This window comes from Enhydra lutris, unplaced genomic scaffold (genome assembly GCF_002288905.1).
Source record: "Enhydra lutris kenyoni isolate GAN:26980312 unplaced genomic scaffold, ASM228890v2 scaffoldscaffold13, whole genome shotgun sequence".
NCBI classification, from domain to species: Eukaryota; Metazoa; Chordata; class Mammalia; order Carnivora; family Mustelidae; genus Enhydra; species Enhydra lutris.
The window spans coordinates 56,677,654-56,749,742 of record NW_019154097.1 but is presented as its reverse complement, the minus strand read 5'-3'; the positions used below and the strand labels follow the sequence as shown (position 1 = coordinate 56,749,742).

Sequence of the window (72,089 nt, the reverse complement as noted above, 5' to 3'; positions counted from 1 at the left end):
AACAACCACCAATTCCCCAATTTAGCCACACCCCAAATGGGTGTTCTATAATTCAGTTCAGTTCTGACACTAAATTACCCAGAGTTAGCACAGAGCCACAGGTTAAGGGCCCAGTCTGACAAGATTGGCTGCCTGTACTTTTAGACACTAGACTCAAACAGGGTCCTCATATAGGCTAACTACAAACACAGGGTTTTCCACAATCTTCTTCAAGCTCAGTAATTTACTAGAATGACTCACAGAATGCAGGAATATGCTATACTTAAAATTATAGTTCACTGAGGGGGAGATAGTCCAAGACGGCAGAGGAGTACCAGACCTCAGTTTTGTTTAGTCCCAGGAATTCAGCTACATAGCTATTAAATCATTGTGAACATCTGTGAACTCAATCACAGATCATCAATCAGAGATTGATGAAAATAGCTACAACTCTACAAATAGAAAAGTGACTACTTTCTGCAACATAGGAGGTGCAGAGATGGGAACCTGAGGTGAAAATCGGAAGATAAACCACAGGGGGAGGGAGCCTCTATAAGCTAGCACCAGCACCAGAAAGTGATAAATCAGTGGATCACAAAATCAGAACTTTTAGTTAAAAGTCTGCTCTGGTTACAGACATCCCTACCTGAAAGTTGCTCAGGTGGTAAAGTGGGGCAGAAGCATAGGTGGGACAGTGTGGTGTCAGGACCCTCAGGGTCACAGAAAGACCAGGGGTTCCTGAGTGTGGCAGAGCTCCTAGGCATCAGATGGGGGGAGCTGGTTACAATCAGAAAGCCCAGGAGTAGGATCTCAGCTCAAGGTTGCCATATACCATGAACCAAAGCACAGTCAGGTGACTTCTCTCAGAGCTGGGGCCCAGTAAGAGGCAGAACCCCCGTGAGAACCCCATTCCTTCCCTGGGAGGAGCCAAGTGAGGGCACAGTGGAGGAGTCTGTGGGGTTTGGAGACTTGAAACGGGGTCATGTGCCTGAGACAGAAATGCTCAGTGACAGTCTGGGTGAGCATGGAGTACAGCCAGAGACCAGGAGACAGGAGTGATTGAATGCTTTCCCCTGAGGGAGCACTGAGAAGGGCCCCAAACTCTCGGATCGGGGGCTCAAGATTGGTAGGTCACCATTTTCATTCTTCTCTAGAATGGCGCAGAAAGCCTTCACGGAAAAAAAGCCACATAGAACAATCCAGAGCCACTTACTTAGCCTGGCCCCCTGGCAAGGGCAGTGCAATACCAATCCAGGCAAAGACACCTGAGATTCAGTGCCATAGGTCCTGCCCTCCAAACATCAGCAAGAACATTCAGCTAAGACAAGGTTTACCCATCAGAGACTCCAGCTAACCTCCAGTGCTCTGGGAAAATAGTATATAGAATTCATGTTTTTTCCCCCATGATTCTTTAGTCTATTTACATTTTTTTTCTTTTCTTTTTCAACCAATTTCTTATTTTATCAACTCTAAATTTTTAAATTTTCATTTTTATACTTGCAATTCTATCCTTTCATTGAATTTAATTTCATTTTTGTATGCATGTGAGCTTTTCTTTCCTTACAATTTTGAGATGCAGTTTCTTCTAACAGACCAAAATATACCCAGAATCTAGTATATGGCTTTCTTCTCTTCACCTATCTGATCATTTTCTTTTTCCTTCTTCACCTTCTTTTTTTGTTGTTATTTTTTAGTTTTTATCTTTAAAGTTACATTCTATCTTTTCTATGTATTTTATTTTATTTTTGTATAGATATGTTCTTTTTTTACAACTTTGAGATGTAGTTTCTTCTAACAAACCAACCAAAATACACTCAGGATATAATGTATTTCCCTGTTCTGTATACCTGTCTGTTCTATCCCTTCCTTTTTTTCTTTATTGTCTTTTAAATTTCTTGTTTTTTAAGATTTTATGTATTTGTCAGAGAGAAAGAGCACAAGCAGGAAGACCAGCAGGCAGAGGGAGAAGCAGGCTCCCCACTCAGCAAGGGGCCTGATGTAGGACTGGATCCCAGAACCCTGGGATTATGACCTGAGCTGAAGGCAGATGCCTAACTGACTGAGCTACCCAGGCATCTCTTCTAATTTTCATTTTTATGGTTACATTCTATCCTTTCATTATATATAATTCTATTTTTGTACATATCTAAGCTTTTCTTTCTTTATAATTTTGGGATCTAGTTTTCTAACACACCAAAATACAAACAGGATCCAGTTTATTGCTCTGTTCTGTTCACCCATATGATGATATTCTCCCTCTCTCTCTTATTTATTTATTTATTTATTTCCATTTCAGGTCTCTTCTGATTTGTTTAGTTTCTATTTCTCTGGGTATTTGTTGCCATTTTAGTATTTTGTTCTCTCATTCATCTATTCTTCTCTGTTCAGAATAACAAGACAGAAAAGCTCACCTCAAAAAAGAGAACAAGAGCCAGGGACCCAATAAGTAGGGAGATAAGTAAGATGTCAGAATTAGATGTCAGAATAATGATTATGAAGATACAATCTGGGCTTAAAAAAAGCAGAGAAGGAGCTATTTAAATGTGGTTTTGACTTGAATCTCCCTGATGGCTAATGATGATGAACATTTTTTCATGTGTCTGATAGCCATTTGTATGTCTTCATTGGATAAGTGTCTGTTCATGTCTTCTGCCCATTTTTTAAATTTATTTTCAGTGTAACGGTATTCATTGTTTTTGCACCACACCCAGTGTTCCATGCAATCCGTGCCCTTTCCAATACCCACCACCTGGTTCCCTCAACCTCCCACCCCCCGCCCCTTCAAAACCCTCAGATTGTTTTTCAGAGTCCATAGTCTCTCATGGTTCACCTCCCCTTCCAATTTCCCTCAACTCCCTTCTCCTCTTCATCTCCCCTTGTCCTCCATGCTATTTGTTATGCTCCACAAATAAGGGAAACCATATGATAATTGACTCTCTCTGCTTGACTTATTGCACTCAGTATAATCTCTTCCAGTCCCGCCCATGTTGCTACAAAAGTTGGGCATTCATCCTTTCTGATGGAGGCATAATACTCCATAGTGTATATGGACCACATCTTCCTTATCCGTTCGTCCGTTGAAGGGCATCTTGGTTCTTTCCACAGTTTGGCGACTGTGGCCATTGCTGCTATAAACATTGGGGTACAGATGGCCCTTCTTTTCACTACATCTGTATCTTTGGGGTAAATACCCAGGAGTGCAATTGCAGGGTCATAGGGAAGCTCTATTTTTAATTTCTTGAGGAATCTCCACACTGTTCTCCAAAGTGGCTGCACCAACTTGCATTCCCACCAACAGTGTAAGAGGGTTCCCCTTTCTCCACATCCCCTCCAACACATGTTGTTTCCTGTCTTGCTAATTTGGGCCATTCTAAGTGGTATAAGGTGGTATCTCAATGTGGTTTTAATTTGAATCTCCCTGATGGCTAGTGATGATGAACATTTTTTCATGTGTCTGATAGCCACTTGTATGTCTTTATTGGAGAAGTGTCTGTTCATATCTTCTGCCCATTTTTTGACATGATTATCTGTTTTGTGTGTGTTGAGTTTTTCTTTACAGATCTTGGATATCAGCCCTTTGTCTGCAGTGTCATTGGCGAGTATCTTCTCCTGTTCTGTGGGTTGCCTCTTTGTTCTGTTGACTGTTTCCTTTGCTGTGCAGAAGCTTCTGATCTTGAAGAAGTCCCAAAAGTTCATTCTGCTTTTGTTTCCTTTGCCTTTGGAGATATGTCTTGAAAGAAGTTGCTGTGGCCGTATTGCATGGAGCACTGGCTATGGTGCATAAACAATGAATTTTGGAACACTGAAAAAAAATTTTTTTTAATAAAAAAAAGCAGAGAAGACACTAGAGAATCCCTTTCTGAAGAAATAAAATAATTAAAATGTAATCAGGTCAAAATCAAAATGGCTATTAATGAGATGTAATAAAAAAGTGGAGGCTCTAACTATTAGGATAAATGAGGCAGAAGAGAGAATTAGTGCTACAGAAGACAAAATGATGAAGAATAAAGGAGCTGAAAAAAAAAAAGATAAACAACTACTGGAACACAAGGGGAGAATATGAGAGATAAGTTATACCATAAAGCAAAACCATATTAGAATAATCGGGATCCCAGAAGAAGAGGAAAGAAAAAGAGAGAGAGAGAGAGGGAGAAGGTACATTGGAGCAAATTATACCAGAGAGCTTTCCTAATCTGGGGAAGGAAAGGGGCATTCAAGTCCAGGAGTCACAGAGAATCCCCCTCAAAATCAATAAAAATAGGTCAACATCCTGACATATAATAGTGAGAGTTGCAAATCTCAGAGACAAAGAGAAAATCCTGAAAGCAGCTTGGGACAAGAGATCCATAACCTGCAAGGGTAGAAACATTAGACTGGCAGCAGATCTATCCACAGAGACCTGGTAGGCCAGAAAGCATTAGCATGATATAGTCAGGGTGCTATATGAGAAAATTATGCAGGCAGGAATACTTTATCCAGCTAGGATGTCATTCAAAATAGAAAGAGAGATTAAAAGACTCCAGGACAAACAGAAAATAAAATTTGTGATCATTAAACCAGCCCTGCAAGAAATATTAAAAAGGATCCTTTAAGCAAAGAGAGAGCCCAAAAGTAACATAGGCCAAAAAGGATCAGGGACAATATAAAGAGGGTCTTTACAGGCAATAAAATGGCACTAAATTCACATCTTTCATAGTTACTTGAATGTAAATGGACAAAATGCCTCAATCAAAAGACAAAGGGTATCCAATTGGATAAAAAAGCAAGAATCATCAATATGCTGTCTGCAGGAGACTCATTTTATTTTATTTTTTTTAAAGACTTTATTTATTTGACAGAGAGAGAGAGATCATAAGCAGGTAGAGAAGCAGGCAGAGAGAGATGGGAAATAGGCTCCCTGCTGAGCAGAGAGCCCTATGCGGGGCTCGATCCCAGGACCCCGAGATCATGACCTGAGCCGAAGGCAGAGGCTTAACCCACTGAGCCACCCAGGTGCTCCAGGAGACTCATTTTAGATGCAAAGACACCTCTAGATTTAAAGTGAGGGGGGTAGAAAATGATTTATCATGCTAATGGACATCAAAAGAAAGCTGGGGTGGCAATCCCTATATCAGACAAATTAGATTTTAAACCAAAGGCTGTAATAAGAGATGAGGAAGGATACTGTATCATAATCAAAGGGTCTGTCCAACAAGAAGATCTAACAATTGTAAATATTTATGCCCCTAAAATGGGAGCAGCCAAATATATAAAACAAATAATAACAAAATTAAAGAAACACATTGATAATAATACAATAATAGTAGGAGACTTTATCACCCCACCCACAGCACTGGACAGATCATCTAAGTAGAAGGTCAACAAGAAACAAGGGCTTTGAGTGACACACTGGACCAGATGGACTTCACAGATATATTCAGAGCATTCCATCCTAAAGCAATAGAATACACATTCATCTCTAGTGCACATGGAACATTCTTCAGAATAGATCATGTACTGGGTCACAAATCCATTCTCAACCGGTACCAAAAGACTGGGATCATTCCCTGCATATTTTTGGACAACAATGCTATGAAACTGGAACTCAATCACCAGAAGAAATTTAGAAAGAAGTCAAACACATGGAGGCTAAGGAGCATCCAACTAAAGAATGAATGCCTCAACAAGGAAATTAGAGAAGAATTTTTAAAAATCATGAAAACAAATGAAAATGGAAACAGGGCAGTTCAGAACATTTGTGATGCAGCAAAGCAGGTATTAGGAGGGAAGTATAAAGCAATACAGGCCTCTCTCAAGCAATAAGAAAGGTCTCAAATACACAACCTAACCTTACACCTAATGGAGCTGGAGAAAATACAGCAAACAAAGCCTAAACCCAGCAGGAGAAAAGACTCAATAAAGATTAGAGAAAATAATCAATGAAACATATACCAGAAGAACAGTAGAGCAAATTAAAAAAACAAAAAAAACAGGACCCAGTTCTTTGAAAGAATTAGTAAGATTGATAAACCCCTGGCCAAATAAATAAAATAATGAATGAAAGAGGAGAGATCACAACCAACACAGACGAAATGTAATTTTAGGAACATATTATGAGCAACTATATGCCAACAAATTGGGCAATTTAAGAAGAAATTGATGCAATCCTAGAGAACTATAAACTACCAAAACTGAAACAGGAAGAAACAGAAAAACTGAACAGACCCATAACCAGCAAGGAAATTGAAGCACTAATTAAAAATCTCCCAACAAGGGCACGTGGATGGCTTAGTCAGTTAAGCATCTGCCTTTGGCTCAGGTCATGTTCCCAGGGTCCTGGGATCAAGCCCTGCTTCTCCTTCTCCCACTTTCCCCACTTGTGCTCACTTTCTCTCTCTGATAAATAAATAATATCTTTTTTAAAAATCTCCCAATAAGCAAGAGTCCAGGGCAAGATGGCTTCCCAGTAGAATTCTAAAAAACACTTTAAGAATCAATACCAACTCTTCTGAAGCTGTTTCCAAAAAAAAATAAAAATGGAAGGAAAACTTCCAAACTCTTTCTATGAGACCAGCATTACCTTGATTCCAAAACCAAAGACCGCACCAAAAAGGAGAATTACAAACCAATATCCATGATGAACATGGATCCAAAATCCTCAACAAGATATTAGCTAATAGGATCCAACAGTACATTAAAATGATTATTCAGCACAACCAACTGGGATTTATTCCTGGGCTGCCAGGGTGGTTCAACATCTTCAAATGTGATACACTACAATGTGATACACTGCACTGATAAAAGAAAGGAAAACAACCATATGATCCTCTGAATAGATGCCGAAAAAACATTTAAAAAGTACAACACCCCTTCTTGATTAAAACTCTCTGCAGTGTAGGGAGAGAAGGAACATACCTCAATATCATAAAAGCCATATATAAAAAACCCAGAGCGAATATCATTGTCAAAGGAGAAAAACTGAGAGCTTTTTCCCCTAAGGTCAGGAACATAGCAGGGATGTCTAGTATCACCACTGTTGTTCAGAATACTACTAAAAGCCCTAGCCTTAGCACTCAGGCAAGAAAAAGAAATAAAAGGCATCCAAATCATCAAAGAAGAAGTCAAACTTGCATTCTTCATAGATGACATGATACTCTATGTGGAAAACCCAAAGACTCCACCCCAAAATTACTAGAACTCATACAGAAATCCATCAAAGTGGTGGGATATAAATTAATGCACAGAAATCAGTTGCATTTCTATACAGTAACAATGAGACAGAAAAAAAGAAAAATTAAGGACTCCATCCCATTTACAATTGCATCCAAAACCATAAAATATCTAGGAATAAACCTAACCAAAGAGGCAAAGAATCTGTACTCAGAAAACTAAATAACAATCATGAAAGAAATTGAGGAAGCAGTAATTAAAAATCAGAAATCAGGGGGCGCCTGGGCGGCTCAGTGGGTTAAAGCCTCTGCTTTTGGCTCAGGTCATGATCCCGGGTTACTGGGATCGAGCCCCACATCAGGTTCTCTGCTCAGCAGGGAGCCTGCTTCCCCCTCTCTTTCTCTGCCTGCCTCTCTGCCTACTTGTGATCTCACTCTCTGTGTCAAATAAATAAATAAAATCTTTTTAAAAAATCAGAAATCAGTTGCATTTCTCTATAGTAACAATGAGACAGAAAATGGAAAAATGTTCCATGCTCACAGATTGGAAGGATAAATATTGTTAAAATGTCTATGCCACCTAGAGGAATCTACACATTCAATGCAATCCCTACCAAAATACTATCAACTTTTTTTCACAAAGCTGGAACATTTGTTGATTATCCTAAAATTTTAATCCTAGAATTTGTACCAAACCAGAAAAGTCCCTGAATAGCCAAAGGAATATTGAAAAAGAAAACCAAAGCTAGTGACATCACAATTCCAGACTTCAAGCTCTGTTACAAAGCTATAATCATCAAGACAATATGGTACTGACACAAAAACAGACACATAGATCAATGGAACAGAATAGAGAGCCCAGAAGTAGACCCTCAGCTCTATAGTCAATCTTTGACAAAGCAGGAAAGAATATCCAGTGGAGGCGCCTGGGTGGCTCAGTTGGTTAAGCAACTGCTTTCAGCTCAGGTCATGATCCTGGAGTCCTGGGATTGAGTGCCGCATCCGGCTCCCTGTTCAGTGGGGAGTCTGCTTCTCCCTCTGACCCTCCTCCTTCTCACACTTTCTCTCTCTCTCAAGTAAATAAATAAAATCTTAAATAAAAAAAAAGAATATCCAGTGGGAAAATGACAGTCTCTTCAATAAATGGTGCTGAGAAAATTGGACAGCCACATGCACAAGAATGAAACTGGACCATTCCCTTTCACCATAACAAAAATAGATTCAAAATGGATAAAAGACTTTAATGTGAGAGAGGAATCCATCAGAATTCTAGAGGAGAACACAGGCAGCAATCTCTGACCTCAGCCACAGCAAATTCTTCCTACACACATCTCCAAAGGCAAGTGAAACAAAGGAAAAATGACCTACTCGGATTTTATCAAGTTAAAAAACTTTTGCACAGCAAAGGAAACAACAAAACCAAAAGACAATGGACAGAATGGGAGAAGATATTTGCAAATGTATCAGATAAAGGGTTAGTATCCAAAATCTATAAAGAACTTATCAAACTCAACACCCAAAGAAATAATCCTATCAAGAAATGGGTAGAAGACATGAACAGACATTTCTCCAAAGACACACAAACAGCAAACAGACACATGAAAAAGTGCTCAACATCACTCGGCATCAGGGAAATACAAATCAAAACCACAATGAGATACCACCTCATACCAATCAGAATGGCTAAAATTAACAAGTCAGGAAATGACAGATGTTGACAAGGATACAGAGAAAGGGGAACCCCCTTACATTGTTGGTGGGAATGAAAACTGGTCAGTATGGAGGTTCCTCAAAAAGTTGAAAATAGAGCTACCCTATGACCCCAGCAATTGCACTACTGGGCATTTACCCCAAAGATACAAGTGCAGTGATCCAAAGGGGCACCTTCACCCCAGTATTCAAGCATCAACATCCACAACAACCAAACTATGCAAAAAGCCCAGATGTCTATCAGCAGATGAATGGATAAAGAAGATGTAGTATGGATGTGTACACATACACACGCACACACACACACACACACACACACACACACAATGTGGAATATTACTCAGCCATCAAAAAAATCTTGCCACTTGCAAGGAGATGGATAAAACTAGGGGTATTATGCTAAACAAAGTAAGTCAATCAGAAAAAGATAATTATCATATGATCTCACTTATATGTGGAATTAAAGAAACAAAACAAAGGAGCACAGGGGAAGAGAGGAAAAAATAAAATCAGATGAAATCAGAGAGGGAGACAAACCATGAGACTTTCAACATAAAAAACAAACTGAGGGTTGCTGGAGAGGAAGAGGTAGAGGGATGGGTTAACTGGGTGAAGGACGTTAAGGAGGGCAAGTGATACAATGAGCACTGGGTATTATATGACTGATGAATCAATGACCTCTACCTCTGAAACTAATAATACTTTATATGTTAACTGAATTTAACTAAAAATTTTAAAAATAGGGGGACAGGTGGAGAAGGGTCCAGGAAATGTGGTTTATTTATAGATATATGTTTTTTTTTCTCTTGTCATCTACTTTTATCGGTCTTTTTGTTTGTTTTTGTTTGTATACTTCATAAATCTTACCCTGGGGCTCATTTGGGCTGGGCCTTCTCTTTTATCTTACTTTTTTTTTCCTGTCTCTCTCTCTCTTTTTTTTCCTTTCTTTTTTCTTTCTTTTGGGTGGGGACTCTTGATTGCTCAGAGGCATTCCAGGGTGCACCTTGCCTGCACCACAGTTGATACATTCAGCTACATCCATTCAGCCATCTCTCACCAAAATAACTAGGAGGAGGAATGCCCAACAGAAGAAAATTCAGAGGCTGGGCCTTCTGCAACAGAGCTAATGGCTATGGACATAGACAATATGTCGGAAAGGGAATTCAGGCTAACAATTAACCAGGCAATAGCTAGGTTGGAGAAAGCAAATGGAATTGATTAGGGCAAAAGTGAAAGCCACCAGAGATGATGTTCACAATGTTCTGAATAAGTTCCAATCTAATCTAAATTCTCTAAAAGCTAGGGTAACCGAGAAAGAAGACAGAATTAGTGATCTGGAGGACAAATAGAGAGAAAGGATCAGGAGGAAGCCTGGAACAAACAGCTTAGAAGCCACGAAAACAGAATTAGGGAAATAAATGATGCCATGAAATGTTCCAACGTCAGAATTATTGGAATCCCTGAGCGGGAGGAGAAAGAAAGAAGACTAGAGGGTATAGTTGAACAAATTCTCCATGAAAATTTTCCCAATCTCGTGAATGGAACCAGCGTTCATGTACTAGAGGCAGAATGGTCTCCCCCCAAGATTATAGAATCTAGACAGACCTCAATACTCCTGATAGTGAGAATGATGAATCATAATTGTAGACAGGACCTCTTGAAAGCAGCTAGGACAAAGAAGTTCCTTACATACAGAGGAAAGCCCATCAGAATAACACCAGACCTGTCCACAGAAACCTGGCAAGCCAGGAAGGGCTGGCAAGATGTATTCAGGGAACTAAATGAGAAGAACATGCAGCCAAGAATACTTTATCCAGCAAGACTGACATTCAAAATGGATGGAGAGATAGAGTTTCCAAGACCGGCAAGGTTTAAAAGAGTATGCGACCACCAAGCCGACACTGCAGGAAATGTTAAGGGGGGGGGGTCTATAAAAGAGGAAAAATCCTAAGAATATCATTGAACAGAAATATATGGGGACAATCTACAGAAAGAAAGACTTCAAAGGTGACACGATGTCAATAAAAATATATCTCTCAATAATCAATCTCAATGTGAATGGCCTAAATGCACCCATAAAACAACACAGGGTTGCAGACTAGATAAAATGACAGGACCCGTCCATATGTTGTCTACAAGAGACCCATTTCGAACCTAAGGATATACCCAGACTGAAAGTGAAGGGATGGAGAAGCATCTTTCATGCCAATGGGCCTCAAAAGAAGGCCATGGTAGCGATTCTCATATCAGATAAATTAGATTTTAAGCTAAACACTGTAGTCAGAGATACAAAAGGACTACATAATTCTTAAAGGGACTATCCACCAAGATCTAACAATTGTAAATATTTATGCCCCCAATATGGGAGCAGCCAATTACATAAGAAAACTGTTAATCAGGATAAAGAGTCATATTGATATGAATACATTAATAGTAGGATATCTTAACATGCCACTCTCAGTAATAGACAGATCATCCAAGCAGAAAATCAATAAAGAAACAAGAGCATTGAATAACACATTGGACCAGATGGACCTCATAGATATATACAGAACATTCCACCCTAAAACAAGAGAATACTCATTCTTCTCAAGTGCACATGGAACCTTCTCCAGAATAGACCACATACTGGGCCACAAATCAGGGCTCAACCAATACCAAAAGACTGAGATTATTTCCTGCATATTCTCAGATCACAATGCTTTGAAACTGGAGCTCAATCACAAGGAAAAGTTTGGAAGGAACTCAAACACCTGGAAGCTAAAGACCACCTTGCTTAAGAATGCTTGGATCAGGGCGCCTGGGTGGCTCAGTGGGTTAAGCCGCTGCCTTCGGCTCAGGTCATGATCTCAGGGTCCTGGGATCGAGTCCCGCATCGGGCTCTCTGCTCAGCAGGGAGCCTGCTTCCCTCTCTCTCTCTCTCTCTGCCTGCCTCTCTGTCTACTTGTGATCTCTCTCTGTCAAATAAATAAATAAAATCTTTAAAAAAAAAAAAAAAAGAATGCTTGGATCAACCAGATCAAAGAAGAACTTAAACAATTCATGGAAACCATTGAGAATGAAGACACTTCGGCCCAAAACCTATGGGATACAGCAAAGGCGGTCCTAAGGGGGAAATACATAGCCATCCAAGCCTCCCTCAAAAAAAAACTGAAAAATCCAGAATATACCAGCTGTCTCTATACCTTAAAGAACTGGAGAATCAACAACAAATTAAGCCAACTCCACACACAAGAAGGGAAATAATGAAGATTAGAGCAGAGACCAATGAGATAGAAACTAGAGATACAGCAGAATGCATCAATGAAACTAGAAGCTGGTTTTTTGAAAGAATCATAAGATCAATAAACCACTGGCCACACTAATCCAAAAGAAAAGAGAGAAGGCCCAAATTAATAAAATTATGAATGAAAAGGGAGAGATCACAACTAACGCCAAGGAAATAGAAACAATCATCAGAAGTTATTATCAACAGTTGTATGCCAATAAGTTAAGCAACCTAGATGAAATGGATGGATTCCTGGAAAACTATAAACTTCCAAAATTGAACCAGGAAGAAATTGACAACCTGAATAGACCAATATCTAGTAATGAGACTGAAGCAGTGATCAAAAACCTCCCAAAAAACAAGAGCCCAGGACCTGATGGATTCCCTGGGGAATTCTACCAAACTTTCAAAGAAGAAATAACACTTATTCTCCTGAAGCTATTTCAAAAAATTGAAGCAGAAGGAAAACTTCCAGACTCTTTTTATGAAGCCAGCATTACCCTGATCCCAAACCAGGCAAAGACCCCACCAAAAAGAAGAATTTCAGACCAATATCACTGATAAATATGGATGCTAAGATTCTCAACAAGATCCTAGCAAATAGGATCCAACATCACATTAAAAAGATTATCCATCATGACCAGGTGGGATTCATCCCCAGGTTGCAAGGATGGTTCAACATTCGCAAAACAATCAATGTGATAAGACATATCAATAAGAGAAGAGAGAAGAACCACATGGTCCTCTCAATTGATGCAGAAAAAGCATTTGACAAAATCCAGCATCCGTTCCTGATTAAAACGCTTCAAAGTATAGGGATAGAGGAAACATTCCTGAACTTCATAAAATCTATCTATGAAAGACCCACAGCAAATATCATCCTCAATGGGAAAAAGCTCACAGCCTTCCCGTTGAGATCAGGAACACAACAAGGATGCCCACTCTCACCACTCTTGTTCAACATAGTATTAGAAGTCCTAGCAACAGCAATCAGACAACAAAGAGAAATAAAAGGTATCCAAATTGGCAATGAAGAAGTCAAACTCTCTCTCTTCGCAGACGACATGATTCTTTATATGGAAAACCCAAAAGACTCCACCCCCAAACTACTCAAACTCATACAGCAATTCAGGAATGTGGCAGGATACAATGTCAATGTACAGAAATCAGTGGCTTTCTTATACACTAACAATGAAAATACAGAAAGGGAAATTAGAGAATCAATTCCATTTACTATAGCACCAAGAACCATAAGATACCTGGGACTAAACCTAAACAAAGAGGTAAAGGATCTGTACTCGAGGAACTACAGAACACTCACGAAAGAAATCGAAGAAGACACAAAAAGATGGAAGACCATTCCATGCTTTTGGATCAGAAGAATAAACATTGTTAAAATGTCTGTACTGCCTAGAGCAATCTATACTTTTAATGCCATTCCAATCAAAATTCCATTTTTCAAAGAGCTGGAGCAAATAATCCTAAAATTTGTATGGAATCAGAAGAGACCCCGAATTGCTAAGGAAATGTTGAAATACAAAAATAAAACAGACAGCATTACGTTACCTGATTTCAAGCTTTACTACAAAGCTGTGATCACCAAGACAGCATGGTACTGGCATACAAACAGACATATAGACCAGTGGAACAGAGTAGAGAGCCCAGATATGGACTCTCAACTCTATGGTCAAGTAATCTTCGACAAAGCAGGAAAAAATACACAGTGGAAAAAAGACAGTCTCTTCAATAAATGGTGCTGAGAAAATTGGACAGCTATATGTAGAAGAATGAAACTCGACCATTCTCTTACACCATACACAAAGATAAACTCAAAATGGATAAAAGACCTCAACGTGAGACAGGAATCCATCAGAATCCTAGAGGAGAACATAGGCAGTAACCTCTTCGATATCAGCCACAGCAACTTCTTTCAAGATATGTCTCCAAAGGCAAAGGAAACAAAAGTGAAAATGAACTTTTGGGACTTCATCAAGATCAAAAGCTTCTGCACAGCAAAGGAAACAGTTAACAAAACAAAGAGGCAACCCATGGAATGGGAGAAGATATTTGCAAATGACAGTTCAGACAAAAGGTTGATATCGAGGATCTAAAAAGAACTCCTCAAACTCAACACACACAAAACAGACAATCATAAAAAAATGGGCAAAAGATATGAACAGACACTTCTCCAATGAAGACATACAAATGGCTATCAGACACATGAAAAAATGTTCATCATCACTAGCCATCAGGGAGATTCAAATTAAAACCACATTGAGATACCACCTTACACCAGTTAGAATGGCCAAAATTAGCAAGACAGGAAACAACGTGTGTTGGAGAGGATGTGGAGAAAGGGGAACCCTCTTACACTGTTGGTCTGTTGGTGGGAATGCAAGTTGGTGCAGCCACTTTGGAGAACAGTGTGGAGATTCCTCAAGAAATTAAAAATAGAGCTTCCCTATGACCCTACACTTGCACTACTGGGTATTTTCCCCAAAAATACAGATTTGGTGAAAAGAAGGGCCACCTGTACCCCAATGTTCATAGCAGCAATGGCCACGGTCACCAAACTGTGGAAAAAACCAAGATGCCCTTCAACAGACGAATGGATAAGGAAGATATGGTCCATATACACTATGGAGTATTATGCCTCCATCAGAAAGGATGAATACCCAACTTTTGTAGCAACATGGACGGGACTGGAAGAGATTATGCTGAGTGCAATAAGTCAAGCAGAGAGAGTCAAACCATATGGTTTCACTTATTTGTGGAACATAACAACACGGAGAACATGGGGAGATGGAGAGGAGAAAGGAGTTGAGGGAAATTGAAGGGGGAGATCAACCATGAGAGACTATGGACTCTGAAAAACAATCTGAGGGTTTTGAAAGGGCGGGGGGTGGGAGGTTGGGGGAGCCTGGTGGTGGGAATTACGGAGGGCACATATTGCATGGAGCACTGGGTTGGTGCATAAACAATGAATTCTGTTACACTGAAAAGAAATTAAATTTTTAAAAAGACAATTAAAAAATTTGTTTAAATAAAAATAAATGAAAAAAAAAGTAGAGTTCACTGCAAATGAATAGCCAGATAAAGAAGTACATAGGGCAAGAGGTTGGAAATACAGTACTTCTATGCCTTCCCCAGCATGCCACACAACACCACACTGATGTCTTCATCAACTCAATTCCCCAAATCTCATTGTTCAAGAGTTTTATTGACACTTCAATAAGTAATAATTGACTGGAGCAATGCTCATTGATGAACTTACTCTCCATGCCCCCGACCTTCCTGGGGGTTTCTGACCCTTTAATCACATAGTTGATTCCTCTGTGACCAGCCCCCATCTCAAAGTTGGCAAGGGGCCTGCAAAGAGTCACCTCATTAGCATAAACTCAGGTATGGTCAAAAGGGGATAGTTTTGAAGAACAAAAGATACTCCTAATGCCCAAGAAATTCTGAGGGTTTGGCTACCTCTATGCTAGGAACTAGGGATAAAGATCAATATACATTTTTTATTTTACCCACCTTCTCAAATTCTACCAAAACACAAGGAAAACTCTTCCTAACTCATTCTATGAGGCCAACATTACACAATGTCAGCAAAAGACATCACAAAAAAGGAAAACTATAGACCAATATTCCTTACAGATAAAATCAAAACCTCACCAAAACACTAGCTAACTGAATCTAATAGAATTTCAAAGGATCATATCAAGTGGGATACAAGAATACAAGGCTGATTTTCATGCAAAAATCTATGTAATGCAACATATTAATAGGATGAAGGAAAAACCACACAGGATCTCAAATGATACAGAAAAAGCATATGACAAAACCCAACATCCTTTCATGACAAAAATGAACTAGGAAGGGTCGCCTGGGTGGCTCAGTGGGTTAAAGCCTCTGCCTTCGGCTCAGGTCATGATCTCAGGGTACTGGGATTGAGCCCCGCATCGGGCTCTCAGCTCAGCGGGGAGCCTGCTTCCCCCTCTCTGTCTGCTGGCCTCTCTGCCTACTTGTGATCTCTATCTCTGTCAAATAAATAAATAAAATCTTTTTTTAAAAAATGAACTAGGAATAGAAAGGAACTTCCTGAACATGATAAAGAGCATATACTGAATTGTTAATATTGTAATGGTCATGTCTAAATCATTTATAACTTAAGGATAATGGTTAAAACACAAAAGTATTAAAAATTAACTACAGTCACAATAATTTTGTTAATGGATACGCAATATAAGAAAATGTAAACTGTGATACCAATACACATCAAAATTACAAAATGTGAAAGGTATAGCACAAAAATAGAGCTTTTGTGTGCATTCAAAACTCAGTTGTCACCAGCTTAGACTGTTATAAGATGTTTTATGTAAGATTCATGTTAATGAGAAAACAAATAACTAGAGTAAATACAAAAAAGGTAAAAAGAAAGGAATCAGGGGTGCCTGGGTGGCTCAGCCAGTTAAAACCTCTGTCTTCAGCTCAGGTCATGATCCCAGGGTACTGGGATCGAGCCCCGCATCAGGCTCTCTGCTTAGTGTGGAGCCTGCTTCCTCCTCTCTCTCTGCCTATCTCTCTGCCTACTGATAATCTCTGTCTGTCAAAGAAATAAAGAAAATCTTTACCAAAAAAAAAAAAAGGAATCAAAGCACACCACTACAGAAAATAATTAAATCATAAAGGAAGAGAGCAAGAGAGGGAGAAAGGAGCAAAGGAACTATAAAAGAGAAAAAAAACTAATAAGATGACAAGAGTAAATCCAAACTTATCAATAATTATTTTAAATGTAAATGTACTAAATTCTCTAATCAAAAGACACAGAGTAGCTGAATGGATAAAAAGACTCACTTCAGCTTTAAGGAGACACATAGGCTCAAACTAAAGTGATAGAAAAAACACATTCCATGGGGGTACCTGGGTGGCTCAGTGGGTTAAAGCCTCTGCCTTTGGCTCAGGTCATGATCCCAGGGTCCTGGGATTGAGCCCCGCATCGGGCTCTCTGCTCAGCAGAGAGCCTGCTTCTCTTCCTCTCTGTCTGCCTCTCTGTCTACTTGTGGTCTCTGTCTATCACATAAATAAATTAAATTAAATTAATTAAAAAAAGAAAAAACACATTCCATGCAAATGGAGACCACAAGAAGGCAGGGGTAGCTATAGTTATAGCAAACAAAGTAGACTTTAAGCCCTAGGATTATAACAAGAGACAAATAAGGTCATTGCATAATAATAAAGGGGTCAACTAAGAGGATATAACAATTGTAAATATTTATGCACCAAACATCAGAGCACCTAAATGTATAAAGCAAATATTAGAAGAAGTGAAGGGAGAAATAGTCAGCAATACAATAATAATAGAAGGGATTTCAGTACCCTGTTTCCATCAAGGGATTTATCATCCAGACAGAAAATCCAAGAAACATGGGACTTAAACTATACACTAGACCAGACGGACCTAATGGGCATATGTAGAATATTACACCAAACAGCAGCAAAATATACATTCTTCTCAGGGGTGCCTGAGTAGCTCTGTCAGTTAAGCATCCAATTCTTGATCTCAGCTCAGGTCTTGATCTCAGGGTTTTGAGTTCCAGCCCCATGCTTGGCTTCATTCTGGGTGTGGAGCCTACTTAAAAAAATAAAATAAAAAGAATGTACATTCTTCTCAAGCACACACAGAGCATTTTCAGGAAGAGATAATATGTTACACCACAAAAGAAATCTTAAAAAGTGTAAAAACACTGAAATCACATCAAGCATCATTTCCAACAATAAATGGTATGAAACTAGAAACCCATAACAAGAGGAAAACTGGGAAATTCAGTGGAAATTTTAAAATATGTGGAAATTAAACAACATGCTCCTGAAATATCAATGAGTCAAAGAAGAAATCAAAAGGGAAATAAAAAATAATTTTGAGGGACACCTAGGCAGCTCAGTCAGTTAAGCATCTGACTCTTGATTTCAGCTCAGGTATTGATCTCAGGGTCATGAGTCCAAGCCCCTCTTTGGGCTCCACAACCAGGTATGGAGCCTACATTTAAAAAAAAAAAAAAATCTTGGAACAAATTAAAATGGAAACACAACACACCAAAACTTATAGGATGCTAACAAAAGCAGTTCTAAGAAGTAAGTTGATAGTAATGAATGCCTACATTTAGAAAAAAAGGAAAAAAAGGGAATGACAACACCAAGATGGCAAAGTAGGAAACCCCAGCCTCTCCATTCCTTCACAAATATCAACAATTAGACAGCTCTCCATGAACAAAAATAGCTCTGGGATTGCCCCTAAGTCCATTTAAGAAACTTCAAGAACACAATGGAACAAAAAACTGGGGAATAATCACAGAAAAAGAGTAGACAGAACAGATTCATTTGGTCTGCATCATCCTGGTCCCCCAGGGTGGCTCTTCTCAGTACCAAGAGGAAGTACCCCACCTAGAAAGAGTTCCCATCTACGGAAAGGGAGATCAAGTTGAGCAACAGGCTTTCGCAGTCTTAGTGCACCACACAAAGTACCTCAATATGTTTCACCCCACCCAGAGACCAGCAAAGCTGATATATATAGAAATGGCTAGTTACAAGGAAGAAAGGCAGGGGTTACCAGTACCAGCCAAGTAGTAGGAGTGACCCTGGTTCTCAGTGACCTGTTCTGCAAAGGAATTTTCACCACTGAAGAAAACATTGGGCAGCACAACCAACTGCAGATAGCCTCCAGATTTCACTAGTTTTCATCCCACATGCATTTGGACTTGTAAACACCAGATACTTGCATCCCTCCCGGGCTCCCTATCCCCACCAAATCCCAGGATCCACACTGGCAGCCAGCCCCAGGCTTCTGTAGCTGCACAAGTACAAAATGCCAATCTGGCACTCTGTGACTGACCTCCACCCCCATACACAGCCCCTCCAGCTGTGCACCTGCCTGCTACCAGCCTGATTTCCCATCACCAGACTCTACTGAAGTGTGCCTACCTGTGGCCCATAGTCTACAGCCACAAAATGCACACAACAGCCAAAGCCCCTAAGGCTGCTTGTGGGCCCAGATTTGGCCCTATCTCTAGGCGCTGGCCAGCACTACTGGGTTGATCTGCAGCTAGCCCCTCCAGCTATGCACCTGCAAATCCCTAGCCTGACTCTTAACACTGGCCTCCAATGCTGTGGAGACTGCAGCCATAATAGTGCACACTGACAGCCAGGGCATCCAGAGCTTCTTGTGGGCCCAGGTCCAGCTTTGTCTCCTGTCAATGGCCTGCACCACTGGGCTTACCTGAAGCTAGCCCCACTAGCTGTACATCTGCACCCAGATAGCCAGACTTATGTCCCCAGCCTCTACTGTAGTAAGTACTTGACATGAGATCCTAGCCACAGAGGGCATGCCAACACTCAGGGCACCCAGAGCTGTCAGTGTATCCTTAGTTGGCTCTGGTTCCCACCACTGTGTGTCTGTCTGCAACCATCCCCTGCCACTACATGGGTACCAGCAGCTGTCTACCAGAGCTAAGAATGTATACACTATGTGCTCCAGACACCACTGCTGCCTGTCCTGGACCATAGCCTCAGATCTGGGAGTGTCTCTGAGGACCCCAGCAGTCTTTGCAGTAAAAGTGAACCCCCCTTGGTGCTCACCAAAGGCTACACTGTTGTCAATGTTGTGGACTCCAGCAGTGTTGACCCCCAATGCTGTGGATCCCCAAAAAGACATCCTGTTCCCCTAGACCCAGAGCATCCATATGCACCTGGAATCCTGTATCACTAGACCAGGTGTCACAACACACTTCAGCATATTCCCACCAACAAGTGAAGGTTTTTCACTACCAAAGTTGACCCATAAGGTCTGGAAAAGGTGACTGCCTCTTCCAATATGCAGACTCAAATGCAAGTCTACTAGAATCACAAAGAATAGGAGAAACATGACACCACCATAGGAAAAAAGTAAACTTTCAGTAACTGACCCCAAGCAGAGATAATTCAATTGCCCAAGAAAGAATTCAAAATAAATGTTCCAAAGATGCTCAAAGATTTCCAGAGAAAACAGATAAACAATATAATGAATTAGAAAAACAATATAAGAACAAAATTTTTTAAAAATAACAAAATGATGGGGTGCCTGGATGGCTCAGTGGGTTAAAGCCTCTGCCTTCGTCTCAGGTCATGGTCCCAGGATCCTGGGATCAAGCCCCACATCGGGCTCTCTGCTCAGCAGGAAGCCTGCTTCCCCCACCCCCCCACTGCCTGCCTCTCTGCCTATTTGTGATCTCTATCTGTTAAATAAATAAAATCTTTAAAAAAAAAATGAGAAGTTCAACAAAGAGAGAGAAAACCACCCTAGTCACAATAGCATCAAAAATAATAAAATACTTGGAAATAAATTTAAAATAAGGAAATGAAAGATACACTCACTGAAAACTATAAGACACTTATGAAAGAAATTGAATATACAAATGAACAGAAAAGTTATCCTGAGTTCCTTACTGTTAAAATGTCCATATTGCCTCAAGTCATCTATAGATTCTATGTAATCTCCAGGCTGCCAAGGGCTGAGAAGTGGAGGGAAGTAGGGAGAGACTGGTAAAAGGGTACAAACTTTCAGTTATAAGATGAATAAATTCTGAGGATCTAATGTATAATATGACTATATTTGATAATACTGTATTGTGCAACTGAAGTTTGCTATAACAGTAGATCTTAAGTGTTCTCTCTCACACACACAAAGGGAAAACTATGTGAGGTGACAGATGTGTTAATCAACTTGAATGAGGGAATTCTTTTTTTTTTTTTAAAGATTTTATTTATTCATTTGACAGAGATCACAAGTAGGCAGAGAAGCAGGCAGAGAGAGAGGAGGAAGCAGGCTCCCCGCTGAGCAGAGAGCCCGACGTGGGGCTCGATCCCAGGACCCCGGGATCACGACCTGAGCCAAAGGCCTTAACCCACTGAGCCACCCAGGTGCCCCTGAATGAGGGAATTCTTTCACAATGTATATGTACACCAAATCATCATGTTGTACACTTTAAATACACTACAATTTCATTTATCAATTATACCTCACTAAAACTGGAAAAAATAAGAAATTAAAGAACATCTAAATAAATGAAAAGACATCCCATGTTCATGGACTAAAGATTTAATATTTTGAGATGGCAGCACTCCTCAAATTGATCTTTAGAACCAATCAATCCCCAGCTGCCCTTTTTCAGACATGAACACATTGATTCAAAACTCATATGGAATGTCAAGGAACCCTGGATAGCCAAAAGAATCCTGAAGAACAAAGTTTGAGGTCTCACACTTACTGATTTCAATAGTTCCTACAAAGGGACAATAATCAAAACAGTATGGTACTGACATAAGCACACAGATACATAAATCAAGGGAATAGAATTAGGAGTCTATAAATAAACCCAGTCATCTATGGTCAACTGATTTTCAGTAAGGGGGCCAAGTTCACTCAATATGGAAATAACAGTCTTTAAAACAAATAGTGCTTAAGCAACTTGCAAAAGGATAAAATTGAACTCTTGCCTGTACCACATACAAACATGAATTCAAAATGGATCAAACAGCCAAATGTAAGAGCTAAAACAATAAACTCTTAGAAGAAAATACTGGAGTATATCTTCATAACCTCAATGTAGCAATGCATTCTTAGGACACCAAATAAAAATGTAGGTAAGTTTGGCTTCATCAAAATCAAAACCTTTTCAGTATTTAAGGACACAAAAAAAAACAACTCATTAATGGAATAAAATATTTTCAAATTATATATCTGTTAAGGGTTTCATATACTGAATATATATAAACCACCATTCTTACAACTCAGTAACAAAATGACAAACCAATTCATTAATGAGCACAAGATCTAAAAAGACATTTCTCCAAAGAAATTACACAAATGGCCAAGAAGGACATAAAAAGATGCTCAACATCACTAGTCATTAGGGAAATAACAAATCGAAACTATAGTGAGATATCACTTATGCACTAGAATGGCAAAACAATAACTTTTTTAATGGAAAAAAAAACTGTTGGCAAGAACTTGGAAAACTGGAACCCTAAAACACTGCTGGTAGGAATGTAAAATGGTATAGCTGCTGTAAAAAAAAGTCTGGCAGTTCCTGCAATTCCACTCCTAGGTATATACCCAACGGAACAGAAAACATGTCCACACAAAAACATTTATACTAAAGTTCATAGCAGCATTACTGGTGATAGTCAAAAAGTAGAAACCCAAAAGTTAATTACTGATGAAAGGATAAACAAATGTGGTATGTCCAAAAGAAGAATGAAGTATGTAACAACATTCAAGAACCCTGAAACTATTATGCTAAGTAAAAGAAGCCAAACACAAAAGGCAACATATTTTTTTATTCTATTTATGTGAAATACCCAGAATTTGCAAATCCATAGAGATAGATCAGTGGTAGCCAGGGACTGGAGATAAGAGGCAATAATAGCAAGTGACTGTTCAGTGAGTACAGGATTTATTTTAAGGATGATAAAAAATGCTCTAAATAAAACAAAACCAAACAAAAATGTTCTGGAATTAGATACTGGTAATGGTGGCACAACCCTGTGAATGTAACAAAACCACAGAGTTCTAATACTTTAAATGGTAGAGATGAAAAATAAATAAAAAGTAAAATAAAATAAAATGGTAGAAATCATTTTTTCCTCAATGTAAAAAAAGAAAAACCCTATGAGATGGGTAAGAGGATATTCCTACATGATAGCTGAGATTTGCAAAGATCAACTCACTTCCCTAAATTCAAATTAAAACCAAAGCTGGGGCACCTCCTAAAACCTTATGTTATTTTTTTTTTTTTTACAGATTTATGTATTTATGGGACCCTCGGGTGGCACAATCCGCTAAACTTTGGACTTTTGGCTTCCCCTCAGATGATAATCTCAGGATCCTGAATTGGATGGAGGCCCCCTCTTGAGCTGGCACTCAACAGGGAATCTTCTTGAGTTTCTCTCACCCTCTCTGCACCTCCTCCACCGTGCTCTCTCTCTCTCGCTCTCTCTCTCTCAAATAAATAAATCTTTTAAGAAAAGATTGATTTCTTTTAGAGATAGAGAATGCGCCTGCACACACAGCGGGAGGAGGGCCAAGGGGGAGAGAGAGAGAATCCCAAGCTGACTCCTCACTGAGGTTGGAGCCCCGGGGGGGGGGTCAATCTCACAACCCCCAGACCACAACCAGGAGGAAACCAAGACTAGGCAGCTCAACTGACTGAGCCACCTGTTGTTCGCCAAAACCTTCTAACCACTAAGCTACAATCAACATAAAATTTAAAACCGTTAAAGTTCAACCTTAAGTCTCCAGTGGGTTTTGGTGTTTGTATTTGTTTGGGGGGAATGTGGAGGTACAGATTTGGAGACGTGATACGGACAGCGGGGTGGGCCTATGGGGAAGTTCTGCCTCAGCCTGGGCACTTGGGGAGGACAAGCCAGGGCTGGGAGGACACCAGGGTGGAGAGATTCCAATACTCACCACACAAGCCTCGAAACAGCACCCCCTGCGCCTCCCGGTGCACCTCTGCTGCTCAAGTGTGAGCGCTTGGTCCTCAGACACCACCCCCCAACGCTCCCCGCAACCGCTCCACAGCCGGTTATCGCCTCCGTGTCTTGCGACCTCTCAAAGGTGCGCTAGCTCACGCGCCGGCGGAAGCACACAGACCGCGTGGTCTGCGCCTGCGCCCACGTGCCCAAGAGCCCGAGTCCTAGGCCTGTCCCTTCTCACTGCTCATCCAACCCGCAGAAGGCCAACCCGCTTCCGGATTTCGCAACACTCTTTCACTGCTTCCTCCTTCCCGCCCGCCCCACAGTTCGGCAACTCTCTACAGAGATTAGGAGGGGCATAAGATACTCGCCTTGGCTGCGGCACAGAAGGGGATGCCAACTCAGTATTGGAGATAAATTTTTTAATTAATTTTTAATTTCTTAATAAAAATTTTAAATATAAAAGTGCCATGAAAGGGGCGCCTGCGTAGCTCAGTGGGTTAAGCTGCTGCCTTCAGCTCAGGTCATGATCTCAGGGTCCTGGGATCTAGCCCCACATGGGCCCTCTGCTCCTCGGAGAGCCTGCTTCCCCCTCTCTCTGCCTGCTTCTCTGCCTACTTGTGATCTCTGTCAAATAAATAAATAAAATTTTTTAAAAATATATATTTAAAAAGTGCCATTAAGTGAATACTATGCAGCCATCAAAAGAAATGAAATCTTGCCATTTGCGATGACGTGGATGGAACTAGAGGGTATCATGCTTAGTGAAATAAGTCAATCGGAGAAAGACAACTATCATATGATCTCCCTGATATGAGGAAGTGGAGATACAACATGGGGGGTTAGGTGGTAGGAGAAGAATAAATGAAACAAGATGGGATGGGGAGGGAGACAAACCATAAGTGACTCTTAATCTCACACACACACACACAAAAAACTGAGGGTTGCTGGGGGGAGGGGGGCCGGGAGAGGGGGGTGAGGTTATGGACATTGGGGAGGGTATGTGCTATGGTGAGTGCTATGAAGTGTGTAAACCTGGCAATTCACAGACCTGTACCCCTGGGGATAAAAATACATTATATGTTTATAAAAAAAATTAAAAATAAATTAAAAAAATTTTTAAAAAGTGCCATGAAGTGCTACACGGGAGGCTAAAGCAAAAGGGAAAAATCAGGAATCCTGACCCTGTTTTTATTTAAAATTTTAATATTGTCTTCATCATGCATTTTTTGGTGTTTTAATTTTTTTCAACATTGCATCATTTAGAAGGATTTTTTTTTTATTTTAATTATTTATTTGCCAGAGAGAGAGTGTGTGCCCAAGAGAGAGCGTGTACAAGCAGGGAAGAAGCAGGCAGAGGGAGAAGCAGACTCCCAGCCCAACAAGGCGCCCACTGCAGGACTGGATACCTAGACCTCAGGATCATGACCCCAGCAGAAGGCAGACACTTAACCAGCTGAGCCTCCCAGGCGTCCCTTAAAACAGTTTTTTAAAAATCTTCAGTACTGTGTATTTTGAGTTCTCAATATGTCCCTTTAATTTGGCGCAGAAAGTGATTACCTTAGCAACTGTGTTCTCCTCATCCTAGTGACAGCTCTGCCCTGCTGTCACCTTCAGTATCGTAGTGGCAGAAAATCTAAAGTGCAAGGGCCAGGGTTGGGGGGGGACAGGCAGTCAAAGGGGATAGCAGGGAACTTCCGGAATTCCAGAGGCAGGTTTGCCCTGTCCCAGGACAAAGCCTCAGGGGAGGATAGGGAAGGGAGAGTTACACCTGTGACCTATTTACCGGCCCCTACATTACTAATAAGTTTATTAATATTCTTTCTAATAAGTCATTATTACTAAGAATAATCATTTTAGTAATAATAAAGTAAAAAATCAATAACAGCAAATAATACTAATATAATACTTGTTAATAAGACACCAACCTGCTAAACACAACAAAATTATTTCATTTATACCTCATGACAATTCTTGGTTCTAGTAATATTATCTGATTTTACAGTTAAAGAAACAGGGTCAAGGTGGTGAAGTCTCTTGTACCTGCAGAATGCACAAGTGGTAGAAGCAGGATCCAAATCCACACTAGCTAACCTCAAGCCCTTTCTTGGGAATCACTAATCAAGAAGCTCCTAACCCTCTACCTGCAAGTGATTTGGTGGAGATTTCATTAGAAAAAGGCATTAAAATGCCAATGAAAACTTTAGAAACAAATTGGGATGTGAGGACATCTATTACAATGCATCACATCAATGAGTTAAACTAGGAAAACATTATGTAGTTGGTGCTTAAGCAATACACGTTTCAAGTACACAGGTCCACTTCAGATTTTTTTAATAAATACAGTGCAGTATTGTAAGTGTATTTTCTCTTCCTTATGATTTTCTTACTAACATTTTCTTTTCTCTAGCTGAAGAATACAGTATACAATACAAAACACAAACTATATGTTCATGGGTATGTTATGTTATCGATAAGTCTTCTGGTCAACAGTAGTTATGCTTTTGGGAGTCAAAAGATATGTGCAGATTTTTGAGGGGGTATATTGGTACTCCTAACTGCCATGTTGTTCAAGGGTTGATAGTAACCACTTTCATAAATCCCAAAATGTATATAAAACTTGTAACAACCATTTCAGATGAAAGCTCTTTCTAAAGTAGGCATAAAAGTGTGTTTATTTCTATGTCACCCAAAAGCATGCTGTATCCCCCACAGCCTCAGCCAAGTGACAGGACACCAGTACTTCAGTGACCCCTCTCTCTCTCAAGGGGGTGTTTGTTGTACAATTGGATGGTCTACTTTCAGTCCATACCTGCAAAACCAGTTTCTAATGCAGATTCTGGATCATGCTCTATAACTGGACATCAAACTTGTGCTGGGCACCTAGAATTCAGAGCCAATAAGCCTCCCTAAAACCACTGCTGCTACCAGCAGTCTGCGTAGGAGGAAGAAGGCTGCCCTACATTTTTATGAGGACTTCTTCCAAAGGTGGTCAAACCAGACCTTCATGTCTGACAACTAAAATTTTACTAAGGACCTGGGTGACCTTACCCAAAGGCACATAAAGATGATTTTAGATAATTCCCAGACCCTGTCTTTTAAATAGTTATGCATTTATTTTGATGCAAATTAAAAATAATTAAAACAGCACATTAAATCATGTGCTAATTTTGCTCTTACTAAAGCTAAAGAGGGTATTTTCATTTTTAACAAAATATATTAAGTGAATGATAAAAGAGACATCATGAGGTGTTAGAGCCTCCACAGAACTTGGCAGTTGGACTTCTGGTATATGTGGTCACCTAAAAATTCCCTTCTACCTGCCAGGTGGTACAACTCCTGATCCCAGCCAGAGATATTGCATAACTTTCATTTTGAAAAGGTTCTGGAGGGGTGCCTGGGTGGCTCAGTCATTTAAGTGTCTGCCTTCGGCTCAGGAAATATTTTCTAACAGTTCTTCCAGCTCCAAACTTTCAAGGGTTACAAATAGTCGAGTATTACTTAATTCGTGAAACAAGGGATACAAATAGTTATTTAAAGTACTTTACTAAAACACACAACCTAGTAGAATTTAAACACCAGAGGAATATAGCTCCAATAGGACATGAGTGAAATTATTTTATACCTATATATTTCATAGGAAGTTGGAGCACTTGGGTGTCTCAGTTGGTTAAGCATCTACATTTGGCTCAGGTCATGATCCCAGGGTCCTGGGATGGAGCCCCACACTGGCTCCTTGCTCAATGGGAGCTCAGCTTCTGCTTGTGTGCTCTCTTTCTCTCTTGCACTCTCTCAAATAAATAAATAAATAAAATATTTGTAAAAAAAAAAAAAGAAAAGTTTCTGGAGCATTGGGACTAGTAACTACTCTGTGTCACTGGCCACAACAGAATTAATTCAATCATGACCAATTTTCTCAGCACTACTTTACTGAGGACCTGGGTGATGATACCCAAAGCTTTGTAAGGAAAATCATTTGAGTTAGTGAGTATTTGGTTTTGCTTCTTTTCCCCTCAAGAATAAGAAGCCGAACTCTTTATTTTCTTTATACCTCTATACATTTTTTTAAAATTTAATTTATGTATTTGAGAGAGTATGAGAGAGCACAAGCAGGGGGAGCAGCATGCAGAGGGAGAGGCAGAAGCAGGCTTCCCGCTCAGCAGAGAGCCCAATGTGGGGCTCCATCCTAGGGCCCCGGGATCATGACAGGAGCTGAAGGCAGATGCTTAACAGACTGAGCCACCCAAGCACCCCTATGCTTCTATATTTTTTAAACCCAACGAATATGACATAATAACAACAACACAAGTAATGGCCCATAAACATTTCTGTAATTCCAAGACCTGTGCTAAGTATATGATATACAATTTATTTCTTTGATAAATATTTTGACACTTCCTCCATACACTGTCTTTTATTGCAATGTGACCATTTCCTGAAAAATGTCTTATACAGCTCCCAACCCAAATATTAGAGGAGTGACAACACAAGCACTCCAACCTCCTGATCTGTCTCCCAGAATACACTTTTAGTCCTCTGTTTCATCCCATACATTGGTGCAAGAATCATCTTTTTAAACTGTCAGCTTTTTGGAGTGTGTTATTTCTTTTCAAAGAATCACACTTCTTAGCCTTCTAGGAAAGCTTCAAGAAGCTTTCCTAGTTTTATCTTCTGGTGCTCCCCAGACATCAGCTCCCACCCCAATACACACACCCTGTTCCAACCCAGTTCTGTCCGGCAAGACACTGTTTCCAAAGACTAGACAATAATTCCTTCCACCCATAGGTTTCACCTAGCCTGAAGTGCCCCCTGTCTCTCTTTCTGCCAGTGTAGCTTAACCATTAGGAGTAGAGTTCTAGAGACTGACAGATCCCAACTGATCTAATCCCTCCTGATATGTTGGGTGACCTTGGGCGAAACCCTTCACCTCTCAGAGCCTCAAATACACAGCACAGCTAAAAACACCTACCTACCTATCACAGAGGTTGTTGGATAATTCAATGAGATGATGCCCATAAAATGCAGGGTACAGTACTTGGTACATAATAAAGATTAGTAACCTGTCCCTGTTATCATTTGTTGCTGCTGTTACCATTAATTTTATTTGATTTGTTCCCCATCCTTCATAAAACCTTTAAGCAATCAACGTCAAAATTATCACTTTTCTTTGAATTATCAAACATTTATTTTTCCTATCACTGATTTGACAGCTAGTATTTAGTGCCCCATATTGGTGGTTTCCTTCCTGTGCACCCACTGTCTTATTTCCTCCTCTTTAGAACAAGCTCCTTGAAGAAAATACCTAAGTCGTCGTAAGCATTCTTAGGCATTTTGGCTCTTTGTGTGACTGAGGCCGTTATATCTTGTCCTGGAAACTTTCCCCTTTTAAAAACGTGAAGGTTAGTTGAGTTAGCCTAAAAGAAAATTGTGCACTTAAAGCAATCAATGGTGTGGGATCTGGAGGTGGGAGTGGGAGTAGGAGGGAGGTTAAGATAAGGGACTCCAGGTAGGGGCAGAACTGAAAAGAAATGAATTTTTTTTTTTAATAACCATCTCCTTTGATCTAAGATCTCCTAGCAGCAGATAATAATTTAAGAAAAAGGGAGCCTCACCACCATTTGCCCTCCATCTCCCCTGCCTCCTCTTTCCCGGAGGTGACTACTGGTGGGGGTCGGAGGCGGAGGGATGGGGGGTGCTTAAGCCCTTTGCAAGTAAGGTGACTACAGCTAACCACAGGAATTGTGAAAGCGGACCGAAGAATACTAACTACCAACCCACCGCCTGAACTGCGATCCTGGGGAATCCGTAGCAGGAGGGGACCCAGCTCAACCAACCGAGGCCGGTGCGGGTTGGGGGCGGGAGGGGAGGGGGCGTGGGCGTAGACCAGCATTGCTCCGCCCCTGAAGCTGGGTGGTGACCAGTAGGCGGCACCGCGGCGCTGTTCGCTTATATATGGCGCAGCCCCAGGAAACACCGAGCGCTTCACCCTAGCTGAAGTTAAGAGGTCGGTGGCAAGATGAGCCGGGCGCCAGCGTTCTTGAGCGCAGCCGAGGTGCAAAAGCACCTCCGCAGCTCCAGCCTCCTCATCCCGCCGCTGGAGGCGGCTCTGGCCAACTTCTCCAGCGGCCCCGACGGAGGAGTTATGCAGCCGGTGCGCACCGTGGTGCCGGTGGCCAAGCACAGGGGGTGAGTGAGGAAGGCCGGGGTTAAGGGCTGGAGAAACTGGAAAGGTGGAACGGGAGGCGAGCGAAGGGAGCAGCGGGAGAAAGGAAGAGAGGCCTTGCCTAATCATTGCTGGTAACAGCTGCCACATAATATTGGCGCTAGCCACCGGTCAAGGGGACGCTTTACAGGGATTTATCTTGTTAAATTCAACACATTATCCATATAGGTAGGTATTGATAATATTTTACTGATGGGGACAATTGAGACTCAGAGAAGTGAAGTGACTTACCCAAGGTAGCATAGGTAGTTAGTGGCAGAACTGGAATGGTTTTTCTCATCCAGATGGCTCTGTACTGTTGAATGTACTCTATGTACTGCCTAAAGGCAGGACAGAGGAATGGGGGCAACGGAGGACAGTAGGGCAGTGACTGAGGAAAGAGAAAGGAAGGTATATGGGGACTTGATAGGACACCCCCAGTCTTGGTAAGAAGGGATTGAAGCTACTCACTCCCTCTCTCTTTGTAGTTTCCTGGGGGTCATGCCCGCCTACAGTGCTGCAGAGGATGCCCTGACCACCAAGCTGGTCACCTTCTACGAGGGCCACAGCACCGCCTCCACGGTCCCCTCCCACCAGGCCACTGTGCTGCTCTTTGAGCCCAGCAATGGCTCCCTTCTGGCGGTGAGCAAACTCCCTGCCCTGGGGTAAGGTGGGGCCCCTGGGCCCAGTGCTAGCCTCCGAAATTAGTTCTCTGAGTGGGCTGCGGGGAGTTTTGATTGTGACCACACGTGCCCCTGTCTGAACGATGATGATGTCTCTGGATAATAGCCATGGTGAAGATTACCTGTGACCGTGTGTCTGTTTCTAGGCCTGCCTGAAGATGCATGTAGCCCAGCACCAGAGCCCACTGTTGCTTCAAGTGTGTGACAGACAGTGTGGAAGTAACAATCTCCTCATTCCTGTAGAAGCTCTTGTCCTATACAAGTTATTCCAATATACAGTTTAATCAAACTCAGTAGCCAAGGAAACATTTATTTAGTGAACCTCTGTAATGTGGAAGAAAACGAGTGTCCTGTAATCCTGGGGAGTCTTTTCTGAGAGATACACAGTAACCTGTTTTAACGTTTCATGATAGCATCAAAATAGAGCAGTAGTCCTTTTACTGAGCACTTTGTATTGGCTAGGCATGGTTCTGAACGCTTTACCTGTATTAACTCCCTCAATACTTAGAACCACTCTGTGAGGTAAGTAGTAGTATTTGCCCCCATTTTACAGATGAGGAAACTGAGTCATAGAGCAACGATGTCCATCTTACCCAGATTTACATAACTATACTTCAGACCTGTTCAGTGTAAGTCCATGGTCCATATCCTCTGGAGACTGTGTCTCCTGCCTTTCTAACTGCCATTTACTGAGAGCTTACCATGTGCTAAGGAAGAGAAATTGATCTCAGTTATGACAATATTCCTCAATGGGAGGGGTTTTTTTAAGACTTTATTTATTTATTTGACAGAGAGAGAGATCACGAGTAGGCAGAGAGGCAGGCAGAGAGAGAGGGGGAAGCAGGCTCCCTGCTGAGCAGAGAGCCCGATGCGGGGTTCGATCCCAGGACCCTGAGATCATGACCTGAGCCGAAGGCAGACGCTTAGCCGTCTGAGCCACCCAGGAGGCCCGGGAGTTTTTAATTCACATCCCCTCCTCCCAATTTCTGTTGGAGTCCCTGAGGCTCAAAGTAGTTGAGCCACTTTGCTTGAGGTCACACAGCTGTTTTGTGAAAGGCCCAGGGAGTCGTTGCTAGACTTGTATGATCATGGGACTTGTACTCTATACCCATGTGCTCTGTGCCCTCTCCCCTGCAAGCTAGCTCTGAGACCAGGCAGTTGAGTTGTTACCAGGGACAGTCTCCTTTATTCCACCCAAACCTCCTCTGGATCTTAAATCCTCCTCCCCTGAATTTTAGGCTCCCTGAGTACAGGAACCTGGGGGTACATTACTCCTCTGGAAAGACTAGCTCTTCCCAACCTACACTCATTCAAAGGAGATGACATTCATACTACCTGCCCGTGGTGGTTCCCTAGCAAAGTGGGACCACCTCGGGCTTTTAACAAAATGACAAGACCTTAGATCCTTCCTGAATCTGTTCAGTAGTAAGTGATTCACTTCCTTTTCTGTAAATATGAGAACACTGGTGCTACCTGGTAAATTTCAACCAAGATGGCTAACTAAAAACAGGAGGATAGTGCAAAGGATGGTGATTATTTTTAGCAAGATGTAATTCAGAATCACCTGGGGAGCTTTTGAAAACAAGGATGTCTGTGTCCCTCCCTTAGAGATACAGAGTAGTTAAAGTGTCTGGGCCTCTGTAACTTCACAAAGCTCCCCACATGTGTGGCAGGAGTGGAGAGCCACTGAGATGGAATTTCATGGCCCTTAAACAGATGTCAGATGACTTACTCTAATTCCTCAGATTCCTCCTTCACTTGATGCTTTGAGAAACCCAGGGCAAGAAAAGAAAATGGGCAATTCTTGAGGGCTCATTGTGTATGAGATGTTCACATTTCTGTGACTGCTTTTAAGCTTCATAAAGATCCTCTGAACGGTTGGCATTATTTCTTTGTTTTTACAGGTGAGAAAAATGGTCCTTAGAGATAGATATTTCTTCAAAGTTGCGTTTCTCATTAAGTGGAAGAATTTGATCCAAATCTGATAGCAAGCCTGTGCTCTCTGTAGGATAGTATGATGCTTCCTAGGGCTGCTCATTTTGAGCTGCTTCTCTCTGCTTAAGTTCTGGTGAGGAGTGCCCCTTGCTTACTGTCTCTCCTTTCCTCCAAGGTCATGGATGGAAACATCATAACTGCAAAGAGAACAGCTGCAGTTTCTGCCATTGCCACCAAGGTAAGACTAGTGCCAGGCTGTACTGTTAAGGTTTGCTGGAGAGTCAGGTTGGGTGTCTCCAGCTTGAAAGCCTAAGGGAAATGTGAGGAACTTATTTTGGTATTCCTTTGGACACAGCTGGAACTCCAAATGCCAAGTATGGGACATCAGGTGAACACAGAGATTCACAAAATTATTAGCTACCATTTAATGAGCACTACTGGATTCTAGGTACTCTACATACATTATTCCCAATCTTCACATCAACCTTGCAAAGTAGATATGATTATCTTCTTTTGCCAGATTTAGTGAACGTGTTTCAGAGAAGTTAGGTGAGTTGCCTAAGATTGCACAGCTACTAAGTGGCAGAGCAAGAATTTAATATTTGACTTTTATGACTCCAGGACTGCTTTGTGGCCCCCATCCCACACTGCTCCTGGTAAATCAGTGTGGTTGCCCCACAGGTCAAAGCCAAGAAGCCGAGGGGGAGCTGAAGAGATCTGAGCCGACTCATGTATTCATTTAGCTAGTACTGTCTGAGATCCTACCATGTATCGGGCACTGTTCTAAATATGGCAATGTGCAAAACAGGCACGGTTGGTTAGACAATAAACAAGGTGAAAAGTTTGATTTGCCAAGGAAATAATTAACCAACAACAAATCCCTTTTGAGTTTAATAATATACTATACTATATTTTATACTATACTATATTATATATATACTATAATATACTAGGATTTACTTTAAAAAAAAACAAAACAAAACAAAACCTACTTCCAGCAGAAAACAGTGTGCTGGACAAAATAAAGCAGAATTGAGAATATTCTCAATTGGGAGTGGTGACTTCCTAAATTATCCAGGGAGGACCTCACCCCTCCCAGAAGGTGACATTTGAGTAGAGACTAAAGGAAGCAAGTGAGTGAAGAGGGGAGGGGGACACTCTCCAGGCAGAAGGGAAAGCAATGATGTTTCCAAGCAGTGTCAGGTCATCCTACAAGAAAAACAGTATTTTTAGAGGTTAGGTTAGGGTTAAGAAGAGGAGCCTTGGAAAAATCGGGTGTCTTCACATGAAATGGAGAAGTACAAGGTCTGCTGACGCTAGTTTATGACGCCTGAGCATAAAGGAAGTGTGGGATGTGGGGAGCAGCAGACACCAGGTGTTCAGATCGTGAGATGGTTAAGATTTTTTAAACACAGGATGGGGGGGAAGAATGTGAGGATTAATCTGGTAATCATGTAGGAAGGGGGCAGACTACAGAACACAGCTGGACGAACTGGTTTTTTGAATTATCTCCAGACCTAACTCAGACTGAAATGATCAAGGGACTCCTTGAGGAACACATGTATGTTCACTGGTACAATACTGCCTTACATTTGTGTGTGAAGGTCTTGTCAAAATAATTTCCAACCCACTGTCTTGACGTATCTTTGGGTTTCTGTGAGGAAAGCAAAGAAGATATTATTGGCTTATTTGATGTGGGAGGAGATGGAGGCTAGGGCTTCCTGATGCCGCGTAGCTGCGGGGTCTTCCGAGGCCACCTTGTCTTCTTGGCCCAGGTCTGCAGTTTTCATCCCAAACTATGCAGCAGCATCACCTGGGGAATATTTTTAAAAATTCAGATCCCCGGGAGCCTGGGTGGCTTAGTGGGTTAAGCCTCTGCCTTCAGCTCAGGTCATGATCTCAGGGTCCTGGGATCTAGGTCCACATCATGCTCTCTGCTCAGCGGGGAGACTGCTCCCCCCCACCCCCCATCCCCGCCTGCCTCTCTGCCTACTTGTAATCTCTCTCTGTCAAATAAATAAAATCTTTAAAAAAAAAAAATTCAGATTCCCCAAACCACAGATCTGAAATCACTAAGAGCAGGGCCCAAGAAAATGGTTATTTTTTTCAATAGTCTCAGATTAATTCTGATGATCAACCAGCTTTGGAAACCAGACTCTTTTTTTGTTGTTGTTGTAAGATTTTTTTATATAATGGAGAGAGAGAGCATGAACAAGGTAAGGAGCAATAGGGGAAGCAGGCTCCCTACTGAACAGGGAGCCCAGCATGGGTCTCAGTCCCAGGACTCCAGGATCATAACCTGAACTGGAGGCAGATGCTTAACCAACTGAGCCACCCAGGCACCCTGTGGAAACCAAACTCTTGCAGCATCCAGTTATACTGTGCTTTTTTGCATTGATAAAAATCTGCACTCCCACAAGAGTTGAGAATCATTGAGTTGATGCTCAGAACTTAGGCTGAGGGCACCTGGGTGGCTCAGTGGGTTAAGCTGCTGCCTTCAGCTCAGGTCATGGTCTCAGGGTCCTGGGATCAAGTCCCGCATTGGGCTCTCTGCTCGGCAGGGAGCCTGCTTCCCTCTCTCTCTCTCTCTCTGCCTGCCTCTCCATCTACTTATGATCTCTCTCTGTCAAATAAATAAATAAAATCTTAAAAAAAAAAAAAAGAACTTAGGCTGAAATGTCACAGCTTTATGCCCAGGGATACAGATGGGTTATTTCAATAAAGAACAAAGGGTCTATTATACTTTTTGCCTTGGAACAGAGAATGTTTTCTTTTCTGCTTCTCTTTCATTTAGGGCTTTAGGGAGGATGAGATGTATGGGAAGTTTTCGGGCCTAACAGTCACTGTAACTTCTTTGCATATGGTTTGCACGTAACCTGAGTTGAGTACTCTGACATGCTTTCTCAAGATGACAGTATATATCAGGGTTTATCCCTGGCATGCATCTATTCAACAAATATTTGAGTGCCCACCAGGGTCCAGGCCCAGTGCTCAGCATAGAGCATAAAATGGTGAGCTAAACAGTACCTGCCATCATGGAACACATAGTCCATTTGGGGAAACAGATATTAACCCAAAGATCATATCAATAAATGTAAAATCACAACCCTGACAAATACATTGAATGCAAGAGAAGAAATGCTGTGAGAGAGTACAACGGAGGGTCTGTCGAATTTGGGAAGGCTTTTCCTGTATAAAGGATATCTGAGCAGAAATTTGAAGTTTAGTAGGAATTACTCGTAAGGGACAGAAAGGAAATTATTCCATGAAGAGGAAAATCTGTGCAAAGATCCTGTTGTTGATGGAAGCACATGTTCTTGGGAGTCTGCAAAGACGCTGGTGTGGCTGAAGGACAGGAAGTGCAGGGGAGCATGTCTTAAGTGGGGGCTGGAGAGATGGCAAGGCTAGACAGACATAGTGCTATTCATTAGCAGATGCCAATGAAACACACACTTTCAAACTCTACCATAAGAAACCTACCAGATTCATATACATGTTTTTTTATTATCTGCATGCTATGGTAAAAGATTGAAATACCACTAATCCTCTTCTTTTTTTTAAAATAAGTCTTACGAAAGTTATACTGTTTAGGGAAAGGGATGTCAATTGTAACATTATTACCAAGGCAACAAATTATCAAGACAACAATCAGAATTAAAGTTTAGTTTCAGAAGTTGAAGGTTACTTTTATAGGACACTACAACAATTTCTGAAACCCATGCATACTTCTTGGAATAGATTCATATTAACTGAGAACAGAAAAAACGATTGATTTAGTTAAGGAAAAATCAGCTAATTCTCCTCGTTGCGTAAGAGCATAAGATTGAGGGGTTCTGTGAATATTGTAATTCTGAAAACGTTTCAAATCAGATACTTTGAATGCTATTTTATGGCACAAAATGGTATCTCCCCTTCTGCAGCTATAGGAGAGATGAACATCTGCTCGTATTTCTGAGACTCCGTTTTGCTAGTAATTAATAATTCAAGAGACTTTCACTTTTAAGATTACATTCCAGAAATGCTATAATTAACATTGTAAGAAAGAGCAGGCCCAAGGAATTTTACTAAATTTTACTAAAATTTTACTCATGAGATAGAGAAACGGCAAAAGAGGGTCTTGCTTAATACGGATGGTTTGAGGAGCAAGTGATATCCTCTATGCCAGTAGTTCTCAACACAGAATGATTTTTCTCCGGCCCCAAGGACATTGAGGAGTAGGAGACATTTTTGGTTGTCACAACTAGGGGAGGTAGGGGATACTGCATCTAATTCATAGTCAGGGAAGCTGCTGAACAACCTGTAAAGCATGGGACAACCCAGCCCCCCACCCCAGCCAACGGGGAATTATCCAGCCTAAATGTCAGTAGTGCTGAGGTTTAACAACCTCACTTGATTTCTTATGCATAGTTGTAGGTATGTGCTAAATCTGTGCACGTAAGATCATCTCTGTCCTCATGGGCTCACAGACCAGGACAAGAAAATGACTCTATAAACAAATAAGCATTGTGAAGTGGTAACTTCTCCCAGGGAGGTCAGAATGACTTCACTGGAGAGGTGACACTTGATGGGAGGTGATCATAAATCCCACTCCCAAACATGGACACACATACATCAGAGCATGTGCCACAGAGACTGGCTCTACATGGAGGCTGAGTCATGGATTCTAGGTAGCTCTTCGAAGTAACTCGGGGCTCTGAAAAGTAGGTGTGGCTTCTCATTTCCCCAAGACAGGGCAGCCCAGGAGAAAAAATGTGGGTTTTGGAGAATCAAAGATGTGGTTTTGGAGCCTCAGGGTGCCATTTCATAGTTGTAGGACTCTGAGCAAGTTCCTTAACCTCTCCAGACCCCGATTTCTTTATCTAGAAGAGGAAGATAAAAGTAGGAGTGCCTAGTTCATGGGGTCCTTGGCTGGACTAAATGAGATCGGGAGGATAAAGCATTGGTATATACACTGGGTGCTCAGTGAAGGCTCCTTCCTCCTTTCTACACTCCACAGAGGAGAAACTGAAACACAAAATGCCATCTCCTTCAGTGCCCAAGAGATAGTGAGGGAGATGAAGATAGGGCAGAAGGCACCTGATGTTCAAACTGTATCTGTTCTTCATCTGGCCGCTATTTCTTCCTTGACCTTCACATCGTTTCTCTCCCATAGTTTTTGAAACCACCCAGCAGTAAAGTGTTGTGCATCCTTGGGGCTGGAGTCCAGGCCTACAGCCACTATGAGGTCTTCACAGAGCAGTTCTCCTTTAAAGAGGTAAGTCCAGGAAGCTTGAGGGAGAAGAGGGGAGGGAGCAGTTGGGGCCTTTATCTCTACTCCTTCACTGCTACGTGGGCTATTCTGAAATAGGTCAAGTCTGATCTCTTTTAATGACTCGCCCAGAAGTCCCATTGGAGGCAAAGAGACCTGAATCACCTGTCTCGTTTCCCATTCCTAGGGTATGCCAGAGGACGCAGCAAGCCCACTTGGTTAAAAGATTGTGTTATATCCATTGTATACATTCAGTTTTCCTTTCTGTCCCTCTCTGTACTTCTCTAAGGAGACTCTGGGATTTTTTAGGCATTCATGGCTATGGACACACAAACTGGGAACGAGGCCTAGAGGGCAAGAGACCACAGCACCCTGCCTCCACAGCCCCAGTGCTGGTCCACCTTTGCCCCAGTCATGCCTCCCACTTCTTACGGGAACATTTTATACTTTTATTTTTTGCACATGTGTGAGAGGGGTAGGGCAGATTTAAAATATGGCATTTAAAAAATTTTTTTTATTTCTTAAGATTTTATTTATTTGAGAAAGCGAGCAAGCACAGGTAGGAGGAGGGGCAGATGAAGAGGGAGAAGCAGACTCCCCACTGAGCAAGGACTCCCTAAGCAGGGCTCCATCCGAGAATCCTGGGATCAGGACCTGAGCCAAAGGCAGATGCTTAACAGATTGAGCCACCCAGGTGCCCCAATATGACATTAAAAAAAAAATGACTTATTCACTCATTTGAGAGAGAGAGAGAGAAAAAACATGGGCGAGGGAGGGGCAAAGGGAGAGAGAGAATCAAGCAAGCAGACTCCCCACTGAGCAAGGATTCCCTAGGCAGGGCTTGATCCCACAACCCTGAGATCATGACCTGAGCTGAAATCAAGAGTCGGCCCTCAGTGGATTGAGCCACCCAGGCATTCCTTAAAATACGACTTTTTAATGATAAAAATAATACCCCTGCTTTGGCAAATATCGACTGTAAGGAAGAACAAAGAAAAATGCCTTTTACCTGTTTTCAAAGATAAGCAGTTACCACTTTCCAATCCTCTCTTTAGTTTTTCATAAAGTAGTGTCCATCATGTTAGATATACCCAATTGTATATCCTATCTTTTCATGAAATGTGCTAACATCATCACTTTGCTGGTTACCCATTTTTTATATCCAGTTGCATCATTTTTTATCAAGAAGGGTGCTGTGGGTAACCATTCTCCTTTGATAGGGTATACTGTATTCTTTTTTACCTTGGTTGATGAACTTAGGCATAATATTTACTTCTGTATTTCTTACCTTTCCTTATGGGGGATTCTTTAGGCCTTATTTTCTGTTGAGGGTCAACAACTCCCACTCCTCCCTTGGAAGTCCGCTAAGCAAGCCAGCAAGTCCCCACCACCTGGTGAGGTGAATGACCCAGCTCCTGCCAGCATCTGCCAGGACTCTAACTAGCCACTACTCCTGACATTTTCATCCCCTGCACTCCTCACTGCTCAAACCCTTCTTGTTTTCAATCCCCTACCTCCCCTTCAGAGATCAAGTTATTCCACACACGGTGCTGTCTTTGAAGCCTGCATCTGCTCTGACTCCTTTACAGTCGCAAACACAAGGTGGGAATTGGATGCTGACCGTGCCCAGTTATGTGCGTTTCGTAGACCTGAAAACTTGGGCTGCATGAGGTTGAGTCATTTCAGGAGTGAGCAGTATGGGACAGAGTGAGGATTGATTCCAAGCCTTCCTAGCTCCAGAATTTGCTCCGCTAATTATTAGGTTATATAGCTATTAAGCTACAGAGGCTGGGTATCCCTGGCTAGAACTGAAAGACTGTCCCTGCTTCTTACAAGGAGAAAGGAGTAGAGAAAGGTCATTTTCAAATATTTGGTCAGGTGCCTGCCACAATCAATGCTGTGCCTTTGGTCAAATGTTCTTTCTCCGTAGGAGATGATTTAAATAACCAAAGCCCTTACCCTAGAGAGGCTCATCTTTCCCCTGGTACTCCTGGGCTGGATGAAACTTAAACAGCCAAACAATCATGACACCGGTGTCGCTCTTGTTACCCCCCAATGAAGGTGAGGATATGGAACCGCACCAAAGAAAATGCAGAGAAGTTTGCGGACACGGTTCAAGGAGAGGTAGAGGTCTGTTCATCGGTGCAGGAAGCTGTGACAGGAGCAGATGTGATCATCACAGTCACCATGGCAACAGAGCCCATTTTGTTTGGTGAATGGGTGAAGCCCGGGGCTCACATCAATGGTAAGTAGATTGGCTCCGTGAGCGTGGGTAGGTGGTTACCAGAGTTGTCCCTTAGGCTGGACTGAGCGGCTGCATCTGCAGAGCTCTTTTACTCATGCAGAATGACCAAGCCTTTTAAGGTCTTCAGAAACATGGGAGCCCCGAAAAACAATATTCGCTCAAAAATATGAAACAAAAGTCACAAGCCTGAAACTTATAACAAATTTAATTAAAGTTCTATAAAAGGTAACATTATGGCAGGTGGTCAGACACAGCTAAGTTCATAAATGTAATGAAATTTAAATCACAAAAGCCACATGAGTCATTCTTTCTTAACAATACTTAGAATTATCCCCCGGCTCCCCCCACAAAAAAAGTTTTTTTTACTACAGCACAAAAGACATTCCTTGTGACTTATGGGTGCTCATTAGCATGTGTGCTGGAATGGGTGGGACTCCAAACATAAGAGTTCCTGGGGCTTCTAAAGTTTCTCAAATGGCCCTGGAGGTCCTAGCAAGAACTAGTCTCATTGAACACTTATTATTGTAGGTGCTTTTCTAAATTCCTTATTTGTATTCTATCATTCAGTCCTTACAACAATCCTCTGAAGTAGGAGCTGTTATTATCATGACCCTCACTTTATAGGTGGGTAACCCAAGGCATGGAGAGATTAAATAACTTGCCCCAAGTCGTCAGAGGTTCTTAGTTGTAGAGCTGGGATTTGAACTGGGGCGATCTACCCTCAGAGCCTAAGCTCTTAAATTACGTTCTATATTATCTTCCACTAAGAAGACTGAGTCTGTGCATAGGGAGGCAAATACTAGGGATTTAAACATGTCATTGGCTTTCTGTTTTAGTGACAAGCACATGGTGTGAACTCAGAAGCTGAGATTTCTGTACGCACTGGCAGACGAGCAGGCAGGAGCCAAGATTACGCATTCTATCCCTAATGTGTATTGAGTGCCTACAGTGTGCCAGGCACTGTTCTAGATGCCGGGCAGGCCAGAATAAGCCACACTCAAGGTCACTCCCTTCCTGGCGCTTGCATTCTAGGGAGGGGGAATAGATAACAAACAGATAAACAAACAGATGAAACAAATAGATGGTTCCAGCTAAAGATTAATTTCTTTGGAGAAGACAAAAGTGTGGTACATCTGAGGAATGGGCCAAAGTGAAGTGAAGGTCTCAGGCCATGTGGGACTGGTGTTAGGACATGGCTTCAGGGAATAAGTAGACAAGAGATGGGTGAGTCCTGGCTTTATGGACAGTAGCCCCTTTTCTGGAAGGTCATCAGAAATCACAAGAAACCCATTCTTGGTGAAATGGACAAGAGCTGAATCTTAAGCAAAATGGAATTGATTTTTTTCTTCCCCCAGCCTAAAACAGCGTGTACTTATTACCTTGCAGTTTCTGTGGTTTCGGAAGGCTGGGCAGGGGTCAGCTGGGTCCTCTGCTCACACAAGGGGGAAATCAAGGTGTTGTCTAAGCTTCAGTCTCATCTAGAGGCTAGACCCCTGTTCCAGGCTCAGGTAGGACAAGAGTGCTGGTTTCCTGGGGGCGAATCTCAGCTTCTAGAGGCCGCCCACGTTCCCTGTAATGTGGATGCTCCATTTTCAGTGCCAGCAACAGGGAATCTCTCTTACACTGTGAATCTCCAGGAAGGGCTGCCTCAATTGTGAGTCAAGGCATCTCTTCTGTGTCCCTAGCCTAAAGACAAAATTGGTTTGTGTGTTTACAGAGGCATCACATATACTTCAGACAAATATGTTACCACTGCGGTTGACAGGGAAACACCAGCAACAGATTTTACTTATTTTGCAGCTTGGCTAAGAGATAGGCCCAATTCCACCCTCGCCTGCATTTCGCTCATCCTGTCCCCACACCACTGCACCCCTCCCCCACCAGGGTCTGACCCTCACCCATTCTAGCTTCACTGAAGCAAGGCCAGGGTCCAGTCTAAGTCAGGCCCCTCCCTTTGCTGCCTGGCCCACCTCCATCTGCCCAAGTGGCCTCACACAGCCCTTTGAGAACTCGCCCTGCTCAGAAGAATTGGGGCAGGGGAGGGTTGGGGGGAGACACAAGTGCCATGAGAAGGGATGGCTTGAGAAACCAGGGTTTTTCCCACCAGCTTATGATTTATTTACAAGCTTCATTTGGTTCGTGCTTTTTGTTCTGTAGAACTCCTCACACAAATGACCTTCAAGGACATTTTTACACCACTCTCTTTGAAAATTAGAGAGAGGGACACCAGCAGGAGCAGGAGCAAATAGAGAAAACTGGACGCAGTGTGAGAAGGCACATAATATGTTGGCGTGAGGCTTTGTAGTGGTTTCCAAAGACTAGTTGGCCATGGGCTGGTTCCAGCCAGCAGATGTGTTTTGTTTGGACCATAGCATGCTCTAAAAATCAAGAAATAACACATGCAAATAGATTTCCTGCTTCTCTTTTAAGAAAAAAGTGGGGAGAAAAAGGAGGAAGGGGAGACTAATGGCAGCCCTGCTTTCTCACATGGCCTCAATTAGCTTGAGCTGAAGGATGCTTGCCCTCTTTACATGGGCCAGCTTTCTTCTGTCAACTTAGGTCCCCACCATTTCCAGTGCGGTCTCTCTGACCAGCCCTGCGGGCATTTGGTGGTGGCCTCTGCATTGTCTTATCTGCCAGGAGGCATGATTCCTGGATTCCTCATTAAAATCCTGGGCTCTCTGCAAAGGACATGAAATCTCAGGGCCAGGATGGAGCCACTTTCCTCTTTATCAGGCCTTCTCCATGACCCTGGTGCTGGGCTCTTTTGTCATAGTTAAGAGAAAAATGATTAGGGGTGAGGAATGAGAATGATTCAGGAGGAAGCAGATCGGCAGAAGACGGAGGAGAATGGGGTGTGGATAAGCGACGGGTGATGTCTCTGAGGGTTTTTGTCCAGAAGTCGCTGCCCCGAATAAACGGAAGAGGCATGGAATGCATGGTCCCTCTGAGTCGTTAGGTGCACTTATCAGAGACAGAACTGTGGCAGGCACCTTCACTTCTTTGAACTTCTGTGTGTGCATCTTTTAAGTGAGAATCAGACACGAAGCGTACTTGTGAGGACTATAAATAATATGTGTGAAACATCCCACGGCTAGGAGGCAACCAATAAATGAATGCTAAGTTGCTTCAAAATCTTTTAGAAAGATCACGATATGAAATGAAAGAAAGAAAGAAAAAAAAAGGCGTTCTTACTGGTGAGTGTTCATTCTTGCTGATCGGGAGGGGTTGGCATTGGGAAAGACGGCACCTCAAATCTGAATGTTCTCATGTGTCCTAGGTCACCTCCTTTCCCCCCGCCCTTCTTCCGTTCTTTGGCACGTGTAGTGTCCTTTGTCACTGTTTCTGGGCTCACAGTCTGTTTTGCTGTCTCTTAGCCATCGGAGCCAGCAGACCCGACTGGAGAGAGCTGGATGATGAGCTGATGAAACAGGCTGTTCTTTACGTGGACTCCCATGAGGCTGCCCTGAAAGAGTCCGGAGATGTCCTCTTGTCGGGGGTGAGCCCCTCCTCCTGGGGGGCTGCTGTCCAGCGGGCCTCAGTGGGATCCCAGGGTTCCATTAACCTCCCCTTCCATTTGGACTGCTCCAAATCTCAGTCACCCCCACCTCTTTTGGGGGTTGGGGAGGGGGAAAAATTGGCAGCTCCTAAAACATCTCTCAACCCTTGCTAATCCCAGTCTAGGGTAATGTGGCCATTATGGTGTTGACATGTGTTTTCCCGTCCCCTTTGCCTGGAGAGAGCAGCTTGACAGATTTTTTCCATCAGACTGAGTTGTCCTCTAAGGTGGTAAGATTGGGAGATAAGTGCCCGGAAACCTTTCCAGTGTGGCCAACAGCACAGGACTGGGGTTGGCCACTTTCTGGCCTCATTCTTTTGTAAACAGAGCATAGGAGCAAGAAGAGGGCTGCCGAAATGAGTGTTCAGATAAGAACATGCTGATTTCCTCACTGACATACTGTCTTGGCCAGACATTCCCCCAGCCACAAACTTACATCTCTACATTCATGGTATTGCAAAGACAGATGCTACGCAAATAGCATATTTATATATATATTTAAATATATATATTATTTAAATATATAGAAATGTTATTCATATATATTAAGTATATATTTATATATTTATTATATATATTTATTATTTTAATATATTTATATATTTAAATATATTATTTAAATGTATACATTTATTTTTATTTATTTATTAATATTAAATATATATATTTATTATTTTTTAAAATTAAATAAGCATACATATGCTTACTTATGATATATGCTTATTTATTTTTTTAATGGGGAAAGCCAGTTTACATATGGTCTTTTTGTCAAGTTTCTCCCTTACCCAGTGGTGGCTGCCCTCCCTGTACTCCCTCAGAATGTGGCTGGAGTGGACATTGGCTCCATGGCCTAGGTCAGTGTGTGTTTGTTTCCCAGGCCGAGATCTTTGCTGAGCTGGGAGAAGTGGTGAAGGGAGTGAAGCCAGCACTCTGTGACAAGACCACGGTGTTCAAGTCTTTGGGTAAGGACTGTAGCTCCCAGGGCATATATCCAACCAGAGCACAATGCAGATTTGCCCACTGGTGGAAAGAGGAATGAGTCACCTGACTCAACAGCTGAGTTACAAAATCCATCACTTGGGTCAATTATTTACAAGTCTTAGAATAGTAGGTAAGCCCAGGAACTCTGAAACTGGGTGGTCCTGGGCTGGCTTCCCTTTTCTGCCACTCCCTGGACATGTGTCCTTGGGCAAGGGACCTCACCTCACCTGTCTGAGCCACGGTCTGTTCACTGCTTGTTACCTCTAGTGTTTATGAGAATTCAGTGATGTGTTTGTACAACGATTTGCACATAGCAAGTGTCAGCAGTAAATCATTTAGACTTAGATCTAAATGAAAGTCCGAAAAATCAAGTAAGATTAAAAACAGAGAGGGAGACAAACCATGAGACTCTTAATCATAAGAAACAAATTGAGGGTTGCTGGAGGGGTGGGGGGTGGGGAGATGGGGTAACTGGGTGATGGGCATTAAGGAGGACATGAGAGGTAATGAGCACAGGGTGTTATACACAACTGATGAATCACTAAACTCTACTCCTGAAGTTTATAATACACTAGGTGTTAACTACCTTAAATTTAAATAAAACCAAAAAAATAATACTAAAATAGATGAAAGTCAGAAGAAAGTATCCATCAGAGGTGGGGGTGGGGGATAAAGTTGTTACAAGACAGAGAGCTTAAGAGAAATAGCAGGGAGACCCACCGGAAGAGACCCACACAGGAAGTATAACCTGAGACCCCTTTTTTCCCTTCCCCTCCTACCCTCCTGCTTGCTGACTGGAGAAGGGCTTCCATGGGGAGCCTCGTTACCACCAGAGTTGTGCAGGCAGAAGCCCAACCAAGGGCAGGCTCCCAGTGGCCAGTCTGCCCCTCAGCACAGCAACTCCACCCCACCAGACCTAAGGAAATGGACACACATAGTAACAGAGCTGATAATTTGCTGATACACCTAAAATACTGAAAGACTCCCAAATCGTTTGATAAGTAGTTGCTGCCCTGAGCCCCTCAGGGATGCCATCTGCCATCTCTCAAGATCTCCCCTACTTCCTAGTATCAAGCACCCAAAGCTTTTTTTTTTTTTTTTTAAGATTTTATTTATTTATTTGTCACAGAGAGAGATCACAAGTAGGCAGAGAGGCAGGCAGAGAGAGAGGAGGAAGCAGGCTCCCTGCTGAGCAGAGAGCCTGATGCGGGGCTCGCTCCCAGGACCCTGAGATCATGACCTGAGCTGAAGGCAGAGGCTTAACCCACTGAGCCACCCAGGTGCCCCAAGAACCCAAAGCTTTAATGCTTGGCAGAACATTAAGAGTGCTCTGGCCAGGGGCACCTGGGTGGCTCAGTGGGTTAAGCCGCTGCCTTCAGCTCAGGTCATGATCTCAGGGTCCTGGGATCGAGCCCCGCATCAGGCTCTCTGCTCAGCGGGGAGCCTGCTTCCTCCTCTCTCTCTGATTGCCTCTCTGCCTGCTTGTGATCTCTCTCTGTCAAATAAATAAATAAAATCTTTAAAAAAAAAAAAAAAAAAAGAGTGCTCTGGCCACCTAACATTCATGCCAGTCAGTCAGCATCCATGCCTTGCTGGCTTTTCATGCACAGAGAGATAGGCAAAGGCAGTATAAACCTTACCCAGTGCCTGGTTCAAAAACATTAGACTGATCCAGTTGTGACAGAAAGTTCCAGAGTTCAGAGCAGAAGTCAGCAACCCCTTTAAGAGACAATACTACAGAAGTCTGCTCTACCCTTTTTTTTTTTTTTAAGATTTTATTTATTTATTTGACAGACAGAGATCACAAGTAGGCAGAGAAGCAGGCAGAGAGAGAGAGGAAGGGAAGCAGACTCCCCACTGAGCAGAGAGCCCGACTCAGGGCTCCATCCCAGGACACTGGGATCATGACCTGAGCCGAAGGCAGAGGCTTTAACCCACTGAGCCACCCAGGTGCCCCTGCTCTACCCTTTTTGAGCAATGCTTGTTTTCTTACTTTGGGGATTGATTTATTGGCCCATCTTTTCATCTAGCAGGTGCATATTAAACACCTATTTTGTATTAGAATCTGTACTGGGGGCAGGGGTAGCTATGAAAATTTATAAAAATCAGCCCCTGTCCTTTGAGAACATATACCCACTTGAGCTGAAGTTATGTATCCAAAATAGCAAGACAAGTGGGGTTGCTGAAGGATGCAGGGATTGGACTAGACCAAGGGTCCACAAACAATAGCCTGTGGGCCATACCAAGCCCATCACCTGTTTTTATCCTGCCTTCAAACTGGGAAAGGTTTCTAATGAAATGACTGGGGGAAAAAAAATAAAGGAAGAAGACTATTTTATGACAGATGAAAATTATATGAAATTCAAACTTCAGTGTCCATAAAGAAAATGTTATTGGAACATGGCCAGGCTCATTTGTTTACCTCTCCTGTAGGACTGCTTTTGCAGTACAATGGTAGACTTCATTCCAAGACACCATAGGGCCTGCAAAGCCTACACATGTACCATCTGGACCCTTATAGAAAGTTTCCTGGCCCCTGAACTCAACTTGGAAGGACCCTTAAAATGTGTCACTTAGCATCTTTTCCCTGACCCCTCCCCCCTTACCCACCCCCCATCCCCTCACAGACCTCCCAAGCCTAAGCTTACCTCTGGATATCAGTCCGTGTTTCCCCCAACGGGCATTAGTAGCATGGACAATGTCTTGGGAAACTGCCAGTTACAGGGCCTGGGCTGTGACAGGAAAAGTTGTTCTGACAAAAAATGAACCACATTTCTGTCCATTCCAGGAATGGCGGTGGAAGACATGGTTGCAGCCAAGCTAGTGTATGATTCCTGGTCATCTGGTAAATAAAACAAAGGAACTTTCCATTGAGGTAGAAGCTACGGCTCAAGAGATGTTGTTACCAGCTGTCTTGCGATTTCTAGATCAAATGATGGAGCCCCATGCCTAGTGAGCTATAGTTTTGAGCTTATCATATCTTACCTTAAATAATGAGATCCCCATTTGTGTGTGTAGCAAAACTAGGTGGCCATTTCTTCTGTTACACCTGTTTATAGTAATACTCCCTTTCCCCTGTATTTCACTGCATTTTGTAATTCCTTGAAATAAAGCATTTCAGATTCTGCTGTTCTTGCTTTGGTCATTTTTGTGTTTCATGGCAAAGAAAGTGAGGGGAGCATCTGCTTCCATTCACTCTCTGGGGGAGTTTCAATGACTATAATTAAATTTATTTCTATTTTTTAAATTAGCATACAATTCTTATACCAGTGTGAAGTACACAATTCAGTGCTTTTTAGCATGTTTACAGGGAGCAACCATCAAGACTCTCTAAAACCAAAACATTTCAGCACTCCCAAAAAGAACCCTGGTACTCAATGGCAGTCACTCCCCTTTCTCCCTTCTTCCCAGCCCTGCCAACCACTGATCTACTTTCTATCTTTATGGACTTGCCTCCTCTAGACATTTCACATAAATGGAATCATACATTATGTAGACTTTCATTTCTGGCTTTTTATAATTTAAATCTCAAGAAACAGTGGAGCTTCTATATTGGTCAAGACTCCTTTGGTCACAAGTGGTAGCAACCACAACACAAACTACCTTAGGCAGAATGAATGAAAGAGGAGTGGAATGTATTGTCTCTAGTATTTAAGAAGAACACATGTAACAGGTCATAAGCTACAGCTGTATCCAGGTCTCCAAGTGTCTACAGGACCCAGTTTTGCTCTCGCCATCCCTTAGCTCTGTTTTCTTCAGTGTTGGTTCCATTACTAAGTAAGTGTTCCCCCTGGCTATCCTCTTTAGCAACCCTAGCAGAAATGGAGATTATCCCAGAACTGAGACTCAGAGGACCCTGGAGGTCATGTGCCCATTTCTGTGCCTAACATTTTGGCTAAATGAGATGGATCACTCCGGCCTAGGCCAGTGCCATTTGCCTATCCCAAAGAAATATCATCCAGGGGAATCTGATGTCCCTATTATCCAGGCCTGGGTCACACACTCCCCCTTGGAGGCAAGAATAGACTCAGCCCACCTGACCACATGAAGGGAAGGGGTCTCTTAGCAAAAAGAAGGAGAAATGGGTATTGGATAGGCAAATCTATAGATGTCCACCAAAGTATCAGTGTTGAGAGGGTCATTAAGAATCATCTAGTCCAACCTTCCCAACTTACAGATGGGGAAACTGAGGTGTGTTTTCCCTAGCTCCCCTGAATCACTAGCAGAGTTGTGTGACCTTTGGCCTGCTGAAGACCCCATCCAAATCCACCCCCATCCCTAGGCTGGTTATCAGATAAGTCAGCAGCAAACAAAAGCATTTTCTATTGCTTTGTTTTCCTACCCAAACTCTTCCTAATAGGTCCTTTTTTCATGTTCTAGGTGACCTAACCCCTAGTTTGTCATGTTTCCCAGACTGTCTGAATGGGGGCCTTTGCACTGGAATAAAATATCCATTTGATCTGCTTCTGCACATCCCAAGTGACTGTGAAGTCTTTCTGGGGACCTTAATGGTCACAACACTAAAGGATGTGTAGGGAAGGGTGTATGGTAATGGGATTATTAAAATTGCCTCAATTACAGTAATTTCTCTGACATTGGCCATAGCAACTTCTTTCTAGATATGTCTCCTAGGCAAGGGAAACAAAAGCAAGAATAAACTATTGGGACCACATAAAAACAAAAAGCTTCTGCACAGCAAAGGAAACAACCAACAAAACTAAAAGACAACTTACTGAATGGGAGAAGATATTTACAAATGACATATATAATAAAGGGTTAGTATCCAAAATGTATAAAAAATATATACAACTCAACACCAGAAAAACAAACAATCCAGTTAAAAAATGGGCAGAAGATTTGAACAGACATTTCTCCCAAGATGACATCCAGATGGCCAACAGACACATGAAACAATGCTCCACATCACTCATCATCAGGGACATGCAAATCAAAACCACAATGAGGTATCACCTTGCACCTATCAGAATGGCTAGAATCAAAACCACAAGAAGCAACGAGTGCTGGCGAGGATGTAGAGAAAAAGGAATTATTATGTGCTGTTGGTGGGAATTCAAATTTGTGCAGCCACTGTGGAAAAGAGTATGGAGGTTCCTCAAAGAACTAAAAATAGAAAAAAAAAAATAGAACTACCATATGACCCAGTAATTCCATTATTGGGTATTGACTTAAAGAAAATGAAAACATAATTCAAAAAAGATAGATGCACCCCTGTGTTTATTGCAGCATTATTTAGAATAGCCAAATTATGGAAACAGTACAAGTATCCATCGATAGATGAATGGATAAAGGGGTGTGTGTGTGTGTGTGTGTGTGTGTGTGTGTGTGTGTGTGTATTTAATGGAATATCACTCAACCATAAAAAATAATGAAATCTTGCCATTTGCAACAACATGGGTGGATCTAGAAGATATAGTGCTATGTGAAATAAGTCAGTCAGAGAAAGACAAATACCATATAACTTCACTCACATGTGGAATTTAAGAAACAATTGAACAAAACTAAAAAAAAAAAAAAAAAGAAAGAAAGAAAGAAACCAAAAAAACCAGACCCTTAACTACACAGAACAGACTGATGGTTACCAGAGGGGAGGAGAGCCAGAGGATGGGTGAAGGGGATTAAGAAATACACATATCCCGAAGAGCACTGAGTACTGTGTAGAATTATTTAATCACTATATTGTGTACCTGAAACTAATATAACACTGTACATTAACTATACTGAAATTAAAATTTTTTAAAATTGCCTTAATTCATAGAGATCTTCTTTTGTTCTTTCTTTAAGAACACCTACAATAACTCTATTCTAGGCCACCAAGTTACAACAGAAAAGAAACAGTCCTCACGAAGGTAATTAAGAGGTACAAACTTCTAGTTATAAAAATAAGTCATGGAGATGAAAAGTACAGCACTGGAACTATAGTCAATAATATTGTGATAACATTGTACAGGGACAGAGGGTGACTACACTTATCATGGCGGCACATTTCATAAAGTATATAATTGTCAAATTACTATGTTGTACACCTGACACCAATGTAATATTGTATGTCAAGTATATGTTAATAAAAACACAAACAAAAACAAAACAAAAAAAAGTCCTCATCTCCAAAAGCACACAGTCTAGGAAAACAGAGCTGTAAAAAGACAATAACAGTACCATGCCTCAGTGTCACAGAAACACACAGTCAGGGTCCCAGCAGGAAATTATTGCCACACTCAAAAGGGGTAATTGGAGAGAATTTAATGAAAGGACTGTTGAGAAAGGAGAGGGGAGAGTTACAGGAAGCAGGAAGGGATGGTGAAGGCTGGCAGGGCCAGCAGCAGTAGGAAGATGCTACCACTCCTCACTGAGTTGGCATGAGCAGTTAGGGAACTCAGCATGTATTGGAGCTACAGCAGCAATTCTCACTGTTTCACTCATATATTTTGAGACAATTTTTGCGATTATTGCCGATATGGTAATTACCCTTCAGATGAAGCAACAGAAGATGTTTGGGGAATGGTAGAGAAGCCAATGGAGCCTACAAGCTGAGTTACCTTCATGAAAATAAAATTCAGCAGTTGAAAAAAAAAAAAACAACTCTGACCACCCATTCTGGCCTCACAAAGGTTTATGATTATTCATTGTGATAACATAAAGGGATTATGTTTGTTTCCTTCTTTTTAATCCAGGAATTTTTGATGGAATTTTTAGGTGATGTTTTACAACCCACATGTCCTTCAAATACATATCCCTTTCTCTCAGCACAAAATTGACATGAAGGCCAAGGGGGTGGTCGCAGTCAGAGCTCCAGTTCTACTGGACAAATAAACATTCTCCTTCCCGTATTTTCTGAGCCAAATGCTGCCCCTCCAGTAGGACAGCATGGAAAATTCCAAATAGAAACGAGGAACTCCCACGAAGCACTTAGAATTAAATCCTTTAAATCTAAGATCCGGTAACATTTCCACTGGCCTGACTTTTCTCGTTCTCCCAAAGAGGTATCTTTCCATTTCCATAATGTGATATTCTATCCTCCGCACAGTAATGCTGGTTTCCAGCTCAAAATTCTTTGTACAACCTCATGCTGCCTCTCATTTGCTAGAATATATCACCAGGCTTTCTATATTACTTTTGCTTCTGACAATGATGTACAAAGCACTGTTAGAAAGCACCTTTTTTGTTAACAGCAACACACTTCTGGTGACTTCTACTTCTCCTATATCCTATGAACCAAGATCTCATTAGGCAGATTCTGGGGAATATGTAGAGAGAGGATCCTGGTGTCTAAAATAATGAGGTACGATACTGGCAGGCTCAGATACAACGAACTTTTTCTGGGTGTCTTCTATACAGCAACCGTTTTTGTGCACACTTTTTGAAAACAAACGCAACCTCCGTTTGTTCCAGACCAACAAAATATGGTATTTGTAAACATAATCATCCCCTAGGGCAACATATTTATTCCACGACTGACAATCTTCCTGAATCAATCCATTGAGGAAGAATGAGCCAATTGTTCATCAGATGTAAACATCTGTATCCTCCTTAAGCTTATCCTCTCCATGGTGCCTCTTGAAGCAACCCAAACAGATGTGCGAGAGAAACCACGCTGAAGATGAACAGCTGTTTCTATATTACATACACAATCAATGGTAAATTCCACTTGATGTAAGTCCTGGCTATAAAAATCCAGGGAAGCTTAGCTATTCATTCGGGCTTCAATTTGAATTTGGGATTGCCGTTCAGAAATGTCAGCAGCAATGCTGCTGATTTATATTGCAGAATTTACACATATTCAGACATGCGGTAATGATGACAGACAACAGTAAATAAAAGATAAGCACATAACAAGCAGGAAAATGTAAAATTTCCTTTTATCATCAGCCTTCTCCTACAAATGACCTAGATTTTTTTCCCCCTTTTTGAAATCTCAGAAGCCACTTACCTTTAGGAAAATTATCAAAGAGGTCAGACTTTTTTTTCACTATCCTTCTTTTCTCTCCACTCTTATCCTCTTGCTTCAGCACTGTGTTAGACTGCTAAGACTGCCGTAACAAAATACCCCAGACTGGGTGGCTTAAACAACAGAAATTTATTTTCTTACATCTCTGAAGGCTGGAAGTGCAAGGTCAAGGTGTTGGAAGGTTTGGTTTTTGCTGAAGCCTCTCTCTTTGGCTTGTAGGGGGCTGTCTTCTTACTGTGTCCTCACATGACCTTTTCTCTGTGCATGTACATCCCCAGTGTCTCTTCCTCTTACAAGGACACCATCCATTTGTGTCCCTTATGACCCTTATGACATCATTTAGCCTTAATCAACTCTTTAAATGTCCTACCTCCAAATACAGCTATGTTGGGGCTTAAGTTTTCAATATATGAATTTAGGGGAGATACAATCCATATTTTATAAAAGGTACCCGGTATTCTATTTCATTCTTCACTCTCCCTACGTGCCACTCTGTCTCTGTTCCCAGGAAGGAGTATTACAGACCCATGTCCATTACTTGTAAACATGCAAACAACTGTCGATGGGTTAGACACGTTCAAGTTGGGTGTGAATCCTCAGGCCAGTGGAGGAAGTCAAGTCTCCACCAACAGACAAAGTCATAGAGCTAAGGACAGAACTGGAGTCGGAAGTCCCCAGGCTATGAGGATTAGAAAGTATGCACCACACTTGCATGATGAGAGATTATACTTTTTAAGCCCAGAGTTGGAAAAGTAAAGACAGTTTCTCTCTTCTCTGTCATCCATTTAACACTTTCTATACACAAAAATATCAAAAAGACAATTGAAGAGAAACACCCTTTTCTTATTCCCAGGTCTCCCTGAGTTGCTCACTAGTGGTCAGAGTACACAGGTATAGAGTATTTCTCAGAGTACAGTTTGGGCTTCTTTTTTTAGGAGGGTATCTCTGAAACCCTAGAAAACAATCCCAGTGGTCTGGCATTGGGCAGAGGGGGTGTTGCCTGAGTGTTTCCAGTGAGCCACAGCATCACCCCATCGCTGCAGGCTCACCCTGTGGACCCAACATTCCATCAGAGGCTGGTGTCGACCAGTTGCCCAGGCTGTTGTAGCACCTGCTTCCTTCTGTTTATGACATTAAGAACTTTCTTCCTGGGACCAAGCTGCATTTGTATACTCTGAAGGTCCTCATCAGAGCAAAGCAACAGAGCTTCTAGATCAATCTGCTCTCTCATGAAAATGGGAAGGAATTCTTCCAGATGATGGGACTGCAAAAATATTTCCAGAGGAGTAGCATCAACCACATCTTCCTCCCACTCCACTTCATCCTCATCCCAAGGCAGATCGTCTTCATGGCTGTTGTCCTCTTCCTCTCTACCAGCCTCGGCTTCATCAGCCTCTGCTGCTCCTTGTCTCTGCAGCAATTCGCTGCTCATTTTAAACCCTAACTCCCTCTTGCTGTCTGAGATGTCTTCGGCACTTGATAGTTTGTTCCTTCTAAAAACAATATTTCCTAGACCTGGACGGTTGAGAATGGATTCATGTTGCACACAACTGCCCTCCTCTTCTGAAAACTGGAGCTTGTCTTGGAAATCCCCTGAGAATCTGTCTTCTTCCTCTTCTCTGAACACTTCCATCACATTCCTCTGCTCACTTCTGCTCTCCTTTCCTACCTGCTCTGCTGTGTCTTTGTTCTTCTTGAACTTTATCTTGAAGGTGTCTTTAATGCCCTTAGACAGGGACCCAAATGTACCAGAAGCAGAAGCTTTTGAAAGGGATGACATGGAGGAGGAAAGAGTCCCAGATTCCTCCTTGTTGTAGTTTCGAGCCATCTTACTGTCATGCTTCTCTTGGAGCTTCTCACATTCCTTGATCTGCCTCCTGGCATTCTTCTGAGCTTGCTCCTTCAGCCTGATAACTTTCTTGGGGTTCATGATATTCTGGGCAGTGGCAGCCTTATCCAGGAGAGCAACACATTCATTTTGTTCTCTGCTGGCAGCAGCATCCAGCGGAGACTGTAAGTTGTTGTCCAGGGCAAAGATGTTGGCACCAAAGTTGACCAGGAATGAAACACAGTGGGTATGACCATTGGAGGCTGCAACGTGCAGAGGAGTATTTCCCCAGATGTCGCATCTATTGGGGTCCCCTCTAGAAGAGAAAATATGAAAAATACATACAAAAAGTGTTTTTTCTTAGAATGTGAGGTCCAAAAAAAATAGAAATACTAATAAAAATGCTAATCCTGCCTCAGCATTCTGAAAGTCCAGCTATATCACATCTAGCCATCATAGGATCAGAAACAGAAAGAGCTCATCTCTACCTTTTATCTCCTTTTTAGAAGCAGGGAAAGCTTTCCAAGAACTCTCCCAAAAAAGCAACTTTCATGTCTTGTTGTCCACAATTGGGTCACATGCCATTTCTCTTCTCTAGGAAGAGAAAAAGAGCTACCATTTTTAACTTAAGTAGTTTAAAATCTTCCCCCGCAGTTAGGGATAAGATTATCCAGTGGTGTGCTGGTAAATGTTTAACAACCTGTAAAGGGGGGAGATCAAATCTCTGATTTATAGCATGTGCCAGTTTTTGGTTGTAAATACACCCACCATGGCAAAATCCAAGCTACTAATGTTATATTACTGGACATGGAGTTGGGAAGAGATGTACAGTACACCTTTGTAAATTATAAAGGTACACCTTTATAAATTATTCCCACCATACATATAGGTATAATAGATATGCAAAATCTTAAGAGTATAGATAATAGTAAAATGTACTCAAATCATTAAGAAGTGTTAAGTTTTGAGTATTTAAAAATACAGTTTGTTAAATTTTAAGTTTAAATACTTTATTTTTAGTAATGACTCTTTAACAGACTCTCAGACTTCTGAAAACTTAGAATCATTTCTCATGAGCTGGTAAGAGCAGGTTTTCACTCTAACAGTGTTACCTCACCAGAGTCACGGGTAGGAAAACAAATAACTGAACAAAACTGGGATCCCATCAGCAAAAAGAGGGGAATGAATATTGGGTAGGTAACCATATCTACTATAACCAGTATTCATATAAAGGGTAGAACATTTCCATTGATTCCCCAACTTACTTCCCTGTAATTACAGTGTCCCCTATGTGAATAGTTCTATAACAGTTTGGGGTGGAATTAGAGGCACTGTTAGATGGCCAGAAACCCCAGGCCAGCACAGGAACAGTCACTTGGTCAACGCTCAGTAAACATGTGTGAGATGAATGAATGCCTAATGGAATCTTGCCCCAGGCTACAACCACACGTCTCCTATGAGATGGTGAGTTACAAACAGACGCAAACAGAAAGTAAAGTAGTAATTTATAGTTACTATGGCTCTGGCCTTAAGCCCAAACCCCTGCTGAGAACTCTAATAATACCGGGACTAAAGGTCATCTTCCCCCACCCTAGACTAGATCACCAAATCAGAACCTCACTAAACTTTCCCCAGGCTGGCCCTGTGGGAGGTCAGGAAAGAGGGCCTGAGAAGGCCTCTTGACATTCTTGGTGAGTAGGATGTGGAAAGAGGAGAGAAGATCTGTGCCCTTGCGACAGCCACCTCAACGCTCTGGGGACGCTTCCACTATTCCGTGCTACTCAAAGTTTGGTCTCTGCTTCACTAAGAGTGCCGGCGGCTGCTAGTTTTCTACAAATGCGGAATCTTGGACCCCTGCCCAGACTTCCTAAATCAGGATCTGAAGTTAACAAGATCCCAAGGTGATATATAGGCTCACTGCAGATTGAAAAGAGTCCTACTGCTTAATGCAGCCCAACCGGTGTCCAGTAATTTAATGGATCAGATATATAACTCCTCTTGGGAACCCCTGATCTCCTCCCGCTCTTCAGTTATGAGCATCTATACATTCAGTGCCATCCCAGCCAAAACCGTCATCATCTCCTTCTTGGATAAAGACCAGTATAATTATCAGAGGGATAAAATAAGGCTCCAAGTGCCTAACTCATTGGTCTGGTGTGACACAGGCAGCACACCTGGGATCAGGCACACCTGGGATCAGAATAAGGATAAAATAAGGCTCCAAGTGCCTAACTCATTGGCCTGGTGTGACACAGGCAGCACACCTGGGATCCCAGCACACCTGGGATCAGAAGTCGAATGGTCTCCAGCACAATAGAGTCTTACCTTAACACACCTCGGTTTTTCTACCTGCCCAGCTACAAGGCCTCAAGCTGAACTTTTATAGGACTCGGTGTCCTCCTCTGGATGAGGATGAGGATAATTTTCATGGAGTTGTTATGTGAAAAAGTTAACATAAAGCATTAGACATATGCTTGGTACCTAGTTAATCTCCAATAAACTTTATTATAATTTCCCTTGTCTCTAAACTCATAATCCCTAATTTCATATATTTACTTTTTCCTCACACCCATCTGATGAATTTCTGTAATAGCACCGTAATAGCGTCTGCAACTTTTTAACACTTGAAATCTTACTTAATTTGTCCAACATTTACGTGCCAATCTCCCTAATTAGATAATAGGCCTCGGAGGGCCACACTTGTGTCTTTTTGTCCTTTGTGTCGGATCTCCCAGCAGAAGTCTCAGACTCAACCCAAAGAAACCAAGCAGGTAGCTGAATGGAGCCATGTTTCTTCTTTCTGAAAAGTCATAGCTGAGTGCAAGCTCCAATGCAAAAGGAGAGCGGTAGTTCAGAAGCATCTGACTGCCACCTTGAATCCCAGCGGACACAATATAGCCAGACCTTCCATTTTCCAAACGGAGCCCGAAGTCAGGAATTTCATGCGGGATTTTTTTTTTTTTTTTGAAATGTTGGCTCAAATTTAAAAGAAAAATACTGTGAAGTCCAAATAAAACACATTTGTGGACTAGATCCAGCCCATAAGCTGGCCGCTGGCAACTTCCTTCTGAGCAGAGAACAGCGTGAACAGATGCCCATATGGGTGATGTTAAACATGGCATATCTGGGGGACCAGGAGGACATTTCAGCGTGACCAGAGTGCATGGAGATGGGGGCGAGAGAAATCCAGGCAAAGAGGAAGGTAAGAAAATGAAATTTAATCTAAGGAAAGCAAATATTAAATAAGACAGTTCTGTTGGGCAGTCACTTCCAAGAGATTTGGTCAGTACTCCTGATTTGTTTTGGATCAAAGGAAAGCTCTTCCAGCCTTTGCACAAATGTATACCTTAGGGGGGCACGTAGTGCCTCACCCCCAAAGCTGTAGTTTTACTTTTTATTTATTTTAACCAAGCACCATATCTAAAAGACTCCTTAAGTACTCTAGACATCAAAGAAGGATTGTTAAAAACATCCAAGATGGGGGGCGCCTGGGTGGCTCAGTGGGTTAAAGCTGCTGCCTTCGGCTCGGGTCATGATCCCAGGATCTTGGGATCGAGCCCCGCATCGGGCTCTCTGCTCAGCAGGGAGCCTGCTTCCCTTCCTCTCTCTCTCTGCCTGCCTCTCTGCCTACTTGTGATCTCTGTCTGTCAAATAACTAAATAAAATTAAAAAAAAAAAAAATCCAAGATGGTACTATAAACCTAAACAAAAACATACTGGTTAAATTTGCTGAAATTATTATTGAATTGGATAACTTAAAAAAGATATTACTGAGCGGAGTGAGCTATGATGGGGATGTTTTTTTTTTTTTTTTTATTTGTCAGAGAGAGAGGGAGAGAGAGCGAGCACGGGCAGACAGAATGGCAGGCAGAGGCAGAGGGAGAAGCAGGCTCCCCGCCAAGCAAGGAGCCCGATGTGGGACTCGATCCCAGGACGCTGGGATCATGACCTGAGCCGAAGGCAGCTGCTTAACCAACTGAGCCACCCAGGCGTCCCTATGGTGGGGATGTTAAGGGTAGTAAGAAGTTTAGGTTAAATCTACTTGCTTTGAGACAAGTAAAGTAGTGGAATTTTCCTTTCTCAAGAGAACTTAAATGAACCTTTCAAAATAGGAGGAAGAACATGAAGAAAACCTTGAGATGACCCCAAAGATGGGTCTCATTTTAAGAAAATTTCAAATGCAATATTTCAGATTTATAGATGAAACTGTTGGAAAGATAATTCAGGAGTTTCCCCTCAGGCTATTCCCACCAGTTTCTAAAGCTGGATTGGTATTGTCACTAAATAGGCAATTTGCTTATATTAACTTACTCTGAGCATCTGGTCCTTTTCAATTCTTTCTTTTGGAGTTGATTTGATTTTTTTTTTTTTTTTTTTTTTTTTTTTTTTTGGTGAAGCTGTTCTCAGAAAACAATATCAGTCTTTCAAAAAGGTTTTTCTACATAAAGAATATTTGGACTTACTAATAATCAAAGAAATGTAAATGAAAACAATGTACTACCATTTTCCTGCCCATCAGATAAGCAAGGATTAAAAAGAATAGTAATACTCAGTTTTGGCAAGAGTATTGGCAAATAAACATTGATGAAGGAATTATAAAGTGGTTCAAATTTCCTGGCACAATATGTGCCAAAAGCTTTTAAAACATAGCACTCTCTTGAATCAACAATTCTGCCTTTAAGAGTTTATTCTAAGGAAATATTAGACCTTTGTACAAAGATGAATAAGCAAGGATGTTCATTTCAACTTATTTATATGTTAAAAGACTGGATTCAAATTTAAATGTCATGAATAAGCAACTGATTAAATAAATTATGATGAAACCATAACCATGTAGTTGTTAAAAAACAGTGGAGTAGATTTCTCCTTTAAAGTTACAAATGGAAAAAAAAAGTTCAAATGGTCCATAGTCTATTCTTAAATAATTAGAATCAAGCTTTAGAATAGTTTGTATAACATGATTGCCTTTTATAAGGGGGGAAAATGTGCTTGTGTGTATATGTTCACAAAGGAAAAAGTCTGGAAGAATATATGCCCAAATGTTAATGACTGTGAAAATTGGTTTGATTTTTATTTTATTAAATGTCTTTCTTTCTTTTTTTTTTTAAGATTTTATTTATTTATTTGACAGAGACAGAGAGAGAGAGAAAGCCCAAGTAGGCAGAGTGGCAGGGAAAGGGAGAAGCAGGCTCTCCACTGAGCAGGGAGCCGGATGCAGGGTAACCCCAGGATCCTGGGATCATGACATGACCCGAAGGCAGCCACTTAACCAGCTGAGCCACCCATGCGCCCCTAAATATGATTTTCTAATAACACTGCAAAATGTTGCAATAAGTGTGTGTTCCACTAAGAATCAGGGAGGAAGAGGCACTTAGGTGGCTCAGTTAGTTAAACATCTGACTTCTGCTCAGGTCATGATCCAGGGGCCCTGGGATTGAGTTCTGCATAGGCCCCCTTTCTCAGCAGGGAGCCTGCTTCTCCTCCTCGGGCTCCCCCTGCTTGTACCCACTCACACCCTCTCTCTCTCTGTGTCAAAAAAATAAATAAAATCTTGAAAAAAAAAATCAAGGAGGTATATCACTTGCTTCCATTAGAAAAAGAAACAAAACTAAAAAAATCCATGTACACTTTATAGGCAAAATGGAATTTTGTTAATTGGGGCCATCTTCCAAGTGTAAGATAACATATGTAATTACTGCTCTTTTCATCTTTAAATTTTGAAAAGAAAGAAACAATTTTTAACAAAGCCAGATATTGGATATTAATGGTTACCACGTGAGCCACTGTCAATGATGAATGATTGATTAACATCTAAATTCAATTTGTAATTTGTTTCCCTTTTTAAGCCCCTTAAATCTAATTGGCAAACTGATCTCACACAGCTCCTAAACTATGGTCAGTATGGGAACCTAAGAAAACCTGGACAACATTTTTTTCAACCTGTGTACCTCAGGGAAACTTAACACAACAGAACATGGGGCCTCACCTTCCTCTTCCTCCACCCACCACAACATCCAGTCAACTGTAATTGATTCAGCATCCAAACTGCCACTCAAATCCACCCCTGTTTCCTCATCCCCATGGCCACTGCCCTTGTCCAGTTTGTCTCTCATCTCAACCACTGAAATGCCCCGGAACATTTTCTGTGCCTGCTATACAGGTGCCCAAACAAGTTCTGTAAACACAAATCTACCACGTCAGTTACCCTGAGTAAACCTGACAATGGCTTTTTGTGTCTTTGGGACAAAGTTCAATTAACTCCCCAACAGAGTTTCCAAGGCTCTTGTGAGCTGGTCTTCCTCCTTAAATCCTGGCCTCTCCCCGTGAAATCCACACCCAGCCATGCTCAGCTTCAGTGTCTGGAATGCACAGCGCTCTCACTTGCAGGAAACATTCTTCCTTCCATCTTCTGGAAAGAAGCTTCTTCTCACCTTTCAAGTCCCAACTCCAAGGCTCTGGAAAGCCTATCCACACTCCTTGGATTGGGATAGATGCCTGTGTTACTGATTTAGTGCTGCCTTTTCCCCCCTTTGTAACCTATATCAAACATGACTTACTTAATTTCTATCTTCCTCTTAAATTTGATCACCATGAGGAGGGGAATGGTGTCTCTCTTGTTCATCCCAGCATCTCCAGTGGCCAATAAAATGGCCGGTACATTGCAGATATATATATAAATCAATATGTACGAATTTGAAATTAACTCACTTAGCGCCTTTATTAACATTTTCTTTTTTTTCCTTTTTTTAATGTATTGGGTTACAGTTGCCAACACTGCCTAGCCCCTCTGGTAACAAGCAGAAGAAAAGAGCTAGCTAATTCCAGCATTAGAACTTTGGAGGGTGGTGTGTGGTCATGTGTATGTATCTAATAGCTAGTAAAGTTCAGACAGGCTGAGGTTCCCTTTAATAGCTTGTAAAGCCAACTACTTCATCTAAAAATCACGGGCTTGAGTTAGGACTGAATATTAATAAAAGGCTGTGGGATCATAATGCCACAGACAAAAAATAAATAAAAAATAAATAAAAAACACACCATTTGTTCCAATCACGTTTGACATCTTCAAGTCAAGTAGAACAGTGATTCATTTTTAAAGAGTCAACCGTTTACATTTCAGGGAAAAGATTTTTAAAAGCACAGAATTAAAATATATGTCCCATCCCCAAGGCAGATAACAAAGCCTAAAGGCTCAGAATCATTCTCTTTGTGGCTCATAAGGGACAAGCCATCCCCGTGGTGCCAGCTGTTAGTGTGAAAGGAGCACGTCCAGGCAGTTTTCTCCCTTTCTCTAAAAAGCCAGTTATTTACACAGTCTATAAAGGACAAAATATTTTCATTGACTTCCCTGTTTCTTGCTGTTGTCTGCAAAATCCTACCAGAAGCACCGTCTCCAATCAAAACTACTAGGTTGAACTCACCCTCGGCTGCAGATTATTTCTAGGGCTTCCAGATTCCCATGATAGGCTGCCAGGAGTGTGGGAGTCATGCCATCTTCGTCGGAAAGATTCAGATCTCTCTTAGTAGCCTCTTTCAGAAGTTCCAGGTAGCTATCACTAGCCGCTTGGTGGTAGCGAGTGGACATTTTTTCTGCTTGCCAAAGCCTGGCCAGATATCACTCTCTAGGCAGAGCAGATGGTCAGTGAAGCAGCCTTCCTACAAAGCTGGTTAATCAGTGACAAGGTAGCGTGTCACCCCAGGACAAAGCTCATTCCAGCCTCCCCCCATGGAAGGCAGCCAGAAAGGTTCATGGCCCTGACCTTGGACCTTTCCTTTCTGGCATAGCTAGGACATCGAGTATTGAGGCCTGCTGGGTTCATCTTTCGTGCTGTGAGTCACATTTAATTTATGTCCATTAGCAAGTCTTGAATGTAATATTGGTCATCTAGGCACAGAATGTACAAAATAATTTCCAAACAATTCAGAACTAGTCTAGTTCTCGGGGGAGGGTCTATTTTTTAAAACTCTTTTATTGAGGTATAATTTATATACTATGAAATTCACATTTAAAGTGTATTAATTCAAAGATTGTTAGCAAATTTACAGTGGTGCAAGTATCACTATAATCAAATTTTAGAACATATCTATCACTCTTATAATATTCCTCATGTTCATCTGTAGTCAGTCCCCATTCCCATGCCCAACCTCAGGAAACCACTAATCTGTGTTCTGTCTCTGTAGATTTGCTTTATATAGGCATTTCATATAAATGGAATCGTAAAATATATGGTCTTTCTGTCCAGAGATTTTTTTTAAGCTTCACATAATTTTTTGAGGTTCATTCATTTTTTAGCATGTAGCAATACTTCTTTTTTATTGCTGAGTAATATTCTATTATGCCAATATACCAAATTTTCATTATTCACCCAGTAGCTGATGGACATTTAGATTGTTCCCTCTTTGGTTTTATGAGTAATGCTGCTATGAGCATTGAAACGCGTGTCTGTGTAGACATATAATTTTTTTTGACATATAATTTTATGCCTCATTTTGTGTGTCATGTTTATACCAAAGAGTGGAATGGCTGGGTTATACGGCAATTTATATTTGACTTTTTCAGAAATTGCCAAATTGTTTTCAAGAGTGACCAGACTGTTGTTTTACAGTCCCACCAGCAATGGATGGTGAAAATTTCTCCATATCCATGTAGCCTCTATTGTCTTTTTGTTTATGGCTATCCTCAGTGGGTGTGAAGTGGTATCATTCTGGTTTTAATTTGCATTTCCTACTGATTAATGATGTTGAGCATATTGTCACTGTGCTTACTAGCCATTCTTTCATCTTATATTTAAATTCTTTGGCCATTTTTCTCATTGGGATATTATCATATTATTGAGTTACAAGAGTTCTCTAAAGATTATTTATTGATTTATTTCAGAAAGAGATTATTCATTCATTTATTTATTTCAGAAAGATTATTTCTGAAATAAGATTATTTATTTATTTATTTCAGAAAGAGCGAGTATACAAGCAGCAGAAGGGAGTGGGGTGGACAGGCCAAGGGAGAAGGAGAAGCAGGCTCTCCGCTGAGCAGGGAGCTGGATGTAAGGCTCCATTACAGGACCCTGGGATCATGACCTGAGCCAAAGGCAGACACTTAACCGACTCAGCTACTCAGGTGCCCCAGACTTCTTTATATATTTTTGACAAAATTTCTTTACCAGATTTCTTTTAAACTGAATGAAAATGAGAACACAACATCTCGAAATTTATAGGATGCATGTAAAACAGAGCTTGGGGAAGAAATCAGCAATTTTATGACTGGTTCAGAAAAGGAGAAATATCTCAAATCAATAATTTAAACTTCCACCCTAAGGAAAGGAAGAAACAATAGAAAAATTAATATAAATAAAGAGCATAATGTAAAACCAAAAAAAATGTTCAAATCTATCTGTAATAAAAATAAATGTAGGGGCACCTGGTTGGCTCAGTGGGTTAAGCCTCTGCCTTCGGCTCAGGTCATGATCTCAGGGTCCTGGGATTGAGTCCCACATCGGGCTCTCTGCTTGGCAGGGAGCCTGCTTCCTCCTCTCTCTCTATCTCTGCCTGCCTCTCTGCCTGCTTGTGATCTCTCTCTGTCAAATAAATAAATAAAGTCTTAAAAAAAGAAAAAAATGTAAATGGATCAAGTTCATCAGTCAGAAGACCCAGCCATATCTTATTTCTAATAGAGCTAAAATATAAAATTGCAGAAAAATTGAAAACAAAAAATGGAAAAGTTTCATCAAGAAAATGTTGACAGGGGCACCTCAGTGGTTCAGTTGGTTAAGCATTCAACTCTTTATTTCCTCTCAGGTCATGATTTCAGGATGGTGAGATAGAGCCCTGCTGTGGACTCTGCACCCCGCATGGAGTCTGCTTGAAATTCTCTCTCTCCCTCTGCCTTTCCCTGCCACACACAAGCACGTGCACTCTCTCTCTCTTTCTCAATAAATAAATCAAATCTTAATAAAAAGGAAATACTGACCAAAAAAATGATATAGCTATATTTACATCAGACAAAATACAGTTTAAGCCAAAAAAAATATTGCTAGGGATAAAGACAGATAATATGTAATGATGAAAGGAAAAAATCATCAAGAAAATATGATAGTCCTAAACTTGTATGTACATAATAACATAGCCCCAAAATAGAAAAAAAATTAATACAATTAGAAGAGAAAGAACAAATCCACAATCACAGTAGATTTTAATACACCATCTTGACATTATATATCAGACTAAAGATCAGTAAAAATACAAAAGATCTGAACACAGTTAAAATGCTTGATTTAACAATCCTATGTAGAACTCTATACTCTTTAGAAAATATGTGTTCCAGGACGCCTGGGTGGCTCAGTTGGTTAAGCAGCTGCCTTCGGCTCAGGTCATGATCCCAGCGTCCTGGGATCGAGTCCCACATCGGGCTCCTTGCCCATCAGGGAGCCTGCTTCTTCCTCTGCCTCTGCCTGCCATTCTGTCTGCCTGTGCTTGCTCTCTCTCCCTCTCTCTCTCTCTGACAAATAAATAAATAAAATCTTTAAAAAAAAAAAAAAAAAAGAAAATACGTGTTCTTTTCTTTTTTTTTTTTTTTAATTTATTTGACAGACGGAGATCACAAGTAGGCAGAGAGGCAGGCAGAGAGAGAGGAAGGAAAGCAGGATCCCTGCTGAGCAGAGAGCCCTATGCGGGGCCCGATCCCAGGACCCTGGGATCTGACCTGAGCCGAAAGCAGAGGCTTTAACCCACTGAGCCACCCAGGCGCCCCAAATACATGTTCTTTTCAAGCAAACAGAAAATTTTTATAAAAGTTGTCCCCCTAATAGAACCAGTACAGGCCTCAGTAAACATCAGATGAGAAGAAGTGTTGAAAATGGAGGAGAAGGAAGTTTCTCAACTCCAGCAGTATTTATGACTTGGACCTAAACTCTCCTGTGAAACAGTAAGACATCTGAGTTTGTTTGTTTGTTTTTTTAATAGTAAATATCCTGGTACCCTTTGGCATCTGCTTGGAAAAACTTCTTCAAAGGGGGTTGAACTTAGACCTAGAAGACCTGAAGTCCATATGATCTAGAAGAAATTACAGCATCTACTTGAATCTCCATTTCTTTGTGAAGAAAAAATATTAAAATATTAAAAATATTAAAATCAGGGAATATTGCTCATGATCATATCATCATCTAAGCTTATAGTAGTGAAAGTGAAATGAGATAAAATTTCTTACAAACTGTAAAGTATGGTTTTATAAATGGGAAGAAGCCATGTGATTGTGGCTAAGGGAGTAGAGAACTAAAACTTAGTAATTGGTCTTTTTTTCTTATTTTCTACCGTACTTCTCCAAGTACAAAGGGAAAAAATTGGTAGGAGATGATGAGGGCAGAGATTAATGAAAATAAGACAGATTTTGCATATAATTTAGACCCTAACTGTTCATGAGGGGTCTAGGTAATTGTGGGGCAACTGTGGCTTGTAACTTTATGTTTTGATGGTAATTGGCCTTGTGGAAATAAGTAGTTGAATCTGTTCCAACAGTATGCTGTTGGGCTCTTTGAAGCTCAGAGAAAAATATCTGCTCTATACATTAGTGGAGAGACTTTATGGGTCAGACTTAAATGTCCATGACCCTCTCCCAAATTGTTCCATTACCAAGCAAGGCAAGGCCTTCATCAACTTCTCTTGTAACAAAAACCTGCCCTTCCCCCACCTGCCTATACTCTGCCATATTAGTGTAACTTTAGAGAAACATCTAGCTATGGACTTCTATGTTCCTCTGGCTGCCACTTAGGTTCAAAGGGAGTAGGCTTCCTTTCCTCCTTTGTTTTCTTGAACCCTCACTTATTACCTGACATTTCAAGCATTTAACTATTTTACTTTTGAGAGGCCCTAGACCCCAATACTCTTTTTTTTGCCAATGACCCACGAAAAAAGGGTTAATTGGGAGCCCAGGGAAAGCACTTGGAAAGAGTCTCTCACTAAGGGTCTCCCCCTCCATGCAAAAAGCAAAGGCATTGTCCACTTTTTACTGCTGTGTTTATCATTTTCTGGCCTCTCCTGCCACCACCCAGCTACATGACAGCTGAGTGTTGTAAGCAGTTGTCCCATCTACCCTGGAATCCAATCCTGGCTGAGAGGAAGTAGCCCTTGGATGGAGAATTTACCTGGGATTCTGTCTTATCTATAAAACAGAGTCCTGTGTGTTCCTTTGCCCAGGGAGAGAGATGGAAGTAACAAAGATTAGTAGTAGTTGGTACCTCCAGTCTACACCAAGGCAAACCAATGCCAGCAAAGTGGAAACCAAACTTCTCCTTTGTTCTGAAAAACCATTCATTGCTAATTGGGAAAGAAATTCAATGGCTCATGCAATCCAGAAACACATATTTTTATTAATGAGATTACCCTCTAAACCTCAAGAGATCCGGTTTTCAAAAGCAGCCTGTATTTGTTCTCCAAAGCTATTCATGCCTAATTACAGAGGAAATTCACTTGTATGGTAGGGAAGCACATTTTCACCTAATAAGGAAAAAGAAAAGACCTAAGCAAAATGTTTGCTTTTAACAAGATTACTTCATCTAATGAGCATCTTACTATGAATTCTAATGAAAATAAAAGCAAAAACAGAAAGTGAAAATAATTAAAAAGGATTACAAAAGCCCTGTTGTTGCACAGAAAACTTACAGGAATTAAGCAAGGTCATAAAAGGCATCATTAATACACGACTTTATGTGCTGAACTTGGGTTTGTGAGAAACCTACCTGTTGAGGTAAAGACATTTTCAAGTCCATTATCCAGAAAATGTCACTTACACATGTATTTTTTTTCTCCTCTGCATAGCAATAAAACTCTTCAACCTCTCTAATGTGGATTTTTCCTATTCAAAAGAGACTGAAAAACCTTGCTTCTTATTTAAACACGTATACCACTCTTAAAATACGGAGAAACTTTCTTTCCCACGTTGAAGGTCATTGGTGGTATTTTTCTTAGAAACATTGTTAAATACAAACATGAGGCAATCAAAGGAACCATTGTCTGCACTTTGTTTTTTTCTTCTCCAAATGAAAACATTTATGAAAATATTTAGGTGGGTAAGTCGACTATTAAAATTGTAATGTCCCTGAAGTATTGATTGGGCTTAATTTATTCACATAAGTTTCAAGCCATTCAAAGCCCCATTTCTCTGCCAGAAAAACAGACAGAGCTGTTATTGTACCATCTGGTTTGCATGAGGAATCTCTTGGCATCTCTTAACTGCACATTTTATAAATGCTAAATCCCAGATGGCATTACATTGTAACAGTGGAGAGTTTTAGAAAGGTTTCCAAAAACAAATTCTTTAAAATGTGAACACTGGATAGTCTAAGCAGGGACTATGAATTTAAATTCTACACTTCAATCAGCTGGCTTTATTAGCTAGACAAATTTCCTTTTTCTTTTGCCTTTTCCCCTTTCTCCTTAATTAGTGGCTCTGTGAATTGAGGACTTCAATTAATAAACTCATAGGACATGAATACTTACCCAAAGCTTAAGTTCTTAAAAAAAATTGCAAGAACAATGATCACTGGGAAACCAATATTCGCTGCCATTTTGTTTCAAGATGGCAGAATTTACCACAAGGGAGTATGTTTTAGTACCCTTTAGCAGATCATCAAATACCATCAAAACCATTCAGTTCTCTCAAAGCTGATAGTTGGATTGGAAACCAGGCAAATGTGAACACCATGCATTGTGTTGAAACAAAGTTCTAACACAGTAACGGTTAAGAACACAGATTCTTAAGTCAGAGACTGACAGACACTAAACCAGAAATTAGATTCTGACGTTCATTTGGACAGATTACTTCCGAGTTTCATTTTCTTGCCAATAAAATGAAGAGAAAACTCCACAGAGTTATTGCAAGTAATATTATTTACAGGGCTGTTGCAAGTAACTAGATAGAGTTAGTCTTTGTAAAATACTTCACACAGTGTGTGGTGTATAGTCATTACTCAATGAACGTAAATTAGTAGTCATCCTACTGGAAATAGAAGCAGAAGTAGAGTAGAAGCAGAACTACTACTACTAGAAAAGTAAGAACTCTCTCCCCATTCTTTAGGTCAATCATAGATGTATAATTACTGCATTTTCTTTTTTTTATATTTTATTTATTTATTTGACAGAGAGAGATCACAAGTAGGCAGAGAGGCAAGCAGAGAGAGAGGGGGAAGCAGGCTCCCTGCCGAGCAGAGAGCCCGATGCGAGGCTCGATCCTGGGGCCCTGAGATCATGACCTGAGCTGAAGTAAAAGGTTTAACCCACTGAGCCACTCAGGCGCCCCTAATTACTGCATTTTCTTAAAACTTCTTTTCTCTGCATTTTTTCCTAAGTAACAACAACTAGGACTTGGGTTTTTTGGTCCTATCCCTTACCATGTTACAGTAAAATGAGAACATATTTTATAGTCACACACAGTTGTATCTCAATCTGAGAATATGTATTTGTCTTCTAGGGCTACCACAATAAAGTGCCTCAAACTTGGTGGCTTAGCCAACAGAATTTTTTTCTTATAGTTCTGGAAGTTAGAAATCTGAAATCAAAGTGTCAGCAGGGTTGGCTCCTCCTAAGGGCTGTGAGGGACTGTTCTGGGCCTCTGTCCTTGGCTTATAGATGGCTATCTTCTCCTTGTGTCTTCACATTATCTTCCCTTGGTGTATGTCTGTGCCCAAATTTCCTCTTCTGTTAAGGACAGCAGTCATACTGCATTATGGCCCACTCTAATGATCTCATTTTAAGTTAAATTAGAGGTTCTAGCTCTAAATAAAAAGACCTCCAAAGAGCGAGGCTCAGAACTGGCATATTGCCATTTCTACCACATTCTGTTGGTCAAACCAGCCAGATTCAAGGGGGGAAGGAAGGGCACAGGGAATAAGCTGACCTCAAGCATATTATAAGGGACAGCAGTATAGGAAGAAGTGGAAGATTGTGACTTTTGCAACAGATCTCTGCATCAGCTTCAGAACTTTAGTATTTAACATATATTCTATCAACTAAAAGGATAAACTGCATTGCCAAGGAAACCTTTTCTCTATTTCTGTGGTAACCACTACCCTAGCTACCTGTGGAGCAATTCATGTTAATATGTGTATATAAACGGATTTTTATTTAGAGCTTCTGAGCCATCTCTGTCATCCTTTTCCCTAAGCTTCCCTATCCTTATATTTACAGGTCATTGAAACTTCGTATGCCTTTGTCCTAGTTCTTTCTGAGCCCATGATTATCAGGAAGCTTATTCAACTTGGATCTGTCTAAAGAACCAAAGGGGAAAATGACATTAACAATGTAGAGTTACAGTGTTAAAGGAACTACCATATGATGTTCACGAACATTCTCATTGACATAGTCTAACTTAATTTCCCAAGTTAAATTCATATCTGACATTTGAAAGCTATTTTAAGTGCTATTAGCATAGCTGGTAGAAGTTTCTAGACTTCTTATTTATCTTATACTGCTAAATTCTAATTAATGCCATCTTGTACTTCTAAAGCTAACTGAAACTGAGTTTTAAAACACCCCCTCATACATGCACAGACACGCACACACACAGAGGGAAAAAGAGAAAGAAAAATCATAATGAATTAGAGCTTGGGAATGGACATTGAGACCTAGTTTATCACTGGAGCTCTGCTGCTAATTTTCCATATGATCTTGAGCAAGTTACTAAACCTCTTAGGCATCATTTCTTCATTTTACAATAGGGATATGGACTTTGGAAGCCTCATGACCCAAATCCACTCACTAGGGTGTTATACCTTTATTTCAGGAAGTTGGAACCCAGGACCCTTTGATTCTATAGCTTACACTATTCACTTAAATACAACTCAGATTTACTGTTACTGCTGTTATCACTTTAAAGTTATTTTATTTTATTTTTTTAATATTAGGGTCTTTTTTTTTAAAGATTTTCTTTATTTATTTGACAGAGAGAGACACAGTGAGAGAGGGAACACAAGCGGAGGGAGTGGGAGAGGGAGAAGCAGACTTCCCACCGAGCAGGGAGCCGGAGGCCGGGCAGGTCCCAGGATGCTGCAATCGTGACCTGAGTGAAAGGCAGACACTTAATGACTGAGACAACCAGGAACCCCTAAAGTTATTTTAATTGTTATTTTATCACAAGACAATTCAATCAATACAGAAAAAAATAAAGTCAGAAAACAGGAGTTTCCCACCTCCCTATTTCTACGGATGATACAGTACATACATTTCTAACCAGTAGTAGAAGGAGAGCACAAACCAATCGGAACCGACAACAGTTATAAATGGCGAGCATAGCTGGACTGGGCTGGACCGCCTAAAGACCTGCATGGTCTTCTTCCCTGGGTAACACGGTTAGCTCTCCGGAAATGCCTTCCTGGCTTTTGAGTGCAAATGCACATTTATATACCCATGCACAGACACATAAATGTATAGACACACACACGGTTTCTTCCTTTTTTTAAAGTAAAATATGAAAACAATTATACACCTCCAAGCTCCGATTTCATTGTGGACATCTTCAATATCAGCCTCCACAGATCACCTGAATCCACAGATCCATCTTAGTATTTGATGATGGTTCATCTAACCATCTCCTGATGATAACATTAAGGCTGTATTCTATTAATATGTTCATATTGTAGAAAATAAGACAAAAATCTTGGAATTTAAGAATTTTAAACTGTCGTTTGTAAGAACTGGTTTTCAGAAGTAAGGAGGGCACCTGCCCTGATGGGGCAACAACACTCTTGGTCCTATGCATAACAACCTAAAGTTCCCTTCAAGAAATGGCTGGCGATTAGCAAGCGGTAAGTCACCTCAAGACACTCCAGGAGAGACCCATTCGGAGAGGAGAGGAAATACCTTGTAGTGATTGGCAAAGTGTGCTAATGAAATAAGCCTCTGGTGGGCTCACCACCTTCTGAGTGCCCACAGGGATCCTCCTTCTCTCCATGCCTCCCGCTCAGGGCTTTTGTGCTGCCCTTTCATCTCCCAGAACCCCGAGTTTGGGGCTGAGACCAGAGCTGCCCTTCCTAAAGCAAGACCTAACACTCTAGAGAAAAAGCACAGCATGGGGGAAGCGGGGAAAGAGCCTGGGGGTGGGACCTCAGAAGGTAGAGTAACACATTTGCCTATTGGCTCTCTGACCAACTTCTGACCAGGTCTCTCGGAATCATCCCTCCACACTCCATCCTCTATTGCCTTCCCATCATAGTCTTAACCATCATGGTAGAATACCTTCACATTTGCAGAACAGGTGTCACTTTTCAGAAAATACGCTTCAGAGGAAAGGATTAACTGTTGCTATTGTGCCTCTGCTCAGAATCCAAATCCTTTCACCACGTCTACTCCCAGAAACTTGCTTATCTTGGCTTTTGCTCTGGCTCCCCAATTCCTTATAACAGAATGGGTTAATTCCCATGAAGAAGTTAATAACTGCTAGCAACCACTCATTTTCTTGCCTCCCTCCCTCCAGGTATTTGCCAAATTTCCTTGATCTTAAGACTCACCTGGGGTGCTTGTTAAACAATACATCCATCCGCTCTGGATGCTCCCCTGAAGCCTGATTCCACAGCTTTTGGGTGAGACCCAGGAATCTGTGCTGTTAATGAGAGATGCATGTGATGTTTTGATCAAGGAGGTTGGGGAAATACTACTCTAACCTACAATTGCATTTCAGAAACCTGTAATGGGGAGTGGAGATTACTCCTAAAGTTACACCACAAACACAACACAATAATTGCAAATGTGACCCTGCAACTTGCACAGAATTTGAACATTAATCACCTATTAATAGAACAAGGGTTGCAGACATCTAGGTTCTCAAATTGCAGTGAGAGATGCTGA

At 41.4% G+C, this 72,089-nt stretch overlaps 2 protein-coding genes across 2 annotated transcripts; one reads left to right on the top strand and one right to left on the bottom strand.

The window, feature by feature from the left end:
- The first annotated feature begins 29,505 nt into the window (after positions 1–29,505).
- Positions 29,506–47,593, top strand: LOC111146000 (crystallin mu). The gene is made up of 8 exons (XM_022501364.1): positions 29,506–29,799; positions 30,304–30,457; positions 32,609–32,671; positions 37,586–37,687; positions 39,743–39,926; positions 43,304–43,425; positions 44,363–44,447; positions 47,255–47,593. Exons 1-8 carry the CDS (start codon positions 29,630–29,632, stop codon positions 47,317–47,319), a joined length of 945 nt encoding a protein of 314 aa, XP_022357072.1. The 5' UTR covers positions 29,506–29,629; the 3' UTR covers positions 47,320–47,593.
- Positions 47,594–52,542: 4,949 nt separating this feature from the next.
- On the bottom strand, positions 52,543–71,771 carry LOC111146425 (ankyrin repeat and sterile alpha motif domain containing 4B). The gene is made up of 3 exons (XM_022501971.1): positions 71,753–71,771; positions 61,679–61,921; positions 52,543–54,576 (listed from the first exon to the last, which is right to left on the bottom strand). Exons 2-3 carry the CDS (start codon positions 61,840–61,842, stop codon positions 53,502–53,504), a joined length of 1,239 nt encoding a protein of 412 aa, XP_022357679.1. The 5' UTR covers positions 61,843–61,921; positions 71,753–71,771; the 3' UTR covers positions 52,543–53,501.
- Positions 71,772–72,089: the final 318 nt, after the last annotated feature.

What these genes read in the sequence shown, in the direction of transcription:
- LOC111146000 (XM_022501364.1), top strand. Translation starts at nt 29,630, where the DNA reads ATGAGCCGGGCGCCAGCGTTCTTGAGCGCAGCCGAGGTGCAAAAGCAC. An exon ending in CCGGTGGCCAAGCACAGGGG is followed by an intron (nt 29,800 to 30,303) that starts GTGAGTGAGGAA and finishes CTCTCTTTGTAG; the next exon opens with TTTCCTGGGGGTCATGCCCG. An exon ending in GCAATGGCTCCCTTCTGGCG is followed by an intron (nt 30,458 to 32,608) that starts GTGAGCAAACTC and finishes CTTTCCTCCAAG; the next exon opens with GTCATGGATGGAAACATCAT.
- LOC111146425 (XM_022501971.1), bottom strand. Translation starts at nt 61,842, where the DNA reads ATGTCCACTCGCTACCACCAAGCGGCTAGTGATAGCTACCTGGAACTT. An exon ending in GAAATAATCTGCAGCCGAGG is followed by an intron (nt 54,577 to 61,678) that starts GTGAGTTCAACC and finishes TTTCTCTTCTAG; the next exon opens with AGGGGACCCCAATAGATGCG.